General features: G+C 46.3%; 1 long non-coding RNA gene and 4 other non-coding genes across 15 annotated transcripts; all 5 read right to left on the bottom strand.

The window, feature by feature from the left end:
* Positions 1-40,969: 40,969 nt before the first annotated feature.
* Positions 40,970-62,925, bottom strand: LOC138567534 (uncharacterized). 11 transcript variants are annotated; one of them, XR_011302243.1, is made up of 10 exons: positions 62,838-62,859; positions 61,357-61,408; positions 59,449-59,513; positions 58,940-58,997; positions 58,618-58,680; positions 58,305-58,358; positions 49,940-50,009; positions 49,200-49,296; positions 44,791-44,892; positions 40,970-42,983 (listed from the first exon to the last, which is right to left on the bottom strand). It is a non-coding gene; the product is annotated as an uncharacterized lncRNA (long non-coding RNA). The 11 variants fall into 11 exon arrangements; XR_011302242.1 differs by lacking the exon at positions 62,838-62,859 and adding an exon at positions 62,430-62,541; XR_011302237.1 differs by lacking the exon at positions 44,791-44,892 and having other exon boundaries at positions 62,838-62,925.
* On the bottom strand, positions 49,412-49,541 carry LOC138568134 (small nucleolar RNA SNORA31). Its single transcript, XR_011302506.1, has one exon. It is a non-coding gene; the product is annotated as a small nucleolar RNA SNORA31 (small nucleolar RNA).
* On the bottom strand, positions 58,124-58,256 carry LOC138568143 (small nucleolar RNA SNORA9). Its single transcript, XR_011302515.1, has one exon. It is a non-coding gene; the product is annotated as a small nucleolar RNA SNORA9 (small nucleolar RNA).
* Positions 58,760-58,891, bottom strand: LOC138568142 (small nucleolar RNA SNORA9). Its single transcript, XR_011302514.1, has one exon. It is a non-coding gene; the product is annotated as a small nucleolar RNA SNORA9 (small nucleolar RNA).
* On the bottom strand, positions 59,590-59,724 carry LOC138568145 (small nucleolar RNA SNORA9). The gene has a single exon (XR_011302516.1). It is a non-coding gene; the product is annotated as a small nucleolar RNA SNORA9 (small nucleolar RNA).
* Positions 62,926-72,089: the final 9,164 nt, after the last annotated feature.

Genomic DNA, 72,089 nt, shown 5'->3' with positions numbered 1-72,089 from the left:
CTGAACTGCCTGATTCCCTCGAAGAGACTCCCCTTTTTGCCCGTTGGCACCAGCGTGTGCAGGTACTTTTGAGCACAAGGCTCCACTCTTCGTAGGGCTTGGACTTCCTTTTAGTTAGGTGCCTCTGAAGGCGGACTGGGTCTAATCATTATTTCGCACTGCCTGTTTTCCTCCCCTTCTAGGTGGACTACACATTTCGTGCATCTAACGCTTTAGATTCGTTTGTATTTGTATATATATTGTATTGGTTTGGTATGTGTTAGTTTACTAGAGTTTTATCGTGATTTCTCGCTACGGTCATTGTTGCAAAGGCCTTGGAATAAATGTGTATATATTTTTAATATAACACCTGTTTGGAGTAGTTTGTAAGTGTCCTTGCTTTGTGTGCTCATTGCGGGCTTTCAGTCACCCTCACCCCTCTTGAGACCTAGTCTTGACCGCCGCGATCGCTACCCTGATTGGTCTGGCTTGTCCAGAGGTTACCCTGTTCCAAGTAATTAGGTTGGCCTTCTGAACCTCTGCGTCTCCAGGACAGAGTTCAGAAATCCGTCTTAACAGTGCACTTTGATGGAAGATATCGCTAGACCTTCTTTAGCTAACTTTAGAAGATAAGGAAGGATATGATGAGGTGTTATAGCTAGTGGCTGCAAGTTAGGCTGTTGTGTACACCATGCACAGAATCCTTTCCATTTTCGGCTATAGGAAATGTTGGTAGAAGGAGCTCTAGCTGGTGCTAGAATGCGCCAACAGTCTTGAGGTTTATTCAACTGACTGAATTCGGAGTGGTCAAGAGCCACGATGTTAACTTGAAAGAGCCTGGGTCGTGATGAAAAATCATTCTGTTGTTCTGGGATAGAAGATTGGCATGAGATCCTAGATGGGTTGTATCGTCCGCTGCCAGTTGTAGGAGGTCCGAGAACTAGGTCTGCCTGGGCCAGTACAGAGCTCCCAAGATTATTCTGCAATGACCTTTGTGTATCATCTGTATCATTTTCCTGATGAGAGGAAATGGAGGCAATGCGCATGCGAACACGCCGTTCAATGGGAACGGAAATGCGTCCCCTTGAGAGTCGGGATGAGGAATCCTGCTGGCAAACCTCTGGCACTACTTGTTGTCGGGAGTGGCGAACAGGTCTAGAGGGGGTTGGCCCCACCTTGAGGAAAACTTGGCTATCTCCATGTTGTGCAGTTGCCATTTGTGTGACTGTGAGGAATCCCTGCTGAGGGTGTCTGCTTGCTTGTTCTTTATCCCCGGCAGGTGGAAGATCTGAAGTAGAATGTTGTGTTGGATGGCCCGATGCGAGATGGTCTGTGCATCTTCAGACAGGGTGCTTGACCGCGTTCTGCCTTGCTTCCGTAGATAAAACAACATGGTTGTGTTGTCCATGAGGACGCGAACCACAGAATTCTTGATAATCGGAAGAGAGGATTTGAGAGCCTAATGCACTGCCTGTAATTCCATCACAATTATGTGGAGGACGGCTTCCTCTGGGGTCCAGAGGCATTTTACTTGGTGCTTGTCCAAATGAGCCCTCCATCCCGCCTGGGAGGCATCGGTCACAATCGTAAGATGGTAATTTGGTTCCATCAGGGGCATCCCTTTTGCGAAGTTACAGGGGTATGACCACCATTTCAGTGTGTTCGAAAGAGTCAGAGGGATGGTAACTTTGTTTGACCAGGAAACGTCTGCACTGGCCACATGTGCAGCCTGCAGTGGGGAATTAGAGGAATGCTGGAGTACATGGTCCCAAGGAGAGCCATGTATGGGCGGATCTTGACTAGCTTGTTTGGCGTGAACGAGTTTGCTAGTACTATCAATTTCTTGATTCTGTCCGATGAGGGTCCTGGAGCGTTACCCTCTTGAATTTCTGCTTTTTGATGTTCTTGTTTAGTCTTCGTAAATCCAGGATAGGGCGCCACTTCCCGTCTGATTTTCTGACGACGAAGTACCTGGAGTATACTCCCTTTCCTTTTGATGAAGGAGGAACTCTTTTGATGGCTTGTTTTCTTAGCATTTGACGTACCTCCTTCTGTAAAGCCTGACAGTATGGGTGAGATACCTTTATGGGAGGTATCGGGGTTTGTGCATGTTTGAAGTCCAACAAGTGGCCGTACTGGATTGCATCTAGCACCCACCTGTCCTTCGTTATAGTTTGCCACTCGTCGAGGTAGAACACCACATTTCCCCCCACCTGTGTGCCCCTGAGGCAGTCATTGTTGTGCCTTATTTTACCTAGCTCTTTGGGAGGTGGCAGATCCTCGCTATCGTTGCCCTTGATAGTATTCCCTGTTGCGCTGGGAGGATTGGTAATTTCTCTTGTAGCCTTGAGAATAGTATCCAGGTATACTATAGTTCTTGTTGTCTCTATAGGCTGAGAATCTTGAATAAATCGAGGCTCCTCAAAAGGAGGGAAAGGACTGCCTGCCCTGAAGGGCTGTAGGAGACCTAGCAGTGTCCGAGTCAGCCTTTATGGCTTTAAGGGGCTCATCAATTTTGTCCCCAAACAGATTTTCCCCTTCACATGGCATATTGATGACATTATGCTGTACTTCCTGACAAAAATCGGTGCAACGTAACCATGCTTGCAGTGTGAGGACCACCCCATTGCCAATCTGTTTGAACCCCATAACAGCAAGGTCTACAGCGATATTGATGCTGTGATTCGAGGCTTCCTCATCTTTACGCACCAGCGTTGTGGCCTCTTTCCTAGTGTTCCAATATAGGAGCCAGACGGTGCCACATCTCTCGATCATATCGAGCAACTATTGCTAGGGCATTTGCTGCTTTAACAGTTGTTGCCCCATTGGTGAGAACGTTTTTTCCGAAGGCATCCATTTTCCTGTTTTCATTGTCTGGCAGAGTGGCGCACTTAAGCTGCGTTCACGCCTTGTGGCTTGCTGCCGCTGATATGACTGACTCTGGAGCCTATTGCGAGGTGAGGCATTTTGGTGTTGTGTCTGGAGCCTTAATCTTCTTATCCAGCCTACCTTTAACCACCGGCTCTGTGAAAGGATGCTTCAGAGTACGGAGGCCCTCCTGCCAAACGTGATCCAGAATGGGTATGGAAAACACTGCCTTTCTGCGTTTACCCTTGTGGTCAAAGAGAAAACAGTCTTTCTTCTCTTCTGGAATCAAACCAAACTCCTGGCATGCTTTAAACAGCGTGGAGTGAAATGCCCTGATGTGATCTAGAGGCAAAGGTTAAGCCGGGCTACCCTGCACGTCTTGGTCAGGATCATCTGTGTCCCACGTGTTGGCTGTTCGTGGAGATGAGGAGGCGGTGGAACTTGTATCCCTCGGACCAATGTCCTGGTCTGTGTCAACCAATTCCCCGTCTTCTTGCTCTCTCCTACGTGGACTAAATCCACGTGGAGGTCTAGGAGGTGTTTGCATCCTAGCGAGTATGCCCTGGTCTCTACAGGGATAGGTTGGATCCCTTTGGTGCTGTGGGGTACCTTGATCTTCTCCGTATGGCCTAATTGTCAGAGCTTGACGGAGCGGAAGCCTGGCATCAATCTGTCCCAAAAGAGACTGTAGTTTTGTAAGCACTTGCAGGGAAAGCAAGAATTGCCAGTTTATAAGGGGGTATTGTGGATGCATACTGCCCAATTTGGCATGTGTTGATGGCAGAGTAGGTGTCTGAAACATTAGAGGTGTCTCTTCCTCTCTAGACGGTCCTAGGATAGGAGGATTGGAAGTTCTTTCTTAAGGATCGGAATCATTGACACCTGGACATTCCTCAGGCAGAGGGTCAAAACCTGATGTAATCTCATGCTGGAAAATGTCTTCTGGCATGATATCTGGGAAATCTATGGGAGACATTTCCAAGGGAGCCTGGTTGTGCTCCTTTGTGGCCCCAGTTGGGGTTTTCAAAATATCATTGTGGACAATATACTGCCCTGCATCAGTAATTCTGAAATCTCCGTCGTACTGGTGGTCGATTGGTGCGTAGGCTTTTCTCCACACAATTTTATTTTTGGTCGTCGGTGAGGTGGTCATTGTGGAGAGACGGGCTGTAGACCCTGACGAAGTTGTCGTCGTCTTCGAAGGTGCTGTCATCGAAGTTGACTTCGACAATTTGGACGTAGACAGGTGTCTGTCTCAATGACGACTCCTGGCCGGTGGAGGATCTTCGAGATTCCGCCTACGAGTAGTGTTTCTTTTTCATCGATGATGAAGAGGAGTTCTTCGTAACCGATTTGGCTCTGTGTTTGTCCGTCGACTGAGGAGAACTCCTGGACGGGGCAGACGTGGATTTTGACGAGGAGCATGAGCTTTTCTCCCTCGGTTTCTCCGATGGTGCTTTCGTCAACAGGCTCTTGGATGAGTGTTTAGACTCAGTATGGGGTCCTTCACCTCTAGCTGGTGGTTTCTTGAGAGGGAAAGAATGTTTGGCCTTCTCGTGACCCGAGGACGATTTTACCTCACCTGTCTTCTGTTTTCTCGCCACCGGCACTTCAGATCTGGACCTTTGTCTTGACGGTGACCTCTTGTCAGAGGGAGCGGTTGCTCTCCCAATCCGTGACAACCCAACCTCTGACGCTGGATAGGCTCCTTCATTGAGCCAACAGATTAGGCGACGGTTCCTGTCCTTAATGGTTTTTTGCGAGAAACCTGGCAGATGTCAAATCCGTCCACGGAATGGTTGGGGTAGAGGCAGTAAAGACATTCCCTATGTCGGACCCACTCATACATATTTTTTAGGCCGCAAGTGTCGCACAGTCTAAATAAGGACTTCTTTCATCCCGAAGATTCCATGGTTGTAACTGGAACCGTATGTGTATAGACGTCGGTTGCTCAGGATAGTGAATTTGAAGAAATGTTAATTTTCTGACAAACATAATTTTCACTCAGGAGAGAAACATGAGGAATCCCAACAGCTCAGAAGACGGTTGAAATCTGAGGGGAAGCTGCTGGGGCAGAGCTATACACTCGATGCCCCATTGGTGGGGACTGAAGGCACCCACAACAACATTGATGGAACACTCAAGGGGTCAAGTTGATTCAATGCTGGAGAATAAGTGGAATGCTGGCTCACATGTCACAGCTACAGTCAAATACATACTGCACCCTAGAACGCTCCTGAAAAGCACTGCAAAAGGGGCACAATCTGCATAAGATCTGGACGGGGCCACGGGACATACAATACGACCCCAAAGAGAAGTCAAAGTCCAGCTAACCCCTTCAGATACCATGGACGAAAAGGAAGCTGGCCCCAGCACTACAAGGAGGAAATACGGGCGCCAAAGTGGGCCAAGTGGAGCGGTGCTGGCGGCAAAACCTCAAAGATAAACTTGTAACTGTGACAGAGAATCAACACAAAGTAGGAGAGGGTCCCCAAGAGATCAGCGACATAATAAGGAATTAATAAGGAAGATCTGAAGGACTGCCTCAAGGGATTGGAGGAGAGGATGACGGTGACCTTTCATAATCAAATGGCGAGCCTCAAGGAAAGAGTCCCTGAACCAGGTGAGGGAAGAAATCAACATCCTGGGGAACAGAGTAGATGTCACAGAACAAGGCCTGTCTGAAATCTCCAATGATGTACGTCAGAACTCAGAACTGTTAGAACAAATTGCTACGGCAAAGCATAATTTGGAAATTCAGGTGGATGACGTTTAAAATCGATCCAGAAGGTCGAACATAAGAATCAAAGGCCTCGCAGAACAAACACAGACGCAGATCTAAAACCTGCAGTGCAATAATGCTTTGCAAACCTACTGTCGGAAGCCTTCTCCAGAGGACATTCGAATAGACCGCATCCACAGGGTAGGCCCAAAAAGGTCCGGACCTGGAGATAGACCTAGAGATGTGCTGGCGGCACTGGCCTTATACAAAGAGAAAGTACAAATCTTCTGTGCTAAAAGGGGTCTGACGGCTATTACAGTAAATGGATCACAAGTTCTACTGTTTCAAGACCTGGTTGTGACTACGCTACAGAAAAGAAGAGTAATGAGCCTTGTGACACAGGCCCTATCCGATAATAACATTCCATACAAGTGGACATTCCCTTTTGGCAAACTGTTCTGGTAGGGGAAACAACATAGGGCCACATTCTGAAGGCCTTTCAATCCTAGGGATGGAGGAGGTGGAGGCAGACTCTAGAGAGAAATGGTGAGGCCCTTCCCACCCCCAGCAAAGAAACAAGCCATGGAATTGGTTGTCGCAAGTGGGAGAAGAGGAGAAAAACTAAAAGGCCCTCTCACCAAATGGAGAGGAGAAGACGACTGATAAAGAAACTCAATGGAGGGGATCGGAGGAGCCGATTCATAAGATGCACCAGGTGTACATTAACAAATAGGGGGTGGGAGGAGCCCCAAAGGTGGTGAGAGGGGAAGGAAAGAGCCTGGTCGGTATAACCTGGCCCGGACGGAGGCAGGTATCTGGTAACTACTTGGAATCCTCAGTAGGTTAGTTTAACCTTAGTGCATCCAGAATACAACGTGGGCCGGTTCCCAAGACTATTGGATGAATCGTTGGATACTGGGCCTAGAACGGAAAAGGCAATGGAACAAATGGGTTGTATGGGGTTGGGAGGGAGGGAACGCAGTGTGCTAGTCTATGGAAGCATCAGACGATTCAGTTGCAAAGTGAGCACAAGCATAAACACATTTATAGGAACAATGACATAAAACATTCTATCACATAACATACATTGCCTGAACACCCCAATAAAGCGGAAGAAATTGGAAGCACAAATTAGGAGAGGGGCAGCTGACATTATATTGCTACAGGAGACACACATTAGAAGGGGAGACATATCCAGGCTACACTTAAACCAGTTCTCACAAATATACCAGGCAAAGGCAAAAAGAAACCAGCGCGGGTCCTGATAGGCCTTAGAAATACGCTGGGAGCTAAGGTGCTCTGCACACAGCTAGACCCAAATGGTAGTTTTATTTTTATCCGAATACTTCTCTAAAGCAGGGTACCAACCATAGGAACAGTATATGCCTCCAACACAGGACAAGAAGCATTCATATACTCGGTCCTGGGGAAACTGGAAGGCTTCGCGGAAGGGGAGATACTCCTGACAGGAGACCTTAATCTGGCCTGGGTTTTCAGGAGGGATAGGAGTGGCCAAGCGGCTTCCAAGGCCAGGGTCCGTCGAACACTTTACAGGAAATGTTTATAGACATGCCGCTGAAGGATTTCTGGAGAGCTAAAAAAGGGAGCGAGGTTGGATACATGCGTTTCTCCAACGTACACCATACATTTTCCAGGATAGATTATGTTTGGGGGACTCACAGGGTGCTGGGGTCGCTAATGGAATAGAGGTAGACCCGATCTCTCTATCCGATCATGCTCCCCTAAGAGTTAAGCTAAGAGGAGGGAAACGGGGCAGCCCACTGTGGTCATGGAGGTTGCCATGGGAAATATTATACGACACAGTTGTACAAGAAACGCTGAGAGAGAAAATAAGAGATTACTTTGAAATAAACAGACAAGGTGCACCCCTGGACATTGTTTGGGACGCTTTTAATGCAGCGCTCAGAGGGGAAATAATCTGACTCAAAACACAGAGGTCCAAAGAGAAGGAAATGTTTGAAAAGGACATAGCGGCCCAATTGACAGATGCCCAAAGAGAATTAGCAGCCCATAAGAACAAGGAGAAATATAAAAAGATAAAAGACCTCAGTAGACAGTTAGAATTGCTTCGGATAGGCAGGGTAGAGAAAACTTTACTCAACCTAAAACAGCGATACTATATCAAGGCAAACAGACTGTTAGCAAGACTCTTAAAACAACAAACTTTTAAGCGTAACATAGATAGAATAAAGCAAACAGAGGCCTCAGTCTCAACAGAAACTGAGGACATCATAAACTCCTTCTCGAAATATTATAAACAGCCATACTCCTCAGAGCGACTTCACCAGCAAATACAGGAACACCTAGACAAGCTACAGATGCCAAAGGTGACCTCAGAAGATAGGGAAACCCTTAAATGGAAAATAACAGAGGAGGAGGTGGAAAACATGATAAAGCTACTACCAAGGAATAAAACGCCTGGCCCGGATTGGTATACTGCATTTTTTACAAATTTCTAAGTAATGAATCATACCCCTTTGTTAAAGAAACTATACAACTCGTTCCGGCACAAGGAGAGTATAACACGCTCAATGTCGTAGGAAAAGGTGATCCTCTTCGAAAAACCAAACAATGGCTTAACAATTTTCTGCTCCTACCGGCCCATAGCGCTATTAAATATAGATGCTAAAATATATACGGGAATTTTGGCGGCCAGATTGAAAACTATACTTCCCTATGTGATAGGACAAGATCAGTCAGGCTTTATTTCAGGGAGACAAACTTGGGATAATACTAGAATGGTCATACATCTCAGAGAAAACGGAAGTCAAACAAACCCCAGCGACAATGATATCTCTAGAAGCCAAAAAGACATTTGATAGGGTAGAATGGCTATACCTGTTCATGGCAATGAAACACATGGGGTTTGGACCTAATTTTATATGGATGGTAAAAGCACATTATAATGACCCCTCAATGCACACTTATCCAACACAATACTGTCAGGTTTCTCTGTTTGTCTATTGGGGTGAACCTGTATTTGCCTATTGGGGGGAAGGAACATTACTGTACCTCTATAGTTGTAAACTATTTTTACTTTAATTGGTTGCTCTTAACTCGTACTATACAGAGGGAGAGTTCCCCAAGCCATCATGGTGCTGAAGAGACTGGGAACTGATTGGTCATGAATATTCCACAAGGTGATTGGTGGCTGGGGGTGCTAAGGAACTGATGAAGGATTCTAAACTGTCTTTCATTGTCCTCACCTTAACAGGAAGGTCCTGTTTTATGAATCCCCCATGTTAGGCCCATTATGAATCCTTGAAATTGATCCAGGTTGGTGAAGAAGCAGGTTTGAGTGTCCAGGACTTCGTGGGACAAGACAAGCAGTAAAACTTGTGGGAGCGCTCTAGTTCTAAAGAATAGTCATTAAGAAGATTCAGTTTTTGGCAGTTTGTAACCTGCGCATCTGTGAACTGACAAGAAGCTGCAATCAAGTTGTTTTTATGTTTAAGTTTAGTTTAGGTATTTAGCTAGTCAGGGGAACTGAAGTTGCTTACATTCATTCTGCCTGTGGGAGGACTGAGTTGAGCTGAGTAAGCAAACTGTACACGCAGACCCGAAGTAAATCAAGAAAAAGCCTTGCTCGTCTACTTGGTGACTCATCTCTTCTTAAAAGAGACTATCGGAAGGCTAAGACTGCGTAGAGGCAATTCGCCTTGTTATTTGAAAGGGAAGCGTTCCATACAGACGCGTGCGCAACAGCGATATGTTTCCAAACATTGGCCGTCCTGCGCGCGTGTTCAGGATCTGTGTCTCCTTTTGAAGAGGGGACCGAAGGGAGCATTTCTCTACATTGAGTATGCGCAGCAGCGTTTGTTACTTTCTTGTCAGCCGCTCCCGCGCATATGCCAAAGGAGAGTGTCTTCTGAGAATTACGGAGAATGATCTTCAAACGAAATTAAAGAGAGGGTAAGATGACCTCCTGCTAGCCTTCTCTAGTAAAAATTACGGAGGGATACATACAAGTTTGAAAATAAAACATTTGCGCGCTTGCTCTCAGGATTTAGGAGGCAGAGAGCCAGAGGGCAGCGCACTATTCATAAAAACAAAGAAATGTCAGAAGGGTTTCATTACGCTTCATGTCAGGACGTGTAGTGAATGCATGCTTAAGGAACACTGACAGAGGAGCACCTCCACTTCATTTGAGAAAGGAAATTCTTTAAAGGCTTCAGTTCAGCTTCAAGAGTTTCAGTAGGCAAAGACTCAGCGGTTTGAGAATTCAAGTCAGGATTGAGTAAGAGCAGTTCAATCAGGGAAGCAAGTTTCAGTCGGCCAAAGAAAGTTTATGAACTCAACTCTCAATTGAAGTCAGGTACGAACTCTAGAATCTCTGGAGGTGCCGCAAGAAAGGATTCCCCAGGTTCTGAGGAACAAGGATCTGAGAGGAGCTTACTTCCATTTGAACTCGCCTCTCAGTCTTCAGGGAGGCATCACAGGTACAGAAATGTACAAGGGAGTTTTGAGGGGAAACAGTAGCAAGAAAGGAAATAATCTCTCTTATTTTATCCTCTGCAGGTGCTCAGCTGGTTGGAGAGAGTGGTGGAGAGCGACCTGTGTTCTGTTTTTATTTTATCCACTTTCCCCTTTCCCTCTGGGGTGTTGGCACTTCTGCTGTACCATTTGGTAGTCAGCTACACACCTTAGAGGGATCGTGAGGCTCAGCAGCTCCTGCGGATGAAGTAACAGGACCGGACAGATACAAATAGTGCGAGGGACAAGGCAGGGGTGCCCCTTTTCTCCCCTCCAATATGCCATCTATTTAGAACCACTGTTAGCCTTGATTAGACAAGATCAAGATATAAAAGGTATCCCATTTGAAGGGGAGCTTAATAAGACAGCGGCATATGCAGACAACATGCTGATGGCGTGTGTGGAACCACAAATGTCAAACCCGCCATTAGTAGCATAACTGGGTGGATAAGAACACATCTCAGGGCAGAAAATAAATATGGCTAAGTCAGAACTGCTAGAACTGGGCCCATCAAAGGAGAAAACGTCTGCCCTGCAAAGTTGCTCTCCCTTCAGAACCGCTGGAGGTAGTATCACCTATTTAAGGGTAAAGGTAACCAACAAAATATCACTTCTATATAAAGCAAATTACACAGACCTAATAAATAAATCACAGGAAGACTTTTCAAGATGGACTTCCTTATGAATTTGTATGGCTGGGACATATAACAGCAGTTAAAATGGTGACCCTTCCCAGACTTCTGTATACATTTCATAGCCTCACAATTGCAGTCCTGCAGAAATTCTTTAAAACAATGAATTCACAGATTGGCAAAATAAACCTTCCAGAGTTTCACTAGATCTACTAATGACCCCAAGGCAAAGAGAGGGAATGGGACTACCTAATAAAAACAGATATTACGAAGCAACACAGTTGAGAGTGGTAAGAGAATGGTTCATAGAAAGCCAGGAAAAGGTCTGGGCCCTTATGGACAGGGCACTGGCAGGTGGACCATTGGCAGGGCTACTATGGCTACCAGGGAAGGATAGGCCCCAAAGTACCAGACGTAGCGCAGTACTCCAGACAACATAACACATATGGAACAGATGGCTAAAGAAGGGTCATCTATCAACACAACCCTCTCCATTTACTCCCATGTTTGGGAATCCCAGCTTCTCCCCGGGTATGCAAAGGACAAATTCAGTCAATGGCGGGAACAGGGGTCCATGAAGATAAGAGGCATGGTGTGGGACTGGGAGGTAGCAACGTTCTAAGAATGCAAGGCACATACGGGAATAAAAGAAACAGATCGATTTGAATATACATAGCTGAGACGCTGGCTAAGACAACCTGAAATATGCCAGGCCGCAACAAGACAACTGATGAGATTTGAAACATATATAACTACACACTCTGGGGATAAACAATTAGCATCGAACATATACTCGATTCTACAGGAAAGTACAGCTCATAAGATCTGGCCATACCAAGAAGCCTGGGAGGGACAATAGGTGAAGTTATCCCTCAGGAGCACTGTGAAGGGCTGTGGAAGAACATTACAAGACTGACCGGGTCCATAAAATTACAAGAGGCTTGGTACAAGATGATGTTACAATGGCACTACACACCTCAAAAACTACATAAACATGTATAACACAGTCTCCCAGGAATGTTGGAGGGGGTGTAAAGGGGACTGGAAGCATATATGGTCAGACTGCCCCAAAAATAGGAGATTCTGGGATGCCATTATGGGTCAGATAAATCGCATGATACCGGAGCTACATACCCTCTCTTTGGGAGAAAGCATATGTGGACCCAGAAATGCATTCAAAACCACTAAAAAGAGCCCTGATGACGATACTAATGGCAGCATGGCTGGTGATAGCCGAAAATTGGAAACAAACAGATCCACCCACGGTGACAAATTGGCTACATAACGTTTGGGACATAGTGGCAATGGAGTGGATCACATACCGAATACAAGGAAAAGCAGAGAAATTCAGGAGTGACTGGGGAGAAGTGTTAGAATACCTGAAGAGTGATTACATGCAACAATGGTGCCTGCAAAACACAGAATACTGGACTTAACATGATCCCATATGGAAATCAGATACGGACCCATGGAAGCCTAGGAAATGCCTATAACAACTGGAACTTATATGCAAAGACATTGCGTAAACCCAGAGTTAGGTGGTCGGGTGTTGGGGGTAGATTAGATGTTATATGTTTAAAAAATGGAAATACAAATATTCTTTTTTTTTTTTTTAAATGCCTGATCCTGCCTGACTATTTATGGGACAACCTGATGGTAGTTAGTGGCAGTCTTTCCTTTGTTTCTCAACATGTTTCTCATAGGTAATCCACACTACTCTTGGTTGCTTCTTCCTCGTCCCAGTATTTGTTGGAAATGGAGAGGAGGAGATCGAATGGGTTTGGAAATACCACATGGAAGCTGAGGGAGAGGACTATAAAGTGAAACAGGATCGTAAATTAGATTGATGGTTAAGTCTATTTACCAGAATACTATTAGGAGATCGACAATTGAGATAGGAACATCTTATAGCCTTGTTTTTATTTAATGAGGTAGCTTACCCTTGTGGCAGAGTATTCATCTCTCTGTTTTGTTATACGGGCACGGGTCTTGATAGTATTCCATGTGATCTAGAGGGGTAACGGATGAATGGATATTAATATCACGGCCCTGTCTCTGTTGTGCTTGATCTTTCGTCTCACCCGATCTCAAGTACTCCTCTTACTTGGACCATGAACAATGGGTCAAGAATTATATAAAAGGGTTTCTTATCCCTAGCTATCCAGGATATTTTATCTTCCCTTTTAGTGAGAGAAGGTCAAGGGGTAAGATGGGACTCGGGTGACACTATCCCATGAACAACGACGTTGGGTAGGATGGATTGGGGCAAGGAACTGGGGATAATGTTGTTCCTTCAGATGCCCTCCTTGCACAAAGACCCCCTGCCCAGGTAATCCGGCCTCGCTGGTCCGCCCTCAGGGTTGGAATCCAAGAGTGATGGCCCTTCCCTGGTCACCTAAGCAATGGATCCCCAGGGACTACTTGTGAGAACACCCTTAGGTTTCTCACAATGCCCTTCCCTAAGTCTTTAGTTTACACAATGGGCCCCATTACAAGTATGGCGGTAAGGCAACAAACGCGCCGGTATCGCTACTGGCACCGTTGCTACCGTGCCACCATACTAGGAGTTCTGCTTGCAGGTGCCCTTGCAGCCACCAGGTCTGACCTGGTGGCCGTACCGGTACCCGCGAGCAGAACATGATGGTAGCACCGTTACCGTCATTAACGGTACTGGTGCTACCACCCTCCCCATTCCCATTGAGCCCGATAGGCCGCGAAAGGGCAATTACTGGGTCCGGCTGGGCCGGAATAACCTGGTAATTGCCCATTTGCGGGTGCCAGACCTGGATCCAAGTTTGGAGGTAGCCTTGCCGGTAAAACCGGCAAGGCTTCCTCCAACCTTGTAATGAGGCCCAATGTCTTTGGTTCTCACAGTGCCGGGCTCACTGGTCTAGGCGCAGTTGACAGACCACACGGTCCACCCACCACAGGTCGCACAACCAGGATGGCTAGGCTCATCAGCCTGCACAGGTCTTCCAGACTTGTGCCTGTGTACAGAGTTATGCTCTTGTAGTCTCTCTTGGTTGGACTCTCGGCTGATGTGTAATATTCACACTGCTTTGGCTTCTCTTGTGTCACACAGTTTTTGCCCGTCTTTTGCCTTGCCACAGTGTTAATTATTTATAATGTTCACTGTATGGTGGTCTTGTTTATGTCCCACCTTTCTATCACATTCTTTCACACTTGCACTCTTTCCTGTGCACGGTTTTCCCATGGGCACTTTCTCCTTGGCTGTCCTCTTGGTTGCCCATAAAAAGTGTTATTCAGTTCCATATTCAATAAGTGAAATTGCAATGTTGCATTCAGTTTGATATTCAATGTGCATTTGTTATGCTTGATTTCAAGTTTCCTTCACTTTGATATTTAAATATGCACTCGATATGTTTTTCAGTTCAATATGTATGCATTGTTTAAAGTTTCCCTTCAATTTGGTATTCAATATGCACTCTCTATGGTTTAATTTCAAGTTGTTATTCAGTTATGCTTGATGTCAAGTTTTCTTCCCTTTGATGTTTACATATGCCCTCAATATGTTTTTCAGTTCAATATTCAATAAGTATGCATTGTTTAATGTTTGCCTTTGGTATTCAATATGCACTCTGTATGGTTTAATTTCAAGTTGTTATTCAGTTCGGTTTTTAATAAGTATTCATTGTGCTTATTTTCAAATATCAGTGCAGTTCGGTAATTGGAATCCATTCATCCCCCACTCACAGTCTGCTTTGGAACGCCCCGGTTATCAATCGAGTGCCTCACCCCGACACTCACTGGTACTTGGCTTCATTCCCGAATGGTTCCCACTGCTTTTTTCTTCCTTGCAGGTCAGGGGAGCAGCTCCTGTGAGACCTGCTTGCGTACGCCGATAGATCCGCTGCCTCAGTGGAGATGGTGATGGCATCCTCCTTCCTTCTCCACAGTTCCTCAACGTGGAGACTCCCTTGCTGGGCTGCTAGCCGGAGTCCTGGCTCCTCCACAGGTGCCACCATGGCTGCCTCCTCCTGGAAAGGGTTTCCTGCTGGTTTCATTCCCACGGGCTTCCCTGTTTCTCTGTGCACCGCTCTCTGGCCCTCATTGTATACACTTGCAAGCCTCTAACCGGCTGCAGGTGTGGACCCTTCATTAGGTTTGCCCAACTATGACTAAGGCGATATGCCTGACTCTCACCGTACTCTGCAGGCATCTTCCTCCTCCAAGTACCATAGTGGTAAAATGAAGGTGTCGTGTTCAACTGTCAAATGTGGGGAAATGAAGGGAGAGGTTTTGCAGTACCCCATAAAGATTGGGGTAGGGTTAGGTTGGTCATCAATAGGGAAAGGGAGATACCATGTCTCACCTGCGGGTGCCCCACTCCCAATCTCGGAGGACCCTCCACCCAGGTGATCCTACCTCGCTTCTCCACCCCAAGGGTCGGGATCCAGGAACGATGGCCTTTCCCTGGCCACCTGAGCAAAGGATCCCAGGGGAGTAGGAATGAGGAAACCCTCAGGTTTCTCACATACCCTTCCCCATTGCAGGTTGGACCGAGGTGCTTCACAGGGAAACTGGTAGAGGAAGTCCATGTTACCTTGCTCTCGACCTTTCCGGTGTTCAACCGAGAAGCAATATGGCTGAAGGTCCAAGAACAACTGCATTATCCGAGGATTGGAATCCTTCCTTTGACTGATCCAAACTAGAGGAGAGTGCTCTGTTATCAATCAAAACCTATGACTGAAGAGATAATACTTTAGATGAATCATGGCTCACTTGATTGCTAATGCCTCTAATTCAATGACTGAATAATTTCTCTGTGGGAAAGAGCTTTCTGCTGATGTACAGAACTGGGTTTTCAAAACCATCATATTTTTGCGATAGAACAGCCCTTAGTCCCATTGACGAGGCATCAGTCTGAAGGATGAATTGTTTGTAGAAATCTGCCACACCCAGTACAGGGCTTTGGCGTAAGGCTTGTTTCAAGGTTGTATACAGATTTCATCCTCTTCCCATCTGATCTTTTGAAGCTCAGCATTTTTTGATTTGTCAGTCTGGATGTCTTGCTAGAGAAATTTGGAATAAATCTGTGATAGTACCCAATTAGCCTCAAAAAGGCCCTTAGGTCTTTTACTTTTTGGGGGGGTGTATCGAGGACGGCTCTCACCTTCTCCTTTTGTGGTTGGACCGTCCCATTACCTACAAAGAACCCCAAGTACTTTACTGCAGATTGAGCCAGCTTGCACTTTCTGTGGTTAGCTGTCAGCCCTGTTTTTCTGAATACTCTCATGATTGTGTATAGGTAGTATAAATGATCTTCCCCTGTCCTGCTGTATATCACAATGTCATTTATAGAGGCTCTGCGAAATTCAGAGTATGGTTGTAAGATTTTATCCATAAGTCTCTGGAATTTTGCAGGAGTGCTATGTAGCCCAAAAGGCAGGACTTTAAAATGAAACCACCATATTGGAGTGGCAAAAGCAGTTTTTTCTTTATCAGGCCCATGTAAGAGAACTTGCCAATAACCTTTTGTGAGATTGAGCATTGAAAGGTAGACAGCATTACCCATCCGATCTATCAGATAGTCGGTACTGGGCATTGGGTGAGCATCAAAGGCAGAGATGGCATTCAATTTACAAAAATCTATACAGAATCTCCAACTTCCATCGGGTTGTTCCACCAACACGATGGGGGAATTCCAGGAGGGGTGGAGGGATTTGGATTGGAAGGATTAAAAAAGGGGGGGGGTGGGACACAACCAATGAGATCTTCAAGCTCCGACCAGTGGGCAACCCAGGAAATAGGAAGCATGGGGAGGTCTATTAACCTTATAACCAATAATGTTCAGGGGATGAACACACCAGTCAAAAGGAAAAAGCAAGCTGCATTATTGAAGAGGAAATAAGTAGACATTTTATTATTGCAGAAGCAGAATAGACTGGTGTGGTGTGTGAGGGGTCAGAAATGAGAGGCGGACACAAAGTTGTAATGTTTTCAACACCAGACATCTTTATTAACGTAAAGGGGTTGGATAAAGTCCTTTCTGTCCCGATCCTAAAGAGAATATCCCTACCTAGGAAACTAAAGCTAAATATCAGTCTGTGTCTCGTCATCAAGATTATGCAAATAGTCCTTATATCCAAAACATCTGTCCCTCACACTAAATACATAATTAAAGGTAAATGTTTCTGATTCAGGCTTAGCAAAACAAGTGTATAGAAATCAAATATGAAATATTCAACAAATAATCCTTGAACACAGGAGGGGGTTTCCCTCCCTGGATTATTTCAGGTAGGATAATGAAAGCGTTCCTTTCAAAGCCAGAGTCTTTAAGAGTAGCTGAAATGTCTCCTTCATAAAACACTTTTAAGAATGGCAAAAGGTGTCTTTTCCAAACAATAATTCCTCAGACATAATAAAAATGTCTTTTCATATGACTGTTTGGAAGATAAAAGAAGTCTCTTCTACTTTAAAAGATGGCAAAGTGTCTATTTTACACAACTGTCCTAAAGATGGTTTCCTGGTGTACTCCCCTGCCAGTTATCTTTCATTATGTTTCTTCCTTTCATGTGTTTAATGGATTACCTGGTATACTCCCTGCCAGAAATCCCCCCTTCTGGAGCCTGCAGATTCCCTCGTATACTCTCTGCCAGGTATCTTTTTCCAAAAGGTCCCACTGCCTGATGTGCTTCTTTCATCAGTACTTCCTACAATGTTCACTTTATTTCCAAGTATAACACAGTTGTACTCCTTCACTGTTTATACTTTATTGACTTCAGGTACTATTTATTCCAGCTTCCCCCATATCAACATCTCATATATGGAGACTTGTTCAAGTTCTGTCTAACCTCTTCATTAGTATTTCTTTTCTTAGTGGCAATGCTTGTTCCAATTTTCCCCAAATTGACATTTCATATAAGAAGACTTGCACATTTGGCCCTTCAACTTTATTTGCTCGGTATTGAAAAGAATTGTTCATATGCCTGCCGACATGTCCCGGGGTCAACAACTCCTATGGGCCAACTCACCATGTTTGATGGCGTTTCCAGGTTGTGGCGTGTAACTGTAACGGTGTTCTCCCTCTTGGAGGCTTCCCCTGCTTGCTTTTCAGACCCTCATTCAGTTCCCACATCGGCGTTGCTTTCACTTGCCGATGGAACCAATGCAGCGCCACGGGACCTGTCTCCAACAGCCTTCCAGCAGTCCCTTTGAGTTATCTGCTGCCCTTTCACCAGTTTCCCGTCTCTCCAGTAAAGTGAACTCCCAGGTGGTTGCCTGTGAGCTTATGGCTCTCCTAGCCCGGCTCATCACTGTGAGCCTGCTTCTGCTGTTGGTTCCACATTGCCCGCTCTGCAGCTCTCTTCTCCTCTCCTGAATTGAAAGTGTTCATTAGGCTTTAATGTTCTGCGCAGCTGATTGTTAGTGTGACAACTAGTCTGCACGTTTAACTTGATGTTTCCTTCTTTCCACATTCGCTCCTTACTTACTCCTGTCACAGCTTCCGTGCATTCACAAGTCACATAGCACGCATTCAAGCCGGAAGCACAAATAAACACACAACGCAGTAAGCAAGTGCTTCTGATTAAAGTTTGTACATTGCTGCTTTTTCTTGCTACTTGTTATCTGACTTCTGTTTTTTGTATCGGACATTCCTGTGGATTGAAGTTAACCCCTGCTCCCGATCCCAGCAAATCACACTGTCTCTTGGATTCTGATCTTGTACTGTTCTCGAATGCTTATCTGATACTTTACCTTGGTTCTTCTCAACGGATTGCTACTGGATTGTTTACCTGTCTTTTGACATTTGATTATCTAAAGGATTGATATTGGATTGTCCTTCAATTTGGGTGATATTCTCACTCCTTCAGTGAATGCTTTGAACTTTGGACGTCTTACTGAGTTTTCCATTGCACTCTGGCCCATTAGAGCGCTCTCGTGCCGTATGGGAAAAGGTTCCCACTAATCATATTAACTACCCTTCCCTTTTACCCCTAACACTTCCAAACACCCCAATTTGTGTGCTGCTATTCCGATCCCGGAGTTCCATCAGAAACATCCACAATTAGTTTTTACCACCCTCTTTCCAGCTCCTCATTTAACGTAGATTCCAAGCCAATTCAGGTTAGTCCTTCTCCTATTGTTTATTATGCTTGAAGCCACTCTGCTCTAGTATTCAAACTCTCCTTCCTTTCTTTTCAGCCTGGTGAATACCTGGTGGTATTTTGCTCTTCCAGCTTAACTATCATCCCTCTGTATCTTGTTAGCTCGGACGGGGTGGTATTTCATAGGGAAGGTCACCCTCTTGGAAGAGGCCCACAGGGGGCTTCTTGATGGTGTTTACAAACTAATCTAATTGTTACGTCCCTGAGGACTTCTGGGTGCTCATAGCCTTGTGAGTATTACATAATCAGAAGCCTAATTATCATGATGTGGCTGATACCCTGGCCAGTCTATTGCAGTTAGTCGCAGATTTGCGGACCAACATAACCAATGCCCTGGCGGACATTCATCATAGAATGGATGCTCTGCAAGAGCTGGCACATGCTCTCTCTCGGGATTCTGATTATTCTGGTGTTACAGCTTCTGCCCCAGTCTATCCCATTCCGCAGCCGGCTCCAGTTCCCGTGTTAATGTCAACCCAGTTTCCATTAGCCCCTCCGGAAGCATTCCAGGGTGATCAAAAAGCTTATCTCACTTTTATCAACCAGTGCAAACTTCATTTCCTCTGCCACCCTGCCTCATTTCCGGATTCAACCACCAAATCAGCCTTTGTGCTCTCCTACTTGGGCGGTACCGGAGCTGCCTGGCCCATTCCATTACTGGAATCGAACAGCTACATGTTGTATGATTGCGATGCTCTTATCAATGCTATGAAACGGGTATTTGATAACCTGATACAAGTCGCAAGCTACCGATCTGGAGCAGCTGGAACTAAAACAGGGCAGCGCTTCTCTGATTACCTATTTGGCCAGATTCAATCATTTGGCTGCAGAAACTGGCTGGCCTGAGGATAAGAAAGCAGAAGTTTTTTTTTAATAAAAGATGCAATAGCTACAGTTCCCATTGTACCTGTAGATTACCCTGACCCACTTGATTTGGTCCTTCAAATAGACGCTCGCAGAGCGGAACGCAAAGGCGAAAAGAAGGCATCTCCTGTTCCTCCTCTAAGAACAGAAACCCTTGCCACTGCCCCGTCCGAGGGGGAGCCCATGCAGGTCGGTGCCATGCGGGGCCCTATATCTGCAGCAGAAAGGGAACGTATGCGGTCCTCTAACCTACGCATGTATTGTGGCTCGGCTGACATTTTTTTTGCATAATTGCCCAAAGAAGCCTGTAAGGAAACCGGGAAACTCCAAAGCCCGGCCGTAGTGGGAGTCCCTCTGCCAGGTACTAATCCATTGGATTCCTGGTCTGCGACAGCCCTGTTGCCTGTTTGTTTGTTTCCTTACAGTTGTCGGGTGGTCTAGATATCCAGACTCAAGCGGTCCTGGATTCTGGGGCCACAAGCAATTATATGGATATCATGTATGCCCAGCAAATTGGTTTAACAGCAGTAAGAAAGGCACAGCCTGAAATGGTTAATGCTGTTGATGGTACTGCATTCATTTCCGGGTTAGTGGTTGGACAAACTCCTGTTTTTGTTATGACTACCACCCTTGGACATAAGGAGCAGCTGTATGTTGACCTCATTGCAGCTCCTCAATATAAGCTTATATTGGGGATTCCCTGGTTACAGCAACAAAACCCTCATATAGATCGGGTGTATAGGCCCACTCCCCGACTTACATGTGCAATACAAGGAAATATGACACACCCAAAGGGGGAATGGGACTAAGAGAACAGGCTGCGAGAGTTCGTTTTTCTTTATGTAAAATTGGCATCCAGAGAACTCTGCTGCCCGAGAGCGCTCTGGCAAACAATGCATGTACAATTGATTATAAGAGCAGAAATCGTCATCAGTGATGTCAGACATGATGGTTACAAAAGTTTGTTATGATTGGACACAAGCTTGTGTTGCCTATGAACACATAGGCGCTGTTCCTCTGTGGTTGGCGGGAGGGTGAGTGTCACAAGGTCCATCTGTCTGCGTCCAGGCGGGGTGAGGGTCAGGTCACAGTGAGGTAGGTCGGGCCCTTACTAAGCTAACGTGAGATACTACCATCAGACAGGTACTAAATAATGATTACTAGAGCTCCTTTGAGTATATCATCGTGCATCTAGGACTGTCCTATAGACTTGCTTCCTGATTCTAAGATCCCTTTTGATCGGGTGTATGCACTTACTGTAAAGGAATACCAGGACTAGGCCCTGGCATATGGGTGTATTCGTCGTTCGAGGTCCCTGGCTGCCTCCCCTTTATTCTTTGTACCTGAAAAGGAAGGAGACCTCAGGCCCAGTTATGATTACCGAGCCCTGAACACCACAACAGTAAAAAAACAATATCCACTTCCCCTTATCTCCGTCTTGTTTGATCAGTTAGGTTCCTCTGTCATTTTTACTAAGCTGGACTTCAGAGGTGCCTACAATCTTGTGTGCATTAGACATGGGGATGAGTGGAAAACAGCATTCACGACACATTATGGTCTGTTTGAGTACCTAGTTATGCCCTTCAGAATATGAAACGCCCCTGCCACTTTTTAGTTCTTATGAACTACATTTTCTGCGACATGGCAGACCAGTATTTTGTCATCTATTTGGATGATATTCTTATATTTTCTGACTCTGTTGAACAACACATAGAACATGTCCATTTGGTTTTACAACAACTAAGGGAATACTGCCTATATGCCAAAGCGGAAAAGTGTATCTTCCATGCCAAAGTCGAATTCTTGGGTTATAACATCACTGACAACGGGGTCAAGCTGTGCCATTCTAAGGGAAAGGCTGTCTTGGACTGGCCAAACCCTGCCTCAATAAAGGCTTTACAGTCTTTCCTTAGCTTTGCAAACTTTTATAGGTTTATTCATTCCTTTTCCTCCATTGTAGCTCCCTTGACCAGTCCGACGAGCCCTTAAACACATTTGAAGTGGAACCCAGCAGCTCAGGAAGCTTTCGAGTGTCTCAAGGCAACATTCACGACTGCTCCAGTTCTACAGCATCCTGATCCTATGTTGCCTTTCATAGTCTAAGCAGACGCGTCCGACGTGGCTATCGGGAGTGTTCTGTCTCAGATGTGCGCTGATACTGATATTCCTCCTGTGGCCTTTTATTCACGTAAATTCACAGACCCTGAACGTAACTACCCTGTTACCGAACGTGACCGCCTGGCCATTAAGGATGCTTTCAAGGAATGGTGTCATCCTTAATTGGGCGCTTGACATAAAAGTTACTGTCTTCACGGATCACCAAAATCTACTGGACTTGAAGTCAGTCCGGTGCTTGTCTCCAAGGCAAGCGCAGTGGCATTTCTTTTTTTCCCCTTTTGATTTCATGATCACCCACAGGCCTGTGATACTCCATACCAAGGCTGATCATCTCTCTCATCTGCGGATGGAAGGGCCCCTTGTTGCAACGGACACAACCCATCATGTTACCTCATTAGGGAGCTTGTGGCTGTACTCCACATGGTTCACTCAAGGACAGGATTCATGCCTGGGTGCTTTCTCATCCTACTGAAGTAAAGGATATCAATGCACCTCATTAATGGTTTACCATATATTCAGGATAAGATATACGTCCCCAATACTGTCTCTGCGCAATGCATTGTGTCCATGATGCTCTACTGGCAGTTTACCCGGGCAAGACTAAGACACTGGACTTAACGCAGATGGTCCGGGTGGCCCACCATGTCAAGAGATGTTATTGATAACATTGCAACATGTTCTGTTTGTGCCCAGTGCAAGACAGAAACCAGTCAGTCTCTTGCACCCGCTTCCTGTTCCTCACAAACCTTGGTTTATATCATCTATGGATTTCGCAGTCGAACTCCCACCAATCCATGATTTTGACACCATATGGTTAGTAATCGATTAGTTTACCAAATTGGCCGTCTTTGTACCCTGTATAGGAATACCGTCTGCTCCTGTTCTAGCGGATCTCTTTTTGAAACATGTGTTCTGTTTCTTTGGGCTACCATCTATTATTGTTTCCAACAGGGGTCTCAATTTATTTCACGTTTCTGGCAAGCCCTGACCACCTCTTTTGGTATTGAAAACAGATGTTCCAGTGCCTACCATCCTCAAACCGATAGAGAGGCTTAATGCCACATTGGAGCAATACCTGCGCCGTCTTTGTCTGCAGTACCAGGAGACTTAGTTGACAGTACTCTTTTCAGCTGACTTTGCCTACAATAACGCTGTTCCTTCTTCTATGGGCAACACACCCAATCAATCCCTCTTGAAGCACCTCTGCCCGCTGAAAATCCTGCTGCTAGCGCTTCAGTCTGCGATCTAGTAACTGTGCATAGGGTTGTGAAGGCTGGCACCTTATCATACACGTGTCCCAATAGACAGAATAAAGTACACATCCCACTAGGGAATGAAACAAAGAGTAATTGCAAGGGAACCAACATATACGTAAGTAAATAAATGCAAGCAAAGAACTCTGCTGCCCGAGAGCGCACTGCCAACAGATACACGGGCAGCAAATTAAGAAGGCACTAAGCGTCACAGATGATGTCATACATATAGGTCAGTCTAACAAATGTGGTCGGCTAGGCACATACACTAATCCTAGCTCCATAGGGGATCCCTGTGTTCCATTGGTTGTTATCTTTCCATCAGTCACAGTGCCTGTGGTCAGCTGGGCTCATCGTCACAGGGTGAAGGTTGATTGAGGTTCATATAGATATACTTTGTATATGACTAAACAGCACAGATTGGCAGGCAAAGAATAATGACTTGCATAAACCATTGCACCAAAAGAGGGATCGTTTGTAAAGAGAAGGCAAATATATAGACATTCTAACCAATGCTTTTATGGGGGCAGGGGCAAGGGTCTTTCTTTTAGGTGTCTCATCGGGAGGTTTCATCTGCAATTTGTTATCCCTGAGGCCTCACGTTTTCAAACACACTAGGGATAGGTGTTAGTTTTCTAGAATATATGACTACTGCAGATTTGGTATATGGTGGACAATTTAGGGTGGTCCCTGGGGAGGGCCTGGTAAGCAGATGTATTCAAAGGGAAGAGGGGTCACGGTGCCAGTGGATCATGGCCTGGCAGGGAGGGGGGTAGACAGGGCATGAGTCGGTGAACAGGGATGGATGGGGTGCTGGGGCTGGAGCAGGCCCTGGTCTCACATTCTGCGATGAGCACATTTTGTCAGTGCTCGATACTTGCTAATTTCAACAATAAAGGGCTGAATTTCCGTGAGAACAGGACTCGCGCAGAGCTTGCAAGGGATGGCAGGGGCTGGCTGTGCACAGCGCTGGGAATGGGAGAGCTGACAATTCGGCAGAGAGGCACAGGCTTAAAAAAGATGGCGTTTGGAAGGGCACAAAATGGAGTACAATCTACCAGCGTTAGATGCATTTCTACACACATATCTATGATAGGTGCTGTGAATATGTACGGAAGGGGTGGAGGTGACTCTCCCCTTGGCTCACACCTCATTTACCTACTGCGTGAATGGTGCCGGGGGAGGGGGTTGAGAATGCTGCCCCTCCCCCAACAGTGGTCAGGGACCAACTACTGCAGGCACAGACCCATGCCAAGAAGCAAGCGGATCTGCACTGTACACCTGCTCCTGTCTATCAACCAGGGAGGAGGGTTGGGTTGTCTACCAGGAATCAAAAATTGCACAGTGCACAAACTTGTGCCACATTTTGTTGGTCCTTATGAGATGATGAACCCCGTTGCTTTACGTTTACATCTGCCTGCTCCACATTTCCTTGCTGAAACTGCGCCTGCCCGCTACCCGGTGGTCCGCTCGCCTGCTTCCAGTCCTGGTGGAGGGGGGATGCCGAATACAAGGTTTGTGCGATTCTGGACATGAGGGGGAGGAATGGTACACAGTTCTATTTAGTGGACTGGAAGGGTTACGGTCCGGAGGAGCGGACCTGGGATCCCTCTGATAACATCCATACTCAGCTGTTATTGGCCCATTTTCATTCTGCCAAGGTGGTGCACTTTCCTTTGGGGGAGGATACTGTCATGATTCCGGCTTCTAGCCCTCATCACCGTCGTTTTCGGATGCACAGGAGGCCAGTCCCACTCATTTACCACCTGTGAGGTGGTGCTTTGGCAACTCCCCGTGCATTGTTTCCCCCTTGTCCCTCTTCGGCAATAACCTCCATACCCCATCACCCCCTGATCACCCACCCTTGATCACCCTCCCGCCCCCTAACTGAGATAACTTCCAGACCAGCCATCATCCAACGGTGCAGGCGACCGGTCCAACGCGCCAAGTCGGGAAGAGGCAACAGCACCTCAATTGTAACCAGTGAAATGAGGGTGGTGGCCCGGCTTGCCTTGCTATCAGGGATCTGCTGATGACATGGGAGCACCCGGCGATTCCTAGGCAGTAAGCAACCCATACCGGGCGGGGCCAGGGCCGTTGCTGTGTTTGTAGCCATCTTGGATTCTTCGTGAGGCCTCCACCTAGCATGGGAGTCAGGGTCATCGGGGCCAGGAAGCAGCCACTTTCGGGGCCTGTGGAGGTCATCCTCCGGCTCAGTCGTTATTCTTCTTGCTTTTGGCAGGGGGGCCTCGCGGTCTGCGTCGCCTTTCTACGCAGGTCCAGGACTTTGAGGGCTCCCACTGTCCCCTCTCAGGGTTCTGTGCGGGCGCGTCGGCCTCGTCCCGCTCCTCCTCAGGATTCATGAAGCTTGCTGCTTCTCGGGGGGTGAGGATGTGTCGGGTTTTGCCTTGCCATGAGAAGGACAGGGACGTGGGAAATCCCCAGCGATATGCAACCTTCCTCTCATGGAGCCACTCGGTTAGTGGCTTCAGGGCTTTCCTCTTCGCCAAGGTGACTGCGGCTAGGTCTTGGTATAGGGAGATTGCAGTGTCCCGGAAGAGAATGTGGGGGGAAGCTTCTGGACTCCCACATGATCTCTTCTTTAATTTTGTAGAAGTGCACCCTTACCAAGACGTCCGGAGGGGAGGCGTTGCTTTGTCTGGCCCTAGTTTTATGCACTCTATCGAGTTCCAGGGGGGCCAGGATAAAGCGCAGGTGGTAGTTGACATAGGCCCCTAGCTCCTCGTCGGGGACAGTGGAGGTAGGGGCCTGGGGGGGAATTCCTCGCAGGCGGATGTTGTTGTGCCTGGATCTGTTCTCGTCATCCTCCTGTTTGTGCTCAAGGGCTTTGCGCCTGGCCTCTAGCGCCGCAATTCTGTCCGCCCCCTCGCCGATTTCAAAGTTCTGCTCTAATAGGGGAAGTTTCTATTTCTTCAGTTCTTGATTCAATCTCCCCCTCCCGCTTGTCTAGGGTGGAGATCTTGCTTTTCAGTTTCTCACTCCCTTTCTGGTATTCTTAAGTGATTGCCATGAGGTCTTGGAGGTCCCCTTTTGTAACCCGCTACGCTGTTAGGTCAGGACCAGGTTCCGCTTGAGCCCCCAAGCTGGGTTCTTCGGTGCGCTCTCCCCGTTTGGGTTTCTCTGTCATGGTCGCCGAGAATAAGGAGGTAATGTCCGCTTGTTTCGGGGGCCTGGGGTTCCTAGACATTCTGGATTGTAGGTTGCTTGGTGTCTGGGCTGGGAGGCCTCCAAGCTGTTCACAAGGTAAGGGGCACCAGGCTATGCAACCAGGAGGCGGGCAACCCAGCCTCTGCCCGCTCGGAGTGTAGCTGCCTCTGATCACCCACCTCAGGGGAGCAGAACAGGGGTGTGGGCGTCCCAAGCTTCAATTGCAGAGGGTGGCTGCTGCAATGGCATAGTGGTTGCAGGGCTTGACGGGGTCCTCCAAGTAGGGGATGGGGGGTTGAACAGGGCCTCCGGCACTCCGACAGGAGGAGGGCCAAAGCCGCGTGTTGAGCTGGGTGGGCTGCTGCAGAGGGCTCCCAATGTTTAGTGGGGCTATCAGGTACTCGCCCCCAAAGCCTGTGGTTGAGGCGCTTTGATTGCAGGCCTGTAGGTGAAAAGGGGGGGGGCAAAGTGGCTACCCAGCCCCCACCTGGCTCCTGGCAAGTGTCAACCGGGCAGGCCAGTCAGGATGCGATGGGGAGCCAGAGTGTGGAATAGGCCCCTCAAGAGGCGGCAGACTGTTGGCAGCAAGTACCATGGGTCACAGTGTCCAGGGCAGCAGAGGGGCATCTCATGCAGAGCAGAGGCGTCCTGGGGTCTCTCAGGGCTTTAGACCCGGTCCTCAGGTCAGTGGGAGCCAGAGGCAGACCATTAGCCATTGGCGGAGATGGCCCTCTGGGGAGCCGCCTTCAACCCCTGGTTCCTAGGTAGCATTCTGCTTGCTGGCAAGTCTTCTGGTAGCAGATGGAGCGTGCTGGCCCCCTGCCAAACGTGGCAGCTTCTCTGGCCGATACCAGACCGAGGGGGGGCCCCAGACACACCCCCGGCAGGCCGCCGCCGCCAAAGATAATGGGGCAGGTGCTTCACCCTCTATGCCTATACTTCATTCCCCGCGCCGGTCCTGGGCTGCAGGAGCAAGGCTGGCGGCCACCCAGACCAGGGGGGAGGACACATCAGATGAGGGGTTGGAGCAGCAAGGGTCCTCACATGGCCCGGACCCCAGAGCAGTCCATCAGCTTAAGGGGTGGCAGGAGTGACTGCAATCACCCAGCAGCAGGCTCCCTGTAAGGCAGTTTTAGGGCTCCATCATCGGCACTGCGCCCACCGTCTTGGATGCGGGAAGAGCGCTGCTGCTCCCGCTCAGGCAGAGTCCAGCCAGATTCTCGTGGTTCCGGTGGTTCTGAAGGCTGTTAGCTGGCCATTGCGCGCAGGAGCCCCTCCGAAACCAAAAGCACCATGCAGATTTGCTGAGGGTTCACTTTCACTGGGGAATTTTGGCATAGGCGCGTGGACAGGGCCGAGAGAGAGAGAGAGCCAGACCAACCGTCATGGCACCAAGCCACACCCCCCTCCCAGGTTGGCTTTCTGAGAGAGGTTCTCACTCAGCAGGTCTAATTTGCAGGAGGGACCATTTTGGTAGGAGACTTTAATATGGCCTGGGTTCCTACTGTGGATAGAAGCTTAGGAGGGCTAAGGCACACGCCATCCCCGTCTAAAACATTCTACAAAAAGTGAGGCTGCTTCTCAGATGCCTGGAGGGTGTTGAAGGGAGACAAACAAGAGTATACATATTACACGTACATCACACAATGGGCCTCCTCAGGGGTTGGGCAGATCAGCAAAAATGCAGCAGTAACAATTACCACTGCATTACTGCTCCACCCAATCCAGGGTTTGGCTGAAAGCTGGAGATTTACCTCCAGCTCTGAGCTGGAAGGAAATCTCCAGCTTTCCGCCCATTTTCAGCACTATTACTAATGGCAGTAATAGCACCGAAAAACCCCATAGAGTCCTATGGACAAATGGGGAACTAAACAGCACCACCGCAACTCAGGATCCAGCACAAATTGCACCAGACCAAGTTGTGATTACACCAATTGTATTGGGCAGTGTCCCAGCGCAATTACTGCTAGGAGACCGTCCAACTCATGATGAGGCCCAATGTCCCGAATTGACTACATATGGGCGACTCCCAGGCTAATCGGGAGGGTGCAGGATCATGCCCCTTTCAGAATTATTCGTAGATTCTTCAGGATTGCACCAAAAATGTGGGGATTTACCAATGACATCCTCGGGGACCCCCGTTCTCGCGGCATTGATAAGGGGAAATACATAGCAATTCTTTGTAGAATATGGCACACTGGATGTCAGCGAGACAACATGTGGGACTCTTTAAGGCTGTGCTGAGTGGGGAGCTCATAGTGATAAAGGCCATGCAGGGAAAAGTAGTGGGCACAGTTGGAAAGGGAGTTGGAAGACCAGGCAAGCAAGATTAAGCAGGCAATAATGGAGAAACAGACCAAAGGGTTGCACAGGGAATATACACATACACTGGGCCATCTGCTCCTAACTCGTAGAGCAGAGAAGTCCCTCCAATATGCGAGGCAAAGATATTATTTGGCGGGAATAAGATCAACTAGCCACTTGCCCGACAGCTCAAAGTGAAGGCAGCAGCCCAGACCATCCTGAAGAACGCTTCCAAAAACTGGGATATGGTGACCTAGAACGAGGAGATAGTGGAGGCACCAGTACTGGACGGATACATGGCCCCATTCTGCAAAAGATTTTGATCTAAACTTGCACTTTGGGTGATGTACCTATTTAACATGTTCCAGATGACAGGGGCGGTCGATTAAAGAGGCAAAAATGGTTCTTTCCCAAACCAGAGAAGGACGCAACCAGCTGTGGGTCATACAGACCCATAATGCCAATTAGAACACCCTAGCGGTGTTTCCACAATCCTGATTGGTCAATCTGCGAGCTATACAAACTGGTCTAGCCCACAGATTACAGTCCGCAAACTAATTGCTCACCTGTTCCCGCTGCTCCCACTGAAGCCTGCAAAGTTTCCACTTTGGTGCAGTAAAAAGATGGATAGAATGAACCCATTCAGTTATTGTCCAATGTATTTGCTTGACTGCTCATTGAAAATTGTTCAAGTGAGTGCTTTTCAAAAGAATAATAGAATTGGCACAGGAGAATAACATTTTAGCCACGAAAATGTGGTACTTCCAGTCAGTGCCCTAGTTTCTACTTACTTGTTGCCGAGTCCATGTGTGAAACACGAATATGACTGTGCGCCCTACATGCATTTGGCAACAGTCTTCCATTCATTGTACACAAATAGATTGTGGGAGACTTGCAAAACAAGGACTCGTCTGGCGTTTTAAAGATGTCGATGGTATTGCACGGAAATAATTCTGCAGCGTTGCGATGCAGTCCTGATGGTGTCACAACTGACTCTTTTACTTGTTGTGGAGTGAGAGAGGGTTCTGTTTTGTATTTTGTTTTAACTATTTACCAATAATCTATATATGTACCTATCAGGTGGATACCCAAACAGAGTATTCAAATTCCAATGTTAGCCTATTCAAACGGTACCGTTTTCCTTGATAGTATACCCCACTATCACTGCAGAAGCTCCTGGACCACTGTACTATTTACATGGTAAGCCTGTCCCTGAAATTAATATATATATATGCAGAGTAACCTTACTAATGTTTTGTAACTGTGCAATAATTGGAAGTTTACATTTCTGTAGTGGAAAAAGAAAACACCTGAAATGACCTTAAAGGGATAGTCCAGTAAAAAATGTTATTTAAAAAATAGCTAGGCAATATAGGGGCTTTCCCCCGTGGGGAGCCCGAGAGCCCCAAATGGGAAATCAGCTGTAGGGAGAAACACTGTGGCATGTAAACACAACCGTGTTGTTTCTGCCTGCCTTGGCTTTCACTTTGGGTCTCCGGTGCTCCGGAGACCCAAAGTGATAGCCACAGCAGGCAGAAACACAACGGGGTTTTGTTTGAAAACGCTGCGGTTTTTCTTTCCGAGTTTCTCAGGCTCCTCCGAGCCGGAGGAGCCTGAGAAACTTGGAAAGAAAAACCGCAGCGTTTTCAAACACAACTTTGTATTTATGTTTGCGGTCGCTTCAAAAGCGACCGCAAACATAAATACGTTTTTAAAGCTGCGGTTTTATTTCTAAGTTTTCCGGGCTCCTCCAGCCCGGACAACTTAGAAAAGAAAACGCAGCTAGTGCTTATTTAAAAAAAATAAATAAATAATTAGCACTTACCGAGATTCAGCTGCAGCTTTCCTGCTCTGGTCTCCGGTCCGCATCCTCCGAGTCCCAGCACCAATGAAGGAAAAGCCACCCAGCAGTAGCTTTTGTTTACTTTGTTAAGCCTTTGGCTTTTCCTTCTTTAGTGCCGCAAAAGCCAGCACAGGCGGGCATCCATTTCACAAAATGGATGCGCCCATGTGCTTGCTTTTGCGAATTTTGAGCTTGAATAGCTCAAAATTTTCCATAGGAAGTTTTCAAAAAAATAGCGCTAGTATTCTTTTTTTTATTTGCATATCTATTTTTAAATACATTTTTTTACTGGACTATCCCTTTAATTTAAACACTGGCATACCCACACCTGATTCCGATGTCCTGATGTCTGTAAGATAGCTCAGCGGGTAGAGCACTTGCTGCTGCGATAGAGTATGATCTGCAGGTCGCAGGTCCGAATCCCAGCAAGGCCAACTCAGCCTTTCATCCTTCTGAGGTCGATAGAATATCACCCAACTGAAATTGGTACTGATTTATGTAAATATGTACTCTGTAAAGCACTTTGGATTAAACATCATTATCATTTGTCTTTAATGGCATACTCCTCCCACCAACCTATAGTAAAAACTACAACCAAGTCAATGTGACAGCAACATTTATGTATTGTTTGGCAATTAATAAACATGTCTCATTTATTGTACCTTAATTAAAAACGGAGGGTGTTCTAATAGCTTTATAGACCTGCAGCTCAGGCCGTACCGAGCATTAGAGGCCATTAACTCGGTCTTCAGGGCCCATAGCGCCCGGTACGGCCCTCGCAGCAGGTCTATAAAGCTATATTAATTTTGATGCAAAAATCTAAGTCTTGCCCCAGAGGCTGACCCCTCTGCTCTCTACACTGTTAGCCCCTGACCAGGCAGGTGTCATTCCGGGGAGACAGACCTTTGAGAATATTCAGAGGGTCTGCCACCTTATAGAAAAAGATAATGCAGTCTTGTTGCACTAGATGCCAAAAAAGCCATTCCACCACATTGTATGGTTATTCCCTTTGCAATCCCTCGCATGGAATTCAGTGACAGGTTTGTGCAAGGGCCAACTATAACTCTCCCTTAATAGGGCTTGCTATCACCTCTCCTGGCAGATTCCCCTCACCCAGCATACAACACAAGGCTGCCCTGTACTGTTCACTTTGTTCCCGGATCCCTTCTCATTGAGAATTCGAGCTTCCGATTGTCAGGCAACAGGTTGCGTACAAGCAGGGGTGACTAGTTATAGTACACAGGGTGGGAAGGTAAAGTGGGAATGGGCAGGGTGTTTGCGACTTTAGTTGTTCAGGTCGCACAAGCCAAGATGGCTAACAATCACTTTGGAATGTTCAGCAGGAATCCTTTTCATCAAAGCTGTTGAAGAGTCAGGTTGTTTTATTTATTAGTACCCGGCGAGAGCCAAGAAGGGAATAGTTTCTTACCTGTAACTCCATTTCTCCAGCATTGGTATCTTTCATGGATTCACATGCTTAGAATATTCCCCGTCGTCAGGCTGGGAATCCCCCAGCCTGACGACGGGGAATATTCTAAGCATGTGAATCCATGAAAGATCCAATGCTGGAGAATGCAACACGCATTCTGATCTCGCCAGATCATTACCCAGCCGGGATTCCCTGGCCATTGTTCCTGTCGGGGGCATGGCAGCCCCTCAGCCAATGAGGCGGCTCGAAGTGGGGCCATCCCCACCCCAAGCCTCCCCGCAGCTGAGAGGCTGCCTTCGCCCCCCGCCGGGGACTCTGGTAAGTCTTTCTTTTATTCCCCCACCCCCAACTTACCTTCTTGTTCCTGCGTCCCCGGCAGGGGACGAGGGAAGCCTCCAGCTGCATGGAGGCCCCTCCACATGGCTGGAGACTTCCCTCGTCGGGGACGCAGGTACACCCCCTCCCTTCCTCCCCATCCCACTCACGCCCTCCCAACCCCACTTACCTTCTTTTTGATCCTTTTTCGGATGCGGACACGCTGGGAACACTTGTGTTCCCATCGCGTCTGCTCCCGATGGCAGCGGCCGTTTTATTTTTTTTTTTTACTCCCTAAACACTGCAGCGTTTCAGGACAAAAAAAACGCTTTTAGTGCCCCGGTCACGTAATTTTTGCAGGCCAGGGTACTAATAGCAATATAACCCTCACGTCGGGGGCATTACCAACTCTGGTAATGCCCTGGGGCATTACCTGAGTCTGAGTCAGTAATGCCCCCGACGCTCGGGTTATATTGCTTAACTATTTCCTAGTTAGGCCTAAGAGAACACAGTTAACCGATAGTTTCAAGAAGTCCAAAGACATTAACTCCAGTTAAAGAAAGGTGAATAGAATCTTCACTACAGAGTTCCAGTGGGAGCACAGAATATTGTGAGCCTTGGCTAGCGCAATTTTAAGTAAAAGTGTGTTTCAATAAACTTGTCTCAGAGCAGTAATTGGAGTAACCCTCAGCGCAGCTGGAACAACAGCAGGTAATTGACAATTGGACAGTTTTAAAAGTGTTTGACATTTGAACAGCTATCCACTACCTTGTAGAGGCTTAGGCACTGAGATTTGTGCACGTACAACATTACTCCATGTGCAAGAGTTTCCCCACATGAGGCAGCAGTGAGGGATACTGCGTAGCAAGCAGCGTTTGTGTCCCCTTTAGCAGCTGTATGTGAAGAAGCACCCGATTGTTAGGAACGCTGCTCAGCAACCACTAGAAGCAAGTAGAATATTCCTGGCATAGTGACAGAAGGAGCTCAGTACAGTCATGCTGGAGCACGTCTCCCAGCTCGTGTTATTTTTTTTTCTGTCAAATTCTTTTTCAGAACAGCATTTCACAAGCATGTTGTGCTCATGCATGCACGGAAGGGAGTGCAGGAGAGTGATCAACAATTCCAACATTGCTTCCAGTCATTGCATATGTGCACCGTTAAGGAACGGATATGCTGAAAGAACGAGACTGTCAAAGGACTGAAGGAAAGCACAAAAATGCACATGTAAACAATCTGAAGAAGCCTTCCAAAGGATCAAACACATGAGCACAACAAAGGAACTCGAGAAAACAATTGCAGATTGTATTTATTCAAAATAATAAGGAATATCACTTTCTCTCATCTCAATGAACTCATGTTAATGCACAGAATGTAAATATTGTAGGTATTTCGATTAGTAGTTCTGTCAATGCTACAGGAAAGTTCTGAGAAACTTGAACCAAGAACCATTAAGTGAGAGTGTCCTAGTTCATAAATCCAGCCTCTTGGCATCAGAACAGGTAAGAGTAAAGTTAAAGTGGCATCAAAATAGAAGATTAGATTTGATTCTGAAGTGAAGTAACAATGTGCTCTTGTTGTCCCACTACAGAACGTGGTAACCCGAGCAGAGCCAGTTGCCAGAAGATCTACTGTATTTTTTATTATTGTATCCACTACCCCTTTCCCCTTCCAGTGGGTTTCTGACTCAACTGTATAGGAGAAGGTTGGGTTGGAGGCATCCAGAGGGGGGTCTGTGGGTTCAGACGGAGAAGATGCAGTCCAATCCCAACACCAATGGGGTGTGAGGGATTGGAGGGAAAACACATAAGATCATACAATATGCAAACAATCTGCTGTTGAGCCTTACTGAGCTGGAAATTTCACTAGACGCGCTGGGGTGAAATTGAAAAGCTTTGGCATGGTATCAGGGTTGAAAGTGAACATACCGAAATCGAGATATTGAACCCATTGAGGAAGACTTTCATTCAAATGGGCCATGGAAGAATAAAGTATCTGGGGTATTCATCACAAAGTCGTTGCATCATTTATACGATTCAAACTGCCCTGCTCTTTTGCAAAAGAGCAAGCAAGGTGTGTCGAGATGGAACCCCCTGGCTATATCATGGCTTGGTAGAATAGCCTTGGTGAAGATGGTAGTCCTACCCAGGGTCCTATATTACTTTTGGGTTCTCCCCAGGTCTTTCAAGTCCCTTCACAGCATCATTTCAGCATACATAGGGCAAAACAAGCATCCAAGTGTTGCAATTCGAACTTTGATGGCTGTCAGGGAGCAGTATTATGAGACCACCCAATTAAAAGGTAACAGCTAATGGGTGATAGTCCATGTCCAAAACTCTGCTGCAAGGGGGGGGGGGGGCCTCCTGTGATTGGATAGAGCAGACACCCCGCCCAGTATGCACACAAGTAGAATTCTTTCAGTGACTCCATGGTGAAGCATGGGTCAATATTGTCCTCGTCATCTCCTTTAACCAGTTATTTTGGAATCCACAGTATACCACGGGAATGGAGCCAGGAGCGTTCCAACAAAGGAAGAGGGTCAGGTGTTCAAAAGTGGGCGATAGGTATGTGAGCCGAGACAATGACATTCAAACAATGCAAAGAAAACTTTGGATTTAATGAGACAGACATAGGTACTTCCAATTGAAGCATTGGTTGGCTAACCAGTCGCTTAGGGCAGCAGCAACTAGACCACCCACACCTTTTGAGAAATTACTTTCCACACATGATGGCTCTAAAAACTTGATCTCCCCACATAAACTAGTGCCAGAGATCCCTACGCACCATAAATGGCTTTATATGTCCAAGTGGGAAGCAACACTGGGAGTGAGATTCCAGAACACTACTAGGATTGCATTTGGCACAATTTATCCAAGCCAACATGCTCAATCAAATTAAGCGAGGCACGATTTAGAGTAGAGTAATGCTACAGTGGCATGATACATCAGAGGTGCTGCACAAAATGTTTCTAAACATTCACCAGGCTGCTGGTGGAGCATTAAGGATAAGGGATCGGTGCACATATGGTGGGCCTGTCCTGTGATCCGACACTAGATCTTATTTGGAAAACGGAAGCAGTACAGCAGAAGGCTTAGTATCAGAGCAAAAAAGGGCATTATTGGTTCTTTTCATAGCTGGTTGGCAGCAGCACAAAACTGGAAGCAGAGAACCACCAACGGGCATGGGCTGGTTGCAAAAGGTGTACTGGCAATGGAGTGGATCACATACAGGAGCCAGTGCCCAGGTAGCTTTTAGGCAGTACTGGGGAATGGTACTGGAGAACCTGCAATGCAACTTTAAGATTGGTGTCCCCACAGAACTTAAGGATAATGGACTTCCTATGATTTAGTGCATTACTGTTCACTGGGTGAATTGCGGCTGGCCTCACCTCTGGTTGTGCAGGGGCAGTGGTAGGGGGTGAGGGTGTGATGAATCTAGTGAGATCATCAATAAGACCCCTGTATGGGCCTCATGTGGAGGGGGGAAAAGCAGCCACTACCTGATCCTGGGGACAGATCACATGGGAGGGGACTCAATCAGGAGGAATTGGTGACCTTTACGCCTCACAATTCCCCTATTCTTCCTTAAGCTTTGATTGCTTATTGTAAAATAGAACAAAACTAATATTGCCACCATACAATCCACTATGGCCTTCAGGGTCCATCATGCCTATGGTACGTGGACAAGGATGAAGGGCTTAGTCAGTACGGATTGAAAAGTGCCAACCAGAATGTGTAATCTAGTTGTTACAGACCAAGGCACCCAAGCAGGACATTTGCTCAGGAATGAGTTGTAGCTGGAGAAAGAAGTGGAAAGATTAGCTGAAGCAGTCCAAGGTAACGCCAGCTGATGCGAACATGAAAAGTGAAGGCAAGCAGCCTTGCAGAGGAGGTGCAGCAGGAATCCGCGTTTGGAGAAGCCCAGCTGAGAGGGAGACATGCTCCCAACTGCGTGTATGGTGTTTCTATGCGAGACACTGCAGTGTAGAAGATCAACAGAGGCATCAGTGCTCCAGGAAAGAGCAGCAAAGTCCAGCAAAAGTACATCAGGAGCTAGTGAGAGCAGGCAGGCAAGTCTGCTGCAGCAGCTGACAGCGAAGAAGCAGACCAGTGCATCAGCCATGCCCCCCCTTCCTGTTCTCCCCGACGCCCCCCAACCTCTCCTCTGTTCCTGATGAGGTATCTAGACAACCCAGGACATCCTGTCCACCCTCTTCTCCATCTGCTAACTCTGACCCTCCTGCAGCCGCCCCTCCCTCCCTCTTCCTTTCCTCTGTTCTCCCCTGACAAGGCATCTAGACAAGTCTGATCTATGAAAGTCTTGTCAAAACAGGTTCTTCCCTGGTCATCTAAAACCATCAAGGACCACATTGACACCGTGGCTCCTGCTCTGGCCAACTTCTGCAACCTCTCCATCACTCCTTTCCTGGGCAAACTCTCAGAAAAGCTGTCCATCTCCCAGCTTAATCTAAATACCAATTCTGTTGGTCGTCTCCATGACCACCAGTCAGCCTTTAGAGCTGCCAGAAGCACAGCAACTGCTCTCCTGAACAGCCGCGAGAACCTGCACTCCAACATCCAGTCTGTCCTCATTCTACTTGATCTCTCTTCTGCCTCTGTCATGGTCAACCATGCCATCCTGCTCAGCTATCAACGTGAAAACCTGGGTATCACTATCAGGCTCTAGCCTGGCCAACCTCTTTCCTCTCTGATCAATGCTCCCAATTCAAATTTAGGTCCTTCCTTTTGTCTCTCACTCTCTACCTGTGGTATTCTCCAAGGGTCTAACCCGGCTCTTCAACCAATACCTGGAACCTCTCACCCACCACATTGCTGCTCTGTGCTCCAATTTTCAGTGCTACGCGGATGACACTAAACTCATTTTGAGGCTTCCCTCTGCTATCTCATCTCTGACTGTCTGCTATCCAGGAGTGGTGTGCCACCAACGATCTTTGCCTCAATGCCAGTAAGAGATTATCCTCATCAGCACACCAGCACCCTCCTTTCCTGTCACTTTGGCCGGCCTCCCTTGGCCCTCTTCCTGCTCCCACCTGTGAGGCTAAGAACCTCAGTGTTCGACCCCATCCTTTTCTTCTCCCATCTCCGATGTCTCTAAGAAACCAAACTACCAATTGCACCTCCTCAGAGGTATGCTTCCTTCCATTCCCTCAGAAGCATACGGTCTCTATAGCTCGGCTTCTCTCCAGGCTGGATTATTCTATCCTCTTTCTAAAGTTGCCTGCTTCTGCTCTCCGCAACTCATCCAGAATAGGACTGCGAGATTTGTCCTTGGCCTCAAGCCCCAAGAGAGTTCTCTCCAGCCCTGAAATCTCTTTGGCTCCCAGTGACTACAAGGATTAAATTCAAGACCCTTTACATTGTTCACAAGGCTTTCTGCGACCTGGGTCCAAATACCTTCAACTCTCCCTCCATAAATACCTTCCCACTCAAGCTCTTCGCTCCACCACGAGTTTGGGGGTAGATCTCCTGCCTCAGCTGGGGCCTCCCTCTGGAACAGCCTCCCGGCCACTCCAAAACTAAGAATCATCTCCAGTTCCAGAAGTGCCTCAAGACCTTCCTCTTTGCTTCTGCCTTCGCTCTTCCTCTCCCCCGCTAATCTGTCTGCTGCTCTGGCACCATGCACCTGGTTACCCTCTGATACACACCCAGCCACACTGCCTCCTGGCAACCCCTGCATTTCGGCCTATAACCCTAGAGTCCCCTTACTTGCAGTTATCAGATACTCTTGTCGGAGCTTTAAACCTGCACTTGCCACCCTGCTGGCTGCACTATTGTTTTATCCCTTGCTCAGCACTTTCCACCGCTCCTCTCCCTTGCATTTCGACCCCCTACACTTGCATGTCATCAGGCCTAGTAAGATAATTTTTTGTTCTCCCCGGTTGCCCTCCCTGGCTGGCCATGCTCTGAAAAACCTTTGTATGAGCGCAATACAATTAAAATATGCTAACGATCCTGGGGCGCTCCGAACAGGACAATTGTCAGTAAAACCATTCTGAATACAGAACAAGCAAAGAAACAGGCAGCAAGGGCACAAGATCTCTTATATGGGACATCAATTAGGGGAACCTGTAAGCCCCATTGTCAACAGCCAAGCAGCTATTATAATAATAAAAAAACCAGTACAGAGGTGGGCAGGGCTCAATTCCTCTTATAGGGGACATTTATTATAGCTTTATATACCTGCAGTGAGGGCCGTACCGGTCGTTATGGCTCTGAAGACGAGTTAATGGCCCAAGAGAGGGCCTTTGACCGAGATTTTGGGCCTCACAGGATGGGGGGGGGGGGGGGGGGTAGATGGCCCAAAGAGAGTGGCCAGAGAGTAGGAGGAAATGAGGGTGCAGGTGTCCCAATGAGAAGTACCGCCGTCTTACTGGCATTAAGACGGAGATCATTCGCTGCACACAAGTCAGGGATCACTGCACACAAGTCAGGGATCAGAGAGGAGGCGGTACAGTGGTGAAGGAGTGGTTGAAATCAGCAAGAGCCAGGGTGAGAGGAGATGGTGTCCTTAATGGTTCTGAAGTGCAGGGGAGCACCTGTTTGGATAAGACCTTCCTAGAGCAGACCACTTTAGAGACCTCATCCGGTGTATGGGCAGGAGAAAGGAGCGAGGAGGGTGGAAGGAGAAGAGCAGAGGTGCAGGAGGAGATGGGGTGGAGGAGAGAGGACAAGATCTTCCTGAGATCTTGAAGTGAAATGGCAGGCCAAAGCGGTGCAGAGAGCCTGGGAAGAAGGCGCAAGTTGGAGACTTCCTTGCAGATTTTGGATAAAAAAAAAAATTGCTGCGTTAGTGGCTCGTGCGAGCTTCTTCTTGGAGCTGATAGAGTGTTATTGCCTAAGGAGCAGGCCTTCAGAGCAGGCGACAGGCCAGTTTGTCAGAGGGTAAACCGAAGGTCTGCAACTTCCGTTAAGCAACTCTGCACTTGCGTTTCAGAGATGCTAGAGGTGGAGGAAACATGCAACCCACATTGCTGTAGTTAAGAAGCAACCTGGGTGCAACTCTCAACCCTAATTTCCCAGTTTGGGAAAAACTGGAACCTACAGTGCCAAGGGGCACGAGACTTGTTCAGCCCTCCTCTGGAGTGGAGAATCTTGGAATAAATATTGCCACTATGATCGATTGTAGTTTTCCTGGCAGGTGAGTATACCAGGAAAGTAGAAGATTTAAAAAGTGTTTGTGGCAAAGGTAGGTCTAAAGATCCTTTTGACAAACTATTGCATCACCATAGTCTGTGCTATTCTGACAACAGGGCTTCATTTGAAGAATAAGCAATATGCTAATTGCTTGACCTTCTGATGAGAACAATTTCCTTGGTTTATCTTATCAAGACCGACCTTGTGGAGAACAGTTTAGATTTGTGAACATTTGTGAAGACATTTAATTTACCAAGTGGCAGGGGATGGAAAAAGAAACTTACTCTGAACAGAACTTTGTTGAATCAGATCTTTGCTCAGGGTAATCTTGAATTTATCCAGGAGAAGGGAGCCCAACCTTGGTCACAAGAAGTACTTTCAAAAGTTTTAACTAGTACATTGTTGGTTGGACTGAGACTGCCATACATTCCTTGCATTAGCGTAAGGGTCCGAGACCTTTTAGACACTAGGAGGGTCATTAAGAGTTGATGGTATTACCGCTAGGACACCAGCAAACAGTAAAAGCGTTAGTGCCCAACATTAAGAGGTCAGGCACCAGCGCCAAATCCCCATTTAAATGGCCCTAAAGGACAATTTGACGGTTGTGCCCTGGATGATGGTTGGCCAATAGGGGTCAGATTTACCTCCAAATGTACCAGTAAACTGTATTACTGGCACTTATTACTGGACCAGCAAACTTAATGACCCCCCCCCCCCCAAGCAGGTGGTCACTTGTTTGCTAGGCAGTTAGGCTAGGGAAAGGAGTAGCTTACCCCTCTTCATTTAATATAATGGCAAACCTAAAACTACACATTATAATTGGTCATTTATAATGCGTTTAATACCCAGATGTTTCCATGCACGGACCTGTGGACCGAACCCATTTTGCTCTGCATCTTGCTTCCAAGGTGAGAACGTTGCCCCTGAGCTATGCTCCCAAGACCTTGGGTTCATGTCACATTTGACCCCTCAATGGCGTGTAGGGGAGGACAGTTTTGAAGATATATGCTTGGATGTTACTTGTTTAGCGCACACACATAAAACACTCCTTACAATACTTCCCCTCCAAACCGCCCGCCCACCCCCCTTAGCTAGATACCCAATACCGAACAATTAGACAGATGTCGTATAGTAATTTTTAAAAACGGAAGGCATCGCTAAGATTTCTGCATCAGCCAGACCAAAAATAAACTCCCAACCAGTGCTCCAGATAAGATTTGGACATGGGATTGTACTCCCTAAATTGGGTGCAAAATTATTAAGCGAGTAAAAATGTAATTCTAAATCCCAATGACGAAGTGTTTTAACTAGAAAATAGATACTTGGTAGTTTCTTTACAGCTAGTTACTCATCCAGATTAAAGACACAGGTTTGCTTCTTCTGATCAGGCCGTTATAACCGTAGTTTCTTCCTGTGGTGTTACTGGTCCAAACATCCATGGAGCTCTGAGTGAAAGCACAAGGTATCGGTTTCCTGATTTTTTCGGGAGGGCTTATTCCTTTTTAGGCAGTAAAAGTGGACCATAGACCGCGTATCTGTGGGTCTGCTCTCAACCATTGATTTATATGTAGGCATTCACCCATTAGCAACACAATTATGCTGGCCAACGGGACAGCATTGACAGAAAAATGGACAACGGCGGCCAATGCAAACCAGTTAATTCATAAAACACGTATAATTTCAAATGCTGGAGTCAAAAGTATGGTTAATGTATTTGCATTTATTTAACACCAAATCACTTGACAAGGAAAACTTAGTACAAAACAATGCAAGTACAAAATTTCAGGTCAGTGGTTAGGCTTGGGAGAGAAAATATGGCTTTAGGACTAGTCTGGAAAATATGGTTAAGAGGAAGAGCGGAGGGCAAGAGGGAGCAAGTTCCAATGAAAAGAGGAGTACGGGAAATGAGCTAACATGAAGTCGCACAGGGAGGTTTAGGAACAAGTTGGAAAGTAGATTGTGAACCGTTAGGCGAGTAGAAGGCCATGAAGGGGTAGGTGAGTAGAAGGCCATGGAGACAAATGCAGGAGCAGATTAGGTTCTAAAGAGGTTGGTGTGATGGTTCAATAACGATGAGACTACTATGGCTGTTGGGCAAGTCTAAAATTTGCCATGACAAAGCACCCATGGCACATTTGAGTGTAAGAGCACTGCAATGACATGTATTCAAAATAGACCCCTAAAAATGGTACAAAATACCGTCAAGAGAATCCATTGGAATGCACCAAAGGTGAAACACTACAGCCTGGCATAAGCCATGCGATATCAAAGATGTATGCCGATCGTCAACTGCAGCCATGAAACGGCAAGCAAACAAAGCTTGCAGACCTTAATCCCAAGGGAAAACCTTATCAGTGCACAGAACATAAGAGACGCTTCAGTGATCAAATCTGATGTCCACGAGAACAATGCCCTTGTGACTTGTGATTGGACTACAAAACTAACCGGAATGTAGCATTGCATGTTATATCGTGGTGCAGATCCAGAAAGCCCTGATTAACAGTTTCCACATGTTTTGGGATAAAAATGGACATATAGTGTGGTGTCCAACTGGCCTATCTAGTAAGGAAAAGTTTAGATATTCTGCTTCTCGCAATAAAGATTATCCTAGCATTCAAAAACTCCAAAATGAAATGAAGTCACATGAAGATATGCACACACTCAAAGCCATGTTGCATGCATTAAGAGAGCAGTGTTTGTTTTAAGTAGATCTTACCATTAACGATGTGGAAAAAGCTTGTCGGAGTTCATAAACACACACAAATGTCATTAATGCAATGACTGGGGAGGAATCTATATGGCCATCACTCTGTCGTGGGGGCATACAAGGCAGGTAACAGCTTGCCAAGCAACCATGGACGCTCCCCGATGCGGGGGCAATTGCCATTTGCACTGCAGGGCTCTGCTTGTGGTGCATAGGAGAAACTGGCTCCACACATTGCACATGCCCAATCGCCCATGAGGAGCACAAAGCTCCAGTCCAGGAGTTTATTTTATATATTGGGTATTTACAATGCACCTCTACACAAGTGGTCTTACAGCGCATCAAGACAGGAACTGGGATGGGTGCACAATTTTTGAAAGCCTCATCCTATGTGCCGGGGGCTACATCAAGTATGCAAGTACAAGTGGGTAAAATGCAGTACATAGTAAGCCGAATCCACTAGGTTGATAAGCGGGCATGGTAGTTTAGGTGGAGGCCTGCGTGTAAGCAGGTGAAGTTATGAACAGCCTGAAAGAAAAATTAGATGTCCTGCAGCATTATAGCAGATGAATACCGCAAGGAAATGGCCAAGCAAGGGCAAATATTTCAACAATTGTCTGCAACCATGCTGACCCGCACTTTTAAGCAGGGCGGCAACAGGGGGTGTGGGGGTGCTCCCCGTTGCATCCCACAATCAAGATGGTGCCACCTGGGGAAAAGGGCCTTGGGTGGCTGGAAAACAGACAATACACTGTTCTCGCCTGCATTTCCAGCCACTTGCTTACCTGAGCACCCTTCCCCCTGGTGTCCCGCATTCTGCACTCTTAACTGGATCAGACGTTTAGCTCGAGGCTGGCTCATATTAGAACAGTATTGCTAGAGAAACGCCGTCTACAATGCAAGCTACACCTGCGAGTCCCACTCAGTGTCAGCATACATTAACTGCAGGTGAATTCAGATGGTCCTCAAGGAAGCACTATGGTTAGGGAAACTTGCAATAGAACATCCACCTATAGAAGAAAAGAGAAACATTTAATGAGCAGCCAACTTGGAGTTTCGTCCCAATTACAGACCATTTCAGTTAGTTATAATATATTCATGCCAGAGCCAAGTATTTCAGCAGCATTGCTCTACACCTAAACAATCCCTAGTGGAAAGTCCAACAAACTGATGAAGATTTGTATATAGAATGCTAGGCAATAGATTTTAAAAGCAAACACAGTCCACTTGTCTCACCCCAAAAATACTCAATAGGCAACAAATCATTCATATTGCTGTCTAATAATGCAGGGAGGATAATAACCCCATTAGAGAAATGAATAAGGACTTGCAACAACTAGGCTAACCTCAAATCAGCTGTTAGAGAATTCAACTTCCCTGAGGGAGCACCACATCCCTAACAAACTCAAGTGACATGGCAAGCGCCAAAAGGCCTATGGAGGCCCTGCTAGAAAGCTTGCATAACATCCCATGTGTTCTAGCAGGATTCAATCATCTGTCACCGTATTCGGGGGCAAGGGAGCATGCTTAAAGCACAGGTTAATGCAGATAGTAGCCTGAAAAAGCCTGCAGAGCATTTATGAGAAACCTCGACAGTTCAGCTAACCAGAAAAGCTCTGGAGGAGTGCAGCCATAATTACAAGGCCATCAATATACTAACACAGGTGCTGCCTAGTGTCGGGCTGAATCATGCTCAAGCCGTTCTCATCCCTAGAATCAACAGGTGGCGGCCACTCTGGGGTGCTGCACACTTCCTAAAGGAATGTAGCATGTAACAGGGGCAAGATGCTCAATACTGTGATGTATGGACCATATCACTGCCAATATGCATCTTATATGATCCTGTGAGAGAAAAACCTGATGGCTCAAAAAAGCTCAGTAGTAGAATAAGTCTTCCATGGATTAATAACCAGTCAGATATAAGCGAACAAGTCATACCTAATCTTGGGGAAGGGAAAGACTGATACAAGGCCAGGTCTCAAGCCAAAATGTTAGTTATGCGTTGTGCATTCACATAAGCATGTTTTTTTTTACCCCAATAGGATCGGCTATCAAATCCACCGTAGTCAAATTGCAATTGACCAAAGGTTTCATATTTCTGCCAAAAACCATGTTACTCTATCCTCAAATAATCATCGTAACACATTTAAAAAAAGGGCATACAAATATTTAAGGCTAATACTCACCACCGTCCTAACTTAAATTTAGCCCAAGCACAAAACTAATGGCATCTGTGGGGACCGAGTTTGGAATACGAAGAACAATACGCCATATTAAACTAGAAATTCCAAGACCCAGTGCTTGAGAAAATGCCACACATGGCGGCATCACTTTTGCCATGAAATACTTAAATATGTACATAAATTCATATCTTAACTAAATACGGGATATGAGGTTATCTGCCTTATGTTCATGTAAATGTTCTCCAGGTGACCCACTATGGGATATACCAAATGCCTCAAAAAATGTTTTAATGCATCCCAATTCACTTTCCATCTCATGTTTATGCATTTTTTGCTATGGTAATTTACAGAATGTTTATTTATATTTTTAAAAATGTAGACTCGCATAATCGTAAAAGCTGTAAACTCTCTGCAAACCAATGTCAGTTCTCACCATAGGCCAATCCATTTATACGCAACAAACCTAAGCAAAGAATTCACACGAGTTAAAAAGGCAGGGGTCTAAAATGCACCCCTACACCTTTAGGGGGTGGGTATTTCGAAGGAGAAATCGCTGCAAAAGATCATTGCACAACCTATTTGAACAAGTCCATGGGAATTAACCAACTTTCCAATTTATGCGATTGTGACTCACCAGCTCAAAAGCATACAAGTCGACTGCTGCCATATGAAATCATTTTCTCCCATACTAAATCTTGCCAACACTTCTGAAACCAGACTGGTGCCATGGAACTGCCTAAAACAAATACACTTTAAAATGATCAGTCCCGATCACCCAATCTTTCAGTTGCTGCATTAGACTTGCAAAGATATTCGGCATCCAATAGCAATTGGACCACAGGCTTGTTGCCCCCCCCCTCCCCATCTACAAATGGGAATTATATATGATTTATGCCAAGAAGTTTTTTCCAAATCAAAAGTGAGGGTTAGTGCAGCAGGTGTCAACAAATCCAGTTTCCCTAATGCAATGGGTCCAGAGGCGATCTGCTTCTGCCACAGCAGCGATTCCACTTGCCCTGCCTTTACTGCATTGACAATCTCCAAAGGTTTGTAATTTCTTTGGTTCGAAGGCAAAACAACATCACCTCTGCTTGTAACAAGCTAGCCTTTCATGCCTGCTCAGCTCATTTAAAACTATGCTTAACTTTTTTATACTCTATGGTCGTCGTCCCCGAACCCCCTTTACAGCCCTCATTTTCTCAAAGCTTAACTGGAAATATACATAGGGGTCTTTCTGAATCCATGTGTTCATATAACCTCCCAATCTCTTCCCAGTGTATTAGTGTCAGAACATTTGTTGAAGTTTAATGTGGTCAGTTTACACGCATAACTAAAGTTCAGTTGTCATGTCCCATTTTCTCCAATAACCTGGATATTGTTCCATGAAATTCTATTCAGCATGGCATTCAGAACAAAGTTAAGCCTATAAATATCTAAAAGGGGGAACTCCGGTTAAGTTCAAATGAAAACAGCACCATTACCTTATTTTTTCTACAGAAATTAATCAGTAAAAATTGCGTTGAAGAAGTCCCTCTATGCAAAGTGGGGCAACCAGAAAGGCCATCTATAGCACCATTTACTTCAAACCTACATTTAACACCATTGCTGGCGTTTAGCGAATTGAGTGAGATAAAAATAGATTTGGCTGCATTGCATCATCTTAAGTGTAGGCAAAACCAGCATATGGCCATCAAATCCATAAGGCTGCCATACATTTTCCACAGGGCATATGATCATGTACCAGTAAACCTTGACCATTAAGAAATGGGCATAATTACTCCCACTTTTAAACCATATTCCACAGCCAATAGACCTTGGTATATTCTTATTGCCAACAAACCCACAATCTACTCTACACATAAGAGAACCCCCCCCACCCACCCCTGTCCTATGGCTCGTCCCAAAGGATCTTTTGAGAGGCTTGAGAACATTGAATATCAATTCCCAAGCTGGGCTCTCCATCAACCATAGCTCACACGGTCTCAAATGTTCATCAATTAAGCCCCAAACGCAGCTCTTGTATTCCGTGAGCGTAGGTTCGAAGCAGCTAACACTAGTGTGGGTTCCTGCCTCCAAGCTCCTTTGGTCTTGGATAGTGAGCTCCTTATCCAGCCAATCTTGGACTTATTTCCTTTAATCATCTCTCCTCTTCCAAAAATCACTCCTTTGGTAACACCATTACCTAGAGACTTCAATGGCAATATGATCTGAACCCACCACATTAAGACTGCTAAAACTGGCATTAAAAGGGTGTGATAAAAATCGAAGTGTAGCCACTGCTTTCAGTACAAGCTCAACCAGACCTAGAATCAAAACTAACAATATCTACATGCTTACATTCATTCGGTGTCTATAAATTCCACCTTTTCTATACGCTTTGAAGTATTTTCTATTTGCACTCAAACGTAACATTTCTGAAAACAAAGAGCATGCCAGCACCTATCCGCTTTAAAAACTCAATTCAAAATGTATGAAGGATTAGCAACTATACCCACCCCAGAGGTTTTTTTTATCTTGTATTCCAATTTGTTCGCCCCCCCACCCAATTGAGTGCGATAGCTAGATCCCCTTCCAAGTGCCACAATACCAATAGGTGTTGCAGATCTTATTTGAATGGGATAATCTTCCTTCGTTACTGCAACCTGGAACAGTTTCTCGTACATATACATAGCTGAAATTAGTACAAGTAGAAGGCTTTGCCAATGAATACATTACTAAAGCAATTTGTGCCTCTGAACGTACCCGGCTGCGTTCCAGGCTTAAATTAGAAACGGGATCCTCATTGCTAGTCTCCCAGTGTGTTGCAGTAGTCTTCGCTTTATTCACAGAAAACAAATGGGCCAGTCTGCTCCATACATGTTGGCCCTAAGAGGCCAGTGAAGTGGCCATCTCATATGTATGAATAGTGACTCCACACCTGCCTCGGTTCACAGCTAAAGAGCCAGCATTATGCTCCCTTTCCCAAACTATGGGCTCATTGTGTGGAGGTGGTACTAATTTGACTGAATAGGATCAGGGCCCTGTGTTCGGGAGCCATTTGAGAGAAGCCAGTGATCAAAGCTGTACAAGTCTGCTTGCTCCTCTGAGCCATTTATCACAATCGTAGTCCCCCAAAACCCCACCCATCTCTAGCGTATTACTCATAGTATTACAAGAGTCTAGGGGGAGGGTGACAAGGATCGATTCAGTGTTTATCTATTTCATGTTGGTCTTTCTTTGCCAGCCAATAACGTGGTTTGTGAAGCCTTTTTACACCATGTCGTCATTACTGCCCCTACTGCAGAACACTTGGGGGCATTAAAAACGTACTGAGATACTGCACGTTGTAACATTAAATATGCAATTAAATATGCAGGGCAAGTCCGACCTCTATGTTGTATTATGTCCCTGAGATCAGTCTTATTGGTCAAGTTCTACAACTTACTCTGTTTCGAGCCTAACACACATTTTGTGCATTCTTCCTTCGGATTGGATATCCTCATATGACGTGGCTATCACGTAGTTGAGCGCAACCAAAGCAACCAGTGCGTTTGTATTGTTGCCTTCATTTATTACATTAACTGGAGTCGTAATTCCTTTTCTCGGGGCAGGATTGAAAGTTGAGGCATATGAAGTAATGCCAACACCACCAATATCCCCTTCAATGCCCGTATAAAATAGTAACATTTTCCACTTGGGTTCTCAATCCTTCAAGCGCCACCACCATTCTCTGCATCTCTGCTTCAGAAACTAAGTGCGGTGGCACGTCTGTCGTGGCCCTCTGCAAAGGCATTGGGGAACATGGTTTTACAAAGTATAGCCTGTCACTCGGAGACCAAACAACCCAGTCATACCATGAGAAAACTGCTTTAACAGTAGTGAACTAAAGAGGTATGCAGTTTCACATCGAAAGCAAAGGGTAGCATCTGTGAGATCAGGAGGATCAGATTAGAACAGTCTTTGCCGGGAACAAGCATTGGCAATGCCAACAGTTTTGGGGGTTACTGTAAGCACCAGAGTGCAAGGAGGCGAGTGCAACGTTTTAAAGGAGGATGCAATAAGGTTTGCAGTGGAATGACATGGGGAATTGAGCAACTGAGAAGTCATTGATCAGGGGTCGCTTAACAAGAGGAAATATGAGCGAGACAGGGGAGTATGAGAAAAAAAGTGAGGCAGAATGAGAGAAAAAGGGGAGAGTTGGAGAAGAGGGAATAAGGGGTTATTTCAGAGAGCCAGAGCCAGTCAGCGTACGGACCACTGCGCCAGGACCAACATCGGCCTACTGATAGGAGTCTCCAGGTTGCACAAATAGGCCTGGATTAAGGTGTGTGGGAGACCTTTTCAACATGTGAGCCATCCTTGCTTAGAGGGGAAATCAGTCTGGGGGCATAAATTATAGTGGAGACAAAAGCACAGCTGACGTCGATACGGGCAGATTATTGCGATACGGAGAGTGGGGAGCTGAAATACTAAATGACCACTGGAAAGCTATACATCCTTGGTCAGGTTTAAAAAGGCACCAAGGTGATTGCACGTCCAGGAGGGCTCCAAGCTTGTAGGAGAGTGCTGCAGAGCACATTTTAAGTCCCAGGATGAAAGGAATTGACTGGCTGGGGCCTTTCAGTGTTGGAAGTCCCTGATGCCGTCCCTGCACAAATGCTGCTATAGCGAACATACTTATTATGCAATCAGAAGATTCTGCTAGACTACCCTGCACATTACTTCAGTTTTAAATCATGCAGTGTTATTAACAAGTCGCTTTTCACATCATGGGCCACAGATCTAAAGCCAGCACTCTCCGCCCCAAGGCCCGGGAGACCACGAGCTGTTCACCCACTACCTACTACTGCTTTTCTAATTCCTCTCTCGGCTGCGTATTTGTGGCTACTTCAGCCCCAAATATCCCCCGTTCCGGCTGACCCCACACTGCACCCAGCAACAGCGCCTTGTCAGAACCGCGGACAATCGTATTCCCCACCCACTTTATTTTAGTGGTAACATCACTAATAAACACGAGCTAGTCCTCAAAAAGTAACAGATTTAGATGGCCACCAGTATACGTACTTTAGCTTTTTGTAGTTATGGAAAAATGACTGTGCAGCCCCCAGTCACGAACGGATTCACTTTTTCAGACTAGTTTTCTTCAAGTATGGCCTTGATCCTGCAAAAAAGTATGTCGATATAGTGTTCCAAGTTTACAATACTCTGTTAAATAACTGATGCACAGAAACTTTGAATAGCATGAAATAGTGGCCTCAATGAACAGTCCCTTTGGGGCATGTATTCCTTTATTCAATCGTTACTGTGATAAGTCTAGCAGCTCGAAAGCGCAAGGAAGTTAATTTTGCATCCTAGTGCAAACCAAAAAGCAACGGTAAATAGCTTCAGGTCTATCAATAGATGCAGTGCCGAAACATAGGGTATTGCTCGGGACCCATCGATCACTTAAAGCTCAGTCGAATACCCAGCGTTACCTTTAAAAGCTGTTACGGCGAAAATCGTCAACAAGCCATGTAAAATAAACGAGTGTATGGGCGCCATCCCACAAGAAATTCGAGCAGACGACCCGAGGCTGATCACTTCACTCTAGTAGTAACTATCTAGTTATAACGGCATGTTAGCGCCATGCATTAATTCCTGGCAACACAAGACTGCATGTGATATGTAGATAATGCTCACCAGACCATAACACATTCATGCTAAACTGCCACTTATGCTGTAATGTTGAGGGACTACTTTGTAAATCCACTTTGTGGTTCAATACTATATCGACACGGCTCAGTGTTGCGGTTCCACGCCCTTACCTTCCATGCACTCTGCAGATGCATTCCCACCGATAACTGCATAGACAACGCCGCTTTTTCTTAAAATAATCTGCATAAGAGGAAATAAGTAAATCACAATTGAGGAAATAGCGAAGGCGTTGACTGATTACAAGGTTAGCGTTACACATCCTTAAGTTAAAACCACCAAGAACAAAATATAGGTATGGGGTACATTTGAAAAGTTACGCAGCCCAGTTCAATGTTTTGGGGAGAGAAAAGGACTCTGGGAGTAAAGAGGAAATCTCAGAGAACAAGATGGATGTCCTCACCATCTCGCTAGAAGGGAGGCCTTCGTCTCGAAAGGAACTCTGCAAGTCAAAAGTCATGTGAAAAACTCCGTGGGAGAAAATACATTAACCAAGTCATATTTGATTACATTCGAGTTGGCATGACAAATGGAACGCTGTGGCATACAAAGACTGCTTTTCGGCAGCCCCTTACTGTAGCAGTGGTTTGGCAATATTGTACCGCCAGCAAAACCTACAAGGCTCAAGGTTGCTCTGAGGCATTTAGCTCACACCAACGGCTACCAGGAGCTTCTATTGGCTCTCCTATTCCAAAAGTGCATAATTGTTTATACACATTTCAAAGACAAATGTGTGGTTACATTTGTACAGCAAGTTAAGGACTGCGTCCCATGTGGAAGGTAGATTTGATATGGCATTTACAACGCACCTGTAAACAAGTGTTTCTAGGCACAACAAGACAAGGAGGAGGAGGAAACAAGGGAGGACAAAACAACGATCTTGCTAGACCTTGAGTCATTCAGATCACTTAAGTGGGGGGGAAGGAAGTGCAGACAGCAGGTGGCTCATAAGCACAGTGAGAAGGGGTTGTGGGAACAGACCCTTAAGTGCTGGTGGAGGCCAGCGGCAGTACGAGGGCAACTGGACTAGCAGGAGTCTGGGCCAGATTTCAGAGGGTATCCAGGTAGTGTGCAGAGCAGTCAGGTTCATCAGCAGGGGGGGAGGAAGAGAGAAAGCGAAAAGGAAGGTCTTGAGTTTCTGCCACAACCAGAGGTGGTTCTGCTCAAGTTTGAGAGAGGAAGGCCGTTCCAGAGGGAGGCCCCAACCGATGGAGAGAAGGCTAAAAACAATTGAATCTGAAGGCTGCCAAAAGCAATTGGCAGCAGTTATGAAAAGGAAATACAAAAATACTATTGCAAGAGTGCCAAGTCGTTCAGAAATTTAGGAGTTTCTCCTGCTACATTTGCGGTATGAACTCTGGTTTGACAAAAGCCACTTAAGAGCAGCCATGCTAAAGGTGGATTAAGTCTCACTAAATCAAGCATTGTCGTAAAGAGTCTTTTAATGCTGGCGGCAGTATAGGCCTTAAAACACAAACTATAAACGGAGCTGGCTTTTAGTCAACTCTTGAAACTAGGAGTCACCAACTTTAGGTGACTAAGTCATGGTGTGCTCTATGCATGTAGAGTTTGAGGGGCGAGTGGCTTCATGCTTGGCTAGTAACGTGCAAACTGAAACGTTTACCCGTCTTCACAAAAGGTTTGCCGGCTTAAGACAGTCTTGCTTGGTGTCAAATACGTTCATGAACGGAATACAGTTACAGGAACTGGCACACGCAACCCAAAAACATCGGTTCCAGCCAACACGATTACCTCAATTCTAACATTTAGTTTTTTGACGAACATTACATAACACAATTAACTTCCAAGTCCTATGAAATATTGATACTTTTGCATTTCACCAACCCCCCCCCCCCCCCCCCACGGGCCAATAAGAACGTTCCTTACGCCAAGTCAGATTTACATGATTGTCAGGATCGTGTGCATAAAGTAGGGTATGGCACAAGTTAACTCGTTCTTGCCCACAAGCATCAGAAACCACCACTCCAGCATATTGCCACTTAGGGGGACAAAGACATTCCATAATTAGGTGCTTAATTGTTTCAACTGAGACATGACAATCTGCATAAGTTGTTAGAGATGTGTCATGTTTTAAAAACATTTCCTTGGGGTTTTATACAAATTCAATCTTAGTCTCAGGAACTAGTCTGTTATACAGCAATATCCAACTAAATTTCCATTGCGCCAACTGATCCATTCCGCATGTAGCAGTTCCAAGGTAAAGTGACCATGATTATTAATTGTTGTTTGAATCCAATTCCACCATTTCAACTTTTTCTTGCAGCTTGAGGGTTTAAAAAGGACAGTATCCATATCAACATCTGCGTAGTTCAAAATGTACCCACCCAGATCTTTAGGATCCCAGTGTAAGATGACTCATTAGACAGAGCCAAATAACCATATGGGGGAGGTGGTGGGGGTCACCAAATTAGATTAGTGCATTTACCTTAACGCGGCTACTGATTTCCACAGCACAGTCCCATAAAGAGATTCCAGGCATAGTTTGTGTTGAATGGCTGTCATTGGGACATTAGAAGGCAATTTAAGAATTCTGCGCCAGAAAAAAACCTTCTAGATAGTTTGACTTGTATTCCAACCAGCTTCACTTCCAAAAAGGTAATTGTTAGAACTACCTTTTGCAGATAGAACAGCAACACAGGTTTTAAGGTAAACTTCCCATACGCCATGTGCAGTTTTAGACCTCGTAATGACATATTGCGCATACGAAAAATCAAGTCTCGAGTCCATTCCCATTCACGTATGGACTAAACAGAACTACAAGATGGCGCACACTGCATACAGACCCCAGTTGTTCACCAGCCACTTTCCATCTGAGATTCCTGTCTTTTTCCAGATTGAGGGCCAAAGCCCACTATCTGATTTTTGTAACATTATCACAAGGTCATTTAGCTGGAGATAGACTTGAAGGTCTGACAAGAATTTGCAGCCTGATCTGGTTTGTGTCCAACAACACCAGGTCGTCTGCATAAATGGCCCAACTAATTTGCTGCCCGTTTATTCGAGGCAGGAAAGATGTTGTCCGTCTCAAGGGAATCGGTAATGAATAATTTGAAATGTAGTGCCGCTAAAGGGCAGCCCTGTTTTCCACGCTTTTTTGTTAGAATTACATCTGCAAGATCTGTTTGCATCGAGCTAAACGCTTATCGAGTTCTTTAAGTGCAAAGCCATCAGAATGTAGTGCCGCTAAAGGGCAGCCCTGTTTTCCACGCTTTTTTGTTAGAATTACATCTGCAAGATCTGTTTGCATCGAGCTAAACGCTTATCGAGTTCTTTAAGTGCAAGGCCATCGGTGGATGAAGGAGGTTGAGCTTCCGCCACAGCAAGCCTCTGTTTATACTATCAAAAGCTTGCCTCAGATCTATGAATGCAAGGAATAGCTTTTTCGCCCCTTTTAGTGCTTCTAATCTTCAGTATATTCAAGTTCAATTCAATGCAGACTCACCTTGTGAATCCTGTTTGGAAGGAATCAAGAATTCCAGCGCCAGTTGCCCAATCAGACAATTTCCTCTTAAGAAAATTAAAAATGTTGCAGATTTATCAAGAAGGGCAATCGAGCGATAGTTGGAGGGATCGTCTCGATTGCCTGACCCAGTAAGTCCTTTTGTAATTGAAATCCTTCCATGAAAAGTGACCAATGGGTTTTATTAAATTTTACCATGATGCGAGGCCAGCTGGCCCAGCGGCGCTTGAATTTGTCAATTTTTGAATTGCCGAAAGAATCAGCAGATGACTCACGTACATCCCATCTTGTCGAGCTCTCGAATTCATTTGGTGTTACTGTGGGTGGACTGAAAAACCTGTGAAGTGCATTATCTATTTTGACTCAATTTGCCATCATAGCATTTTGGTTTAACAAACCCTTATTTAACATCTCCCAGATGTGTCTTGTATTATGTTTGGCTATAATGCTCAGGATCACTTTTGCTCTTTCTTGGTCCCGACTTTGACTGAATGATTCAGCTAGTTTTATTTCTGGCGCGTTTTCCCTATGGCCCAAGTACATTGACAGACAGATTTTTTAATTTTTTTTTTTAGAGTGTTCTTGATGCAGAATTTGCATCACTAACCTTCTCACTAAACTGATATTGTTTGCCAAGTGATCTTTCCACAACATTTCCCAGTCTTAAAATTGTGCTAGAAACGGAGCATAATTTACTCGATTTGACAAGGGGTATACCTTTGTAGAAGATATTCAATTAGGTTGGTAATTTGTTAATTCGTGATATGGTTCCGCCTCGATTAATTGCTATGTCACCAGCATATCTTATGTTTTGGAAGAATGTCCAACGGTCATGTTCTATGTTAGCATGAGAGCGTCATCATCACCATTTGTTTGTTTTAAGGTTGTCAACTGATTTTTGGACAGAAAATTATTTGAAGACCACATGCAATCCAGGGTTTTAGGTGTTCAACTCCGGTGACATGTGTAGGCTGGAGGAATGTCGCCTCTGGTTTGGCCATTTAACATTGAGCAATTCCTGGTTTTTAAGTTCAGACTACCAATGTTGGCCTCGGTTTGACTTCGATGTTAAAATGGTCCACATCGCAGACTAACCGTTTCCTGTATTTGTCAAACCAGGAAAATTTCAGGTCGCCACAAATGATGACAATGAGGTGGTTATATTTGATCATGCAGTCGTTGATTGTGGTCACAGAATTTTATACTTACCAGATGATATGTGTTTACTATGAGTATTTGTTTACTCACACTGAAGACTGGCAATGTATATTGTAATGTTATTGCTTGTACAAATAAGTTTGGATTGTCTACTTAATCACCTTACAACCATTGACAATCTTTATCATTAAGTACGTCCCATACCATTTTCTTCGCTGCATTTTAACAAAGTTCCTTTTACATTATCCATATATCAATTAACAAGTCATGTACCTGCATTAACATTTTAGTATGCTCCCGACTACCAACTAGAATACCCCACAAAAAAAAAATAAACCACCACGGAGAGGGAGGAAAAACCATGCAAGATCTTGTAAACCAGGGTAGTTCGCTCCAGAAATGTTTAAAGAGATAATCCATATATATTTAATTCCACAAAACGTCTAGGTCAACTTCTCTGCAAATGATGCTCACATTCGGGATCATATCACTAGGAGGCATCCATTTTGTGAAATGAACAAGCCTCCCGTGTTTCATGTTAAACTATGCTCTTGCAGCAGTAATCAAGCAAAAGCACCATACTGTAAGAGTTTGCTTATTGCTGCCAGAGCGCAGGCTCCAGCTGGAGGCTACACAGCCTGCCTTTCTTGTCCCTGTGCTCCTAGGAGTATTGCCCCACACCCCTTAATTTCTATATATAGCATTAGTATTAGAGTTCATGAATATACAATTACTGCATAGTATTCTTAATGGCTGCTACTAGTTTTAATTTTCCTGGGCTGGCCCCGGAAACTTACAGAAGTACCAGCAATTATGAATTACACACTTAGTGCAGCATAGTAGTCATAGTTTTCCGGGCTCCCCTGGCTTGGTGTGGGGAGGGCGCGAAGGGAAGAGACTAAAAAGCAAGTACTGGCAATTGTAACTACTACGCTGGCAGGCTGTAGCCTTCCAGCATTCTCTGCCCTCTGGTAGCAATAAGCAAACCCTCCCAGTAAGGGGCTTTTTCCTCGATTACTGCTGCAAGGGCAGAGTTTAACACAAGAGGCTCGTTCATTTCACAAAATGGATGCCTCCTAGTCAGGACTAGCATAATTTGCAGCCACATTGACAGCCTTACCCTCACCTACTTGCCTATCCCAAAAAGTGGTGGTCTGATAATTAGCAAGGACACCATCAGCCCCCACCCGCCTTGGGCTTCTCTGCCCTTGTTTGCACAGCTACTCCACACGCCAGGCACCCCAAACATTCCCTCCCATTTTTTGTAACCAGCTAGTGTCACTGCCTTAACAATGGGTGACCTGTCCACTCAGCTTTGACTCCACTAGTAAACCTACATAAACGTCCCACCTGGACCAGTATACCAACACCCAAGCAAGCTTGCCCAATATGTTTAGCTTCTCTTCCACCCTGTTCTGCGCTCACTATATGAACCACCTCCCTCTCCCCCACCCTATGCTCACCAAAATGAGTTGGAGCCATATAGTGAAGCTTGCATTTACATAAAGTCTTATCCAACTTTTCTCCACTTGCTCACATCATTGAGCTCATCAGGGATTAAATGGTGCATGGTCCACCCACTTTAATGATCCATCACCCCCTCATCCCTGCACTGTAAACCATGCCCTCCTCAGCCATCCAGCTGACAATTATACACCAGCAAACGGCAGGCTCAAAACTATATCGCATACAAAGACTGAAAACCACCTTAAATGCAGCCAAAGCTACTCAGTCCAAGTCCCCCTCTCCACTCAGCCACCAATGCAACGCCCATGGACTTCCCCCACGAGTTTTCCCCCTGGTCTCAGATGGCTCGCAACCTTGGTATTTTAACTGAATGCGCTCTAGTGACCATTTCGTTGAACAAAACTTTAAAGCTAGCTAGGCTTAAACTATTGGCTAGCAATGGAAGGAGCATCTCCAATCCCTCCCTCTTCCAACCAAACTAAACACCCACGTCTCTTGTGCTTTCAGCCCTCAGGCAAGTGCTGTTGGAGGGCAGGGGAGAAGCCCAGGCTAAGTGCTAGTGCCGGCAACTCCTAAAGTTGGATGCAGAGGTGCCAAGCAGGGGTCCACAACGGCAGTGCAGTGGGGGTGACGTTCACAAGGTCAGACCACCAGTCACAGCAGAGTGATTAGCAGGGAAAGCGGTAAGGAGGTAGTTTCTCGAACTTGAGGCGATCCGGCTCAAGTCTAAGAGGGGCAGGGAGGCTGTTGTAAGGCACCAGCCAAAGAGAGCTGCCCCCCACTCTGCTTGGAGAAGCAATTGACCAAAGAGGGCTCCATCATGCAAGTATTTAGAAAGGGGAAGTTAGAGATTGCATGGTCGCAGGCCCTAGATGGCCCTGTGGATGATGCAGAGGGTCTTCTTTGATGCCACTGGGAGTCAGGAGAGATTTTCGGGCTGAGAGATATGGTCCCTAAGCTTGAGGCCAAGGCTAAGTCTTGTAGGGGGCGTAGGGAGGAAAGATTGAAAGAGGGTGTTGCAGTAGTCCAAACTGGAGAGGACCAGAGCTCTGGTGACATTGAGCTTCTGGGGAAAGGAAGAATGCCTCTGGCGGCATAGCTGAAGTGGGACATTCACAAACAGTCCTCCACACATTCAGATTACACAAGGACCACACTGCAACTTTTGGGGAAAAAGTGTGATGTGTAACTCCTATGCAGCTTACATGTAGGGCTAGTTCCACTGTTCAGTAGTGTTTCATGCTTCTTTCTGCAACCCAATTCACGAGGCAACTAGTGTTTGCCGCAAAATAATTTATATCGTGGATACGCGTTGTGCAAAAGTGAAAAGCTAACTATTTCTTCATGCAGTCCACACCTGCTCTGTCCTCCCAATTACAAAAAGGCATCGTCGTTTCGAAGGACAGCCTCCACTCTTACTGGAGAAATTGCACCACTGTTTCACAAATACAAGCAAGTTCTGCACACACGAAAAGAGCAACTTTATCCAAGTAAGACTATTTGCATTGTACTCTAATGTAGGATGCCAACACCCAAAGAAACATGGAAAAGGCTTCCATGTCAGAGCAGCAAAATGCCACTAAAAGCCATTAACACAATAAATTAGGATTGCAAAGACGCTTCTCCAATGGGCCAAATCATGCCCGGAAACGTGCAGCGTTACTAGCAAGTGATTAAATGCCAAGTCCCTAAACCCTTTCATGGAGTCTGGTTTTGGTAAACAGTTGCTTCAAGATGCTACCTACCAAACATCCAATTAAGACATCTTCCGCGCAAATAGTGCTTAAGTGGCAAACTGCCCTGCACATTCAGTAAACCAAGTCAGGTGCACTACTTTGTAGACAGCCTTGGTTTTAAATTACCTGGCAAACGATACACTGGTGTCTAAAATGTGCACAGAACATTTTGATGGCCCAGTCATTATGGTGCTTGGTTGGGGCGTTATTATACTAATCCTTTGAAGTTTCTTGGTCAACACAAAGGGTACGGTACATTGTTAATGAAATCAAATTGAGTGCAATAAATTATAAATTATATATATATATATAAATATATTATAAATTGAGTGCTTATAGCTTCTATATGCTGCATAATTTTCGAACATATGCCTGCAGCGACTTCATGTAGTTAAGACAGCACAGCACTGGGTGCAGAGCATAATATTCCCAACATGCAACTCGCTCTCCAGAACAGGTGTGTGAGAAATCTATAACTTCCTCGTGGACAGGCACAAGGAGGCCTCAAACCATCTCATTATTCTCTTGCAAGCTCTGCAGGAACGTGCAAGGCTATGAAAGAGCCCTGCCATGCTGGGAAGCTTGCCAATACTATACAAAACAAAGCACTGAAACGTAGAGAAGAAAAGTTCTCACTTTTAGTTTAAGGAACTGCAGGAGCTCTGCTTCACTGGATTCCAAAGATTAAACCTAAAAAGATAAAGTAGAGGTTCAGACCTTCTAGTGCCGCATGTATAAAACACCAAATAGAAAATCATGTCTGAACATTTTATAACCGCCCCCTCGAGAAGCAGGAGGCAGCCTCAAACCAGCTCAATTTTTCTCTTGTAATCTCTGCAGGAATGTACCGTGCTATGGAGGAGCCTGGCCAAGCTGGAAGGCTTGTGAATACTGCTAAGTGGAGGGGGTAATAGTTTTTTCCGAATGTATCACTGCAGTGCCATTTTACCTTTAGGGTGAAGTGTGGCAGGAACTCCACAACAGCGTCCAGGGAGCTTCAGTTGGGTGCACCCTGTAATAAGGAACAAAACATAGCTTTTGTAGATTGATAACATGCAGATGTTGCAGTATAGCCAGTTACTAGTATAAAGACATGTCCGAGAAATCTATAACCTCCCCGTGGTAGAGCAAGAGGAGGCCTCAAACCATCTCTGTTGATCTTGCAGGCACTGCAGGAATGTACCGGGCTATGGAAGAGCCCAACCAAGCTGGAAGGCCTGCACATATCTGGGTAAATGGGGAATACGAGGAAATAACCAATGACAAGTTACCTGGTTTGGTGGTATGCCATGGGGACATCACTTCAGTTTCCAGGAATTTCAAGGTCTGCTTTGATAGAAGAAAACACAAATTATGTATATGGAACAGGTGCAGCACTTCACATTAAACTCACGGCAAGGTAATGAATGGGAAATCCCCAAACACATTTAAGAGCCGTTTTCAGGCCTCGCCCGAATGGGTTGCCAGCAGAGATACGAAGGGGCAAAGAACCTGATCGCCATAAAAAGGTTAACGTCGACTGCGGCTCTATTTTTTCTAATTTCATTGTTTACATTCAATGGCTAACAAGGGTTTATAAAGCAATCTCGATACATGTTTCACAGGGTCAGCACCCATAGCAATCGAACTCCCATCTTGAAAAAAAAAAAGATCTGATGCCTGCGTCTCTTACAACAGCCAACAGATCAGCGCTGCATCTACATTCACAAGCAGCCAATATCCCATTTGTGTGGCGCTTATCGTAGACATGGTGCTAGATTAAGACCATTTTCCATTTTACCTTGTTTAATGCGAGGCATTGTAAGGACTCTGCTTCTCTGGCCAAGTAAGCACACGTTAAACACCCTAAGAAAAAGAAGATGCAGTTACTTTATATGCACAATGTTATATTCATCATATTATACTTGCTGTTATGCTTAAAATGTGTCAGAGAAATATATAACCTCCCCTTAGAAGAGCCGGAGGAGGCCTCAAACCATCTCATTGATGATCTTGCAAGCTCTGCAGGAATGCAGTGGGCTATGGGGAGAGCCCAGTCATGCTGGAAGGCTTGCATGTTAAAGCACTTAAAAATGGTTTGGTTATTAACAAAGAAAAAACCCAATTAATGGTATTCTCGACAAAAAAAAACTGCCAGACCCAAGCTAGTCATCCAGGGGACTGAGATAAAATACCCCCCCTCATAAATATCTGGGTGTGGAGGTAGATGTCACAGGAGAATATACTAAGTGCATACAAGCTCGAATCACCAAAGCTGCACAATTAACTGCATTAATCCATCGTTTTGCAACAAAAAATTGTGGCTATACTATGTGGGGCGTGCGTCAGCTCCATCTGCAGATTTTGGTCCCTATGGTCACATTTGGATTGGAGGCACTACTACACACCAACTTAAGTTGGCTCCAAGTCATTGAGGGTACATTTTGGAGGCGGATACTGGGTCTCCCCCAATGCATCCCTATGGCGATACTGAGACTGGAACTGGGGCGAACCTCCCTTAAAGCTACCGTACTTAAAAAAAAGAGCTGAGATCTATTCTAAGATGACTAATCAACCATCGAACCTCTTACTAAGATCACTGCTACAAGAAATCTCTAGGGAGGCGACTCACTATCAGCTGAAAACCCATATGGAAAACCTGTATAAGGAGATTGGCTGGATTCCAGCATTAAGGGCTGTAAGTGACGCGAAGAAGGCTCTTTCCAAACGAATATATCTATGGGACTGGCTCGAGAACTGTGACCATCTGAGCAAACTTACGAAGTATCAATTTATACAATACAGACTTTACATTTATCTGAAACCACAGCTGTACTTCAATCTGAGTCCCTCTGGTAAATTAAGACGCTTCCTTCTTCTGCTGCGTCTCGACTGCTTACCGGTACTGGCAAATAAATGGATAGACAAGTCATCTACCCTCGCAGGAAAGACACTGTTGAATCTGCAAGAACTCCTCCATTAATGAAACAGCTATACACCTCTTAACTTGCCCAGCCATGCTTAAAACCTATGAACTATGCTATGGGGAAGTGGTCCATAATTTGGAGCACATAAAAGAACCATGGTTCTGGTATCACAGCCTGAACTCGACTTCCATAAAAACCCACATAGCTATATATAGCATATGGCTGAATATTGAGAAGTCTCTTGCTATTACCATCTAGCGTATCCAACACCTCTACTCACAGAACACTGGGTTGGCAGATTATGCCCTCCTTCCTATGATCTGAAGAGTTCATTATCATCCTTTAGGGCATGATACTGAACCTATGAAAACATAATTTATCTGCGGACCTTTTGATTTGGGGAAGGGAAGGATTCAGATCCCAGAGGGAATAAACACATTGAATTGCATGTATGTGATCGTATAGGATTATCAAGGTCTCCTAATGCTTTTCTTTTGTTCTGTTTTTTCCTTTTGGATAATCTACTTTTTGGAAATCGCATATTAAGAACTGCAAGCTTTTAAGAGAGGTCTTTACCTTCCCAACCTAGTCTGATGCTTTTTAAATTTCTTCCTAATTGTATTATTAATACATTATTTTATCCTTCTCTCTCATTTTATTGTCTATGTGTAAAGTTTATATTTAAACTGTCTCACATTATTAAATAAATCAAATTAAAGCATGTGGGGGTGAGAAATGAAACAAGGCAACGACACAAGTTGACATCAATTGATTGACATTACCTTTAGTAGTAGGCATCATAAGAGATGGTTTCAACGTCAAGGGAACTTAGACCTACAGGAAGGAGGAAAGGTGATAATTAAACCGCAGGCTAGTACAGGAAACATCACTTACCCACTGCAAATAGGAGACAACCACCCACCGTGTATGCACAGCTAGGAACAGACTTTTTAGCCCAGCTGATTCAGAGAAAACGTGTTGTCGCCTGGCCACATCACTGTCCACTGCAATGAAAGCACTACCTACTGCTGCCCATGGAATTATTAATTCAATGAGGATGCTCTCCTTACACCACTGTACTGTACCAAAAAGTGATAGTAATCCTCCAACACTCACAGTACTTACAAGAATTAGCTACTTTGCCTGTGAAAAGCAGATAGTGTTAAGCCCCCCTCCTTCAGACAATTTTAGCTGAAATATGGCAAGTTCTCCGTATGGCATCCCCAGCAACATTTACATTAAAGCAGTGTGGTGTTCAGGAACATAATCCTGAAACTCCAGCGCGTTAACGTAGTTACCAAATGTATTGTAAGGTAATGCCACATGAGGATATTGCTCATTAATAAATGCTAAAAATGTAAAATATTAGTCAATATGCTGGTTTGCAACTCAATCAGGAGTGGGAGCTCCGTTACCACCAGCTTTTTCAGTTGCAGCCAAACTCAAAGACGCCATTTGAGCAATCACAAAAGGGGAGCAGTCTCGCTGTGGCCGTTCTATAAGAGTCTCAGGTCAGACGAGACAGCCGGAGAAAAGTCACTGCAAGACGGCGTGTCTCATTTAGAAAGTTTGGCTCCTCCACTTGAAACAATATATTATTTTTAAGTGCTCCGACGGACCACGCTCGCGATTCAATGGAAAATGAGGGCAGCGTGGTGAAGGTTAAGACCGCTGCACAAGATACATTCGGGAACAACGAAACGCAACAAACATCCAACGTCCATCCAAGGCCACGTTGGTAAACCACTTATGGAAGTGACCACGCTGTTGAGACATCGTCTCCTTTTCGACTGGGGCGCACAAGACGATCCACGCTTAAGGGCCAATTAGTGAACCACTCAAGACCGACACGCACCCCTTCCTCCCAGAATAGCTTTCTACCGATTAAGCGGTAAAACACCGCACTACTACGCCCGCCATATTCAGATTGACCGTACTTGTGAAGCCTCCCCTTTCAGTCACGTGCTTAACGGTCGCCGTCCCACAGCCCTTTCCATCATGTGTCGACTCGAGACCCTCGAATACAGGAATTGCCCCTAGACCCCCGCCCCCCTCGCAGACATGTACGCCCAAAGCTTCTAAAACACGACAACCCCGCTTTCAAACCGTTGAGTCATGGGGCAGTGGTCTGTGCACCCAGCTCTTGATGTAAAACACGCACAGCAACCGTCGCGTTTCAGAATCCCCCAACACCAAACTAATGTTCTTTAAAACTCACTCTCCCGCTGTTTTAAAGATGGAGGAACAATAACTAGAGTCTTACCGATACCAAGCCGCTATGCAAATGACGGAAAAAAAAAGTCATCGTTTTAAGGCAGTTCAAATCTGCCGTCATAATGGGCGGTACTTGCCGTTACGAATCCTACTGGATGATGCAACAGAGTGAAACGTCTAGCGTCAGCTTAAGCAGGCACGCGGCGTAGACACAGAAAACGGCGACGTGCACGGAGTTCTACCAAGGTCCAAGAAAGAACTAGAGGGCCAACATTTCATCAGAAGCTGCGTCCGGCCTGGACGCCATATTGGTGGAAAAAACACGTCACTTTCCAGTGTTTCCTATGGCAACTTCCCATCAGCATAGCGCCTATGTCGGTTGATAGGAAAAAGCCTTCTCACACTGAGAAGGCTAGTTCCCATTACAGAAATTGCCCTTTTTGCGCCTCTAGTGGCCAAGTCCTGCATAATAATGGGAACTAGCCTACTCACACTGAGAAGGCTAGTTCCCATTATAGAAAATGCCCTTTTTTCCCCTACTGGCCAAGTCCTGCATACTAGTGGGAACTAGCCTACTCACACTGAGAAGGCTAGTTCCCATTAGAGAAATTGCCCTTTTTTGCACCCTAGTGGCTAAGGCAGTCATGACCCTTGCCCCTGGCCCTCGCTGGCAAGTCAGCCTTCCAGTTAGGGCCAGGTCAAAGGCCTTAAAACCTCATCCAAGACTTTCTTGGAGTCAGTCCTGGCGCTTTTGGCGCCAGGCTCATAACCACCATGAAGACTAACATTAGAATGGGACTATTTACTTGGAACTATTTAAATTGGGGGGGTTCCGCCAACATGGAGGCACACACGTAGCTCAGTTACAAGGAACTGAGCTATGTGGTCTAGTCTTTTGGGTGTGGCAGACCTGGGACTACTTTACCTGGACTACTTTGGGTGTGGCAGGCCTGGGACTATTTTACTTGGACTACTTTATCTGAGGCTATTTAAACCGCACCCAAACAGCAGAACATGCTTTGCGTTATTCTGCTGTGGGCAGCATAACGCTCACCGTGTCCAGTCCTTTGATGCCAGCTTACCTGAAACCAAGGACCTGCAGAGAGAGAAAGAACTCTACGAAACTTACCTGGAACAGTATCCTGTCTTTAATCCCTCGCTGACTTCAGTTCCACTCACCTGAAGGTACGAACTCCATCATCCGGCACCGCATGCATCCTGGAATACCATAACCTGGAAAGAGGAGAAAGAAAGACAGCATTAGTAAGCGTTTACTCACGTTTCCTTCCGAATGAAGAAAACCACACAATTCTTACCTGGGTAGTCATCTCCTGGTCAGTATCATTGCTGGAACATTACGGCTCTTGGCGAGGAACATCGCAACCTGCAAGGAGAGAAAAGACTCCAGAGCAGTCCCACCATCTGGTCCTTGCAGTCATTACTATGGCCAACGACAACGCTTGGAGAGCAGCCATCTGGTAGGGCAATGCATTCCAATGGGAATGTACGGGAAGGGCTATTGGCCCCTGCCTGATAAAGGACAGGGGACCGGCAGGTGCCCAAGGGCATGGGCCAGCACCAATGGTCCTCCTCGAGCTCTGGCCAGGCCAGCTTAGAGCTTCCCCCCCCTCCATGTAAGAGGTTTCTCGTCCGCCTTAGAGCTTATCAGCACCCCCCCTTTTTATCCCCCCCAGCCAGCCTGGAGCTTTAGCAGGGCCCCTTTAGATGGATGAGGACCCCACTGGGCCTCCCTGCGCCCGCCACCAGGCTTGGGGACTCTTGACCCACAAACACGAGGCTGGCGCCCAAGGCAGGGGCCAGAACCCCCCCCACCACCCTGGAGCTTTAGTAGGGCCCCTATAGAGCTGTTCCCTGTGGGGAGCGATGGGGACCCCACCGGGGCTCCCCACGACCACCACTGGGCTCGGGGACTTTCGAAACCAGGCACGAGACAGGTGCCCAAGGCCGGGGGCAGCAGCCCAGCCATCTCCCTGGAGCTCTGGTCGAGTACCCCTTAGAGCTTCTCCCACCACATCACAGACTTTCCCTGCGGGACTGACCCACAAACACTGTGGAACTCAGGGCCGGCCACTGTGAGCGCATTTACCCCCACATGGAGGAAAGGAACCCGCTCAGGGCGCCCCTTAACACACACGCACCATCTTGGGCTTGACCACACACAGGTGCCACTGGACCGAGGACCGGGAGCAACCCACGAATGCCATGGAACTCAAGGCCGGGCGCTATAAGCGGTTATAGCCCTGTGGAGGTAAGGGTCCCACTCAGGGTGCCCCTTAACACACACGCACCATCTTGAGCTTGACCGCACACAGGTGCCACTGGACCAAGGACCGGGAGCAACCCACGAACGCCATGGAACTCAAGGCCGGGCGCTATAAGCGGTTATAGCCCTGTGGAGGTAAGGGACCCACTCAGGGTGCCCCTTGACACACGCACCCAGTTTAGGACATGACCACACGCGGGTGACACTTGCCCGAGGACCGGGAGAAACCGACGAACACCATGGAACCGAGCCTGGTAACTGCGCCATGGCCCCCCTGGAGGCCGCAAAGTGGCACTTCCATGTCGTCTATTAAGCCCCCAAAAGTGGGGGCGGTTGCCAGTGATAGGGTCGAAAACAAAAGGATCGAATGCCTTTTGATCGACAGTCAAAGGATCGAAAAAAAGGGTCGAATAATTTTTGAAATTTTTTTTTTATGCGGGGTTCCCCCCCAGCCCCCGTTTTCTTTATTAAATACATTTTTTACCAACCAACCCCACCCCCGCATCTCAACATACACTCAAAATACATTCAAACACAAACATTCATACACATCCGACACACACCCCACCCTGCATCTCAACATACACTCAAAATACATTCAAACACAAACATTCATACACATCCGACACACCCCCCCGCCCCCGCATCTCAACATACACTCAAAATACATTCAAACACAAACATTCATACACATCCGACACACCCCCCCACCCCGCATCTCAACATACACACAAAATACATTCAAACACAAACATTTATACACACAAACATAAAGCAAAACAAACCCAACACACAAACACAAATAGATCACTTACCGGAGACGTGCTGGAAGGCAGGTAAGTGGCAGGTACGCTGGAATCATACTACGGCTGGCGTGGTCCAAGGCTGAAATGCCTTCCGGCATCAAGCCTTATGGACCACGCCAGTCGTAGTGCTGGCCCTCCATTGGTGCAGCACACACGCATTACGTGGCTCGTAGGAGCGACGTGGTGCGTGTGTGTGCTGAGCCAATGAGGGCCAGTGTTTTGTCCGGCCCAGAAGACAACAAAGACTTTCCTAATGGAGGGCGGCCGCGGGCCACCCTCCATTAGGAAAGTCTTTGTGACTCGCGGGCCGGATGAAAGAGCATGGCGGGCCGCAACTGGCCCGCGGGCCGTATGTTGTGCACCCATGCCCTAGAGGAAGCTCAGATCACACTCAACAAAGAAAAATGTGAATTCCGCAAGAGAACCCTCCATTTCTTTGAACACATTTTCTCAGAGAAGGGAATGACGCCAGACCCGGAGAAAGTCAGTGCACTCACAAACGCAGACGCCCCAAATTATACCTCAGATCGTTATTAGGTCCAGCATTCATCCGAGACTTTGCATCAGTCAGTGAACCCCTGAGGGAACTCACCAAACTCAATGCCGAATTCATCTGGTCCACCGAGTGCCAAGAAGCATTCCAGCTCATCAAGGACGGCATTGCAGATGCCAAAAACATGGCCTACTTTGACCCTAGAAAAACCACAGAACTAGTCGTGGATGCGAGTCCAGTGGGCCTAGGGGCCATTCTAACTCAACTAGATGACAGAGAAGGTCACGACAAACACATAGTGTCGTACGCAACCCGGAGCCTGTCAAAAACCCAGCAGGCCTACTCTCAAGCCGAAAAGGAAGGCCTTGTTGTAGTTTGGGCCTGCAAACACTTTCACCTCTTCCTCTACGGCAAACCATTCACGGTCGTCACGGACCACCAGGCACTGATTTTCATCTATGGCAATCCCCAAGCCAAAATGCCTACTAGGATAGCGAGGTGGGCACTACGCCTCCAGGATTACCAGTTCAACATAGTTCACAGACCAGGGAAAGAGCAAAATCCACCGGATTATCTCTCGCGACACCCACAAAATGAATGCAAATCTGATTTTTCAATAGCAGACCAGTATATCCGATATGTTGTTCAAGGCAACACTCCACAGGGCCTCGACACAGATCAAATTGCTCGACAATCGAATGCTGACCAGGGTCTGCAAATCATCTTAAGATGTCTGGAGATGGGTGGATGGAAGCAAGCAAAACACCTCAAAGAAACAGTAGGTGAAGGCGTAAAGCAGGATATCACATGCTTCCTAGCCGTCAAAGATGAACTTGCAAAATCTGACGAAGGATTGCTACTCAAGGGCACGAAACTAGGGATACCACGCACACTGCGACAAAAGGTCCTCAAGCTGGCTCACAAAGGACACTGGGGCATAGTGTCCACGAAAAGAATGTTGAGACAAAAGCTGTGGTTCCCCCACCTCGACTCGCTGGTAAAGGAACTGCTCAAGAACTGCCCCACCTGCGCAATCATAAACCTACATACCAGGCCTGAGCCATTATGCATGACCGCTCTTCCGGAAGGAGCATGGGAAGAGATAGCGGTGGACTACTTTGGACCAGTGGAAGGAGGGGAATGTCATGATGCCTACCCCCAGGCATCCGGACCAAGCCCATCAGCCCCGGGAGCAGGCATCTAGACATTTAGTAAAACCTCAGCAGCCCCGGCCAGGGGCTATCTGGGTTCAGTCCTGGCGCCTTAGGCGCCAGGCTCATAGTAGAAATCAGTCCTGGCGCCTAAGGCACCAGGCTCATAGTCATTACTTACCTCAGGCAGACCATGCTGCAAATGACTCCATCCAACATGAAGCCTGAAAGGGACTATTTTTCTACAGGGACTATTTTTTACTTGGGTGTGGTTCTAGGGACTTCTTACCTGGGACTACTTTTGAGGCTATTTAAACCACGCCCGACCAGCAACACACGCTTCGCGTTATTCTGCATCCAGCAGCGTAACGCTCACCGTGCCTGCAGCCTGCATCCAGTCTTCTGCCACGCCCGCCTTGAATCCGGAGCTCCTAAAACAAAGAGGAAAGAAAGGTTAGAAAACGAACTTATTTCTATTCCACACCTGATTCTGGATCCATCTCGTCTCCGGACCTGTAAAGAACATCATTTCTGCACGCGCCGCACCTCCAGCTGCAGCGCCGCGCCATACACACCAGTCTTCACAGCATCCTTTGGTTCGGCGCTGCCTCCATCATTTCTTCGCCGAACTTCGGCACCTAGGAGACAAAAGAAAACCACAAGGGGAGCCGAGGGAGCCAACAAATATAATTCTTACCACCATAGACTTACCTGATTTACCACCGGAGGCATCCTTTTGTAACTCTCCATATTTTCACGTGCCGCATCTGTAAAGAGAGACAAAACAACACGTTTTCCATGTGCAACATTTACCGGACAGTGCCGGGTAATACAGACTCTTACCCGTGCGCCACCAGCTGCCACAAGAGCATCTTTTCACGAGCCAGCTGCAAGACAAGAAAGGAAGGGGGGAACAAGAGTGAACATCGGACATATTGAACTCTATGAACTTAATACTTACTGGTCCTCACCAGGAACCTCAAAGTCAATACTCTCCGGAACTGTCCCCAGCCTTCAACCAGTGAAGTAACTGGAATCGACGTGCCCCTGCAAATCCACGTAGGATGGAGAGCTCATCTTTCAAGAATATAAGGTGAGATTGCTGTGAGGGCATTTCGGAAGTGATTAGTTGGGGAGGACTGTGGGGGTGCCATCACTTGAATCCACAAGTGGCTAAATCCATCTCTCCACTTGCAGGAGAATATTTCTACGGGTTAAGCAGACAAGATTAGGAGGGCAGATCCAGTCAGTCATCGCTGCACTACGCATCACGTGGGTGGAGACCGCAGCTGTCCGGGTCTGACCAACGCCCCTGTGGGAGCCAGGTGAGCGTAACAGGGAACACATAATGGTGGCGGTCGACGAGTACTCGCGGTTCCCAGACCTGCAAATAGTGCCGTCCACATCAGCATATCACGCCATTCCAGCTCAACAGAATGTTTGCCACATATGGCATCCCAAAAATTGTGAAGACAGACAATGGGCCACCCTTCACAGGGCAGGACTTAAAAACCTTTGCGGAATACATGGGTTTTCAACATCGCAAAGTAACACATCTGTGGCCCCAATGGGACTGTAGAAAGGTTTATGAGTAACATCAAGCGCACCACTCAAATAGCATACTCACCGGAGAACCTGTAGAAAAGCTACTGTATCAACTGATGCAAGACTACAGGAACACCCCACACAGCACCACAGGGAAAGCACCCTCAGAAGTGATGATCGGCAGAACTGTCAGAACAAGACTTCCACACATCACGGCAGATGAAGATAGATACAAGGATGACCCAGAAATGCAAAGGAGAGACACCCTCATGAAAGATGACATGAAAAGGACCGCTGCCGCAAGAAGGAGAGCCAAGGAACATGATCTGGCACCAGGCGACGTGGTCGTTGTCAAACAACCCCAAGGTCGCAAGAACATGGCAGCATTCAATGAGAAACCCCTCACAGTTGTCAAGACACAGGGTTCAATGGTCACTGCTGAAAACGACCACAAATCCACAACAAGAAACTCGTCCCACTTTAGGAGAATGCCCAGGATCATAATTGCAGCAGTGAATCCCTCACCGGAAAAGAGCCAAGTTTGGGACGCACCCTATGAAGGAGACAGAGAAGACACTGACAATGAAATGCCCCTATGGGCATCACGAGAACCTGCAGGCAGAACATTTTATGAGATTTTGGCAGTGGTGGACAGTTGAGGTTAGGTGCCCTGACAGGAAATAGGGTGTGTTATGGGGCTGCAAATGGTAGCAGGTTGTAGTCACCCTGCCAAGGTGCCTACGTCAATGGAAATGTTAAGAAGGGGTTTGCTACCATTAATTGCGCACACAAACATGGTTATTAAAGCTCATTGAGCATTATTTAATGCAGATCAAAAACAGCCAAAACCAGCTTGCGCGTGTTTCCAGCTTCAAAGCTCTTCTTCCAGGCTGCAAAATGATATCCATAAGTTTTTCAAGTACACATATTTGACATAATCATATGTAACCAATCAAATGCAGCAAAACAATCAGGCCCAAACAACCAAAGGGGATGTGGGGGGGCCACGATAATATTAGATATCAGACAGAAGTAATAAGTACCCAACACAATGAATCCAATATGCATTGACAGAAATAACCAATAATTAAAGAAACACCACATATTGATTAAGAAAATTCATGAGAAGGATATGGAATATTGGCAATGGAATTAGCCAATTGTTGAGGTCAATTTACACACATAGTGAGAGAAAACAGAAGATAAAAATAAAATTAATAAGAAAATTATGGTAGTAAGAGCAATCATGTATGCACAGCAAGCAGAACATACCTGCGGCCTCAGAGAGTTCCGTAGAAACCTCACCGACTCATAGAAGAAATGCCCTGAAAACAGGACTTTATGTTTAGTACCGGGCGGGTGTGGTGTCGTCACACCCTCATGTCACGTGGGGGGACAACTGAGAGGCAGGAAGGGGAGGAGCCAAGGGAACGGGGGAAGACAAGTTCTAGTATTGATGTAGATCAATAAAGATGTGTTGCACCCCAGCTCCTGTGTCCGCCTCCTTCTTGTGAGTGTGAGTGCGGATGTCAACCCGAGCGTGAGGCGGTGCACGAGGGACTCAACAGATAATACGCCGCAATAATAGGTATGTCACAGTAATGTTTGTTTGTTTGTTTGTTTGTTTATTTGGTATAGCGCAGAAACCAAACCCGAAGGGGTAGCTGGGCGCAAACAGTACAAGGTTGCTTAAGAACTTAGTTACAGGAGAAATACACGTTATACATTCACAGTTAAATCATGAAAGTGCAGTTTATACAGTTCACATTAGATCAACGGTAAGTATAGTGAGAGAGCACGGGAAAAAAAGAAAAAGAGGAAAAGTGCGGAGCTAGGGTTAAGTCTAGTTGATCGGATGTCATTCGGCTGGTTGCAGATATCTAGTGTCTATGTGGGAGGGGGAGGTCCAGCTAAGTGTCATTGGCACGGATCCAAGTAAGGACTTTTCGCCTGAAACTCGAGTAAGGTTGGTCCATTCTGAGATCCAAGGGGAGTTTGTTCCAAGTTTGCGCAGCTATGATTGGGAAACTAGTGCCGCCGGCTGTACTCTTTTTGAATCTAGGCATCACTAAGGTGAAGGCGTTGGTCAGTCTAGTGGGACGGTTAGAGGTTCTCTTGTGGATTCTGTTGGCCAGATAAGGGGGGGCAATGTTGTTAAGACATTTGGATGTGAGTGAGAGTATTTTAAGGGTGATCCTGTCTTTGATTTTTAGCCAATGGATATTTTTCCTAAAGGTGGAGATGTGGGCTCTGTTAGGAATGTTTAAAGCTACTCTGATAGCGTTATTTTGGAGAGTTTGTAGTTTGTTAAGGATATACTTGTTAGAGCCTGCATAAAGGGCATTGCAGTAATCCAGCTTGGATATGATGAGAGCATTAGCTAATGTGATGCAGCTAGTCTCGGTTAGGAAAGGTCTACATGCTCGGATCAATTTGCAAGTATATGCCGTGGAGGATGCTAGTGAGTTCGTTTGCTTTTTGAAGGTGAGCGCTGAATCAAGATAGACCCCGAGGGTTTTGACTGCAGGCATCACTTTGATGACGTTATTGTCAATGTTGAATGCGGCATAGTTGGGGTCAAGTTTTTTGATAGCCAATGCTGAGCCAATGATCAGTAGCTCCGTCTTGTCGTCGTTCAGGCAGAGGCCATGGGATGCCATCCAAGTCTGAATGAGGAGATATATCTTATTTACTAAGTCCGTGTCTTCCAAGAAGTTACCCGAAAGGGGGATTAGAATCTGAGTGTCGTCTGCGTAGTTAGTGTAGATAACACCCAGTCTGTCCAACTTATCAAACAGGGGCTTAGTAAAGATGTTATACATCGTCGGAGAAACACATGATCCTTGGGGAACACCGCAAGAAACTTGTATGGGATCAGCGGCTGCTGAAGGTGAGAAGACTCTCATTGTCCGGTTTGCAAGGAAGGATTGTACCCAAGCTATGGCATCACTTGAGAAATGAGCGGCTGAGCTGAGGTGATTGCATAAGACTGCATGATCTACCAGGTCGAAGGCCGCAGATA

Source organism: Ambystoma mexicanum, chromosome 2p (genome assembly GCF_040938575.1).
Source record: "Ambystoma mexicanum isolate Mex_15411 chromosome 2p, UKY_AmexF1_1, whole genome shotgun sequence".
Lineage (NCBI taxonomy): Eukaryota > Metazoa > Chordata > Amphibia > Caudata > Ambystomatidae > Ambystoma > Ambystoma mexicanum.
This window is presented reverse-complemented; position numbering and strand designations above follow the sequence as displayed.